Consider the following 60,948-nt stretch of genomic DNA (forward strand, 5'->3'; position numbering starts at 1 on the left):
TGCAAGTAATTAGACCTTTGATGTGCATCTTGGATCCATAGAAATTCTCTCTTCCTTAAAACTCATACTTAATTTATATTTCCATAAATATGAGAACAATAATTTTAAAATCTCCTTTTGTAATGAAGGAAGTAGTTATATAATTATTGATACAATAATATAATTTCTATATAGAAAAGAACATTTTTGTTTAGATACTTAACTTTCATGTTATTGATTTATACGTTATACAAAGACATAGTATCTTAGATATTCAGTATTGGGAAAGATGTGAGAGATTAACTAGATTACCCTTCTTTTATGAAGATGATCTTTCCTAGTACCCTGATATCTTTACCTTCAGCAGCAATCTCTTTTTGTAGCTGTATGAAAGGAAAAGTATAGACTAAAAACCAGTAGTTGCTGCAGCGGGTGTGCAGCTCATGAATGCTACTTTATAGTAAAATAACTGAAACAAGACAAAAATGGAAGCAATTCGCTTTAAAGCAGGTTAGTTTCTAAGGATGGAATGGGCACTATGCTATGCAAAAATGTCTGGGAATATCATGGTGCATTACCAGTGCGTTTGGTAAGAGACATTAGGGCAAGGGATATGAAGAGGTTCACTGGAAAGTCATCCTCAGGAAGCAGCTAAAGTCAGGTTCTGGAGTTGAGGTAGGGAAGGTAATTTTTTTCCACTTCTTCCACATAGGTAGAAAGAAGAGATATGATATAATAAAAGAACACATATCCAGGAAGTGATATCTTGGGGCCATGGCCTAGGAAGAAATGATATTGGATTCTTCCCTCTCCAAATCTTCCCCCACTAATTCCTCACTGATTCCTCATCAAGAACAGATCTATTCTATATTTCTTATTCTATATTAGTCCTATAGCTGAGTCTGACTCCAATTTCCATCACTCACTAAAAAATGGACACACTGAATTATTCTTTACCCATATTGATGTGCCTTTATATTTCTATTTTAACGTTAGCTTCAATATAATAAGCCTGTATCTGATCTCTTAAATTCCATCATTAATGTTCTATTCTGAGGTTAACTACATAGCTCTCAAATGAAGTATAAATAATCTGGAAAATATGGCACATCTACACAATCAAGCATTAACCACTTGTTAGAAATTAGAATGATTTATCAAATGTTAAATGTTTTTAAATACATTTTTGTGTAAAAGTCACTATATACAGTCCTATTTGGGGATCCTCATTAAGAGGAATGGGAAATTAAGTGACATTAAAGTATGAGACAGAAGAAAAGAACAGTGATGCAGTATTTGGAAGGAAGATGAAAATGAGGACTTTTTTTAGGACATTATGTTTAAACTCATTTGAATCAAAACTCATTTCATTTGAGTCATAGTCATACCCTACAAGATAGGCACTTTCAGTCTTATGTCACTGTTTTCCAGTTGAGGAATTTGAGGTTCTGATATATTAAGGTTCATGTTAATACAGGTAATATGTTAGAATCTTAATTTGAACTCAGGTTTTCTCTTCTCTTCTCCAAGTTCAGTTCTTATACCCTATGGTATGGTGAATCACGAGGAGAAATACCCTTTACTTAAGATTTTTCCTTCCAATCATAGAATTTTAGCACTTGAGGAAACCACAAAGATCAAATGATAATAGCCCTAGACTTGGAAGGGACCTTGATGGTCATCTTGCCTAATTGCCTGATTTTATTGATGACAGTACCAAAGTTCATGGAAGTTGTCTGGTATGATCATGGTTCATATTATTAGTTTATTTTATTGATGATAAAATCAAAGTTCATGAATGAGAAGGAGTTTCCTAATGGTCTACAGATCATTAGTGGTAAGGCCAGACTTTGGATGATCCTTGGATCTTAGATAACAGCTTTTTTCCCCCTTTTACTTATCACATTTCTATCCTTCAGCCTTATTTTAACTTTAATCATTACTGCTACATTTCCATTAACTACATGTTACCTACAGTAATTCTAAGACTTCACAAACAAATTCCCCCCCCCTTGATATTCTCTAGTAGCAAATTATAATCATTTACCTTAGTGACTTTCAGGGTCATTGTCTCTCAGAAGAATAAGCTGTTTGCCCAAGCATTCAAATAATCACTCTAAGGATATTAACTGTTTAAGAACTGATACAAAGGATTAAATTTAAGGAAAAATTTCTGATTCTCAAAATATTAAAAATAATAATATATTAAGATTTGAAGAATGTCTATCCAATGCCACAATTATATCTTGTCAATATGTGTGTGCTTGAGGAAGGGGAAGGAAGGAAATAATATAATTCTTGTGAGCAATGTCCTTGTACCCCACTTGAACACCTACTCAGCTTGCCCACATGCTGACACCAAGTCTAGGAATGTGACATAAGAACTTGGGCCTTTGCTTACTAATAGAGGTGGACATGTGCCACTGACATGAAGCCTTCACCCTTACCACCTTTCACTAATTAGTACTTGGGTCCCTATCATAGTAGTTGTATATTTACATACACATATATCCCATTTGTTCTCTTTTATAATAAAGACTGATTCCACTATTTTATACTTTGAAAAGTTTTGTATGATTTATTTTATAAATACCATGCTCTTTACATTTTTTCATGTTGATTTTTGGTTCTTATTCAGTCAATATAAATATTATTTCTGTATGTGTTGCCTCAATTAAAAATAAAATAAAACAATTTATAACTATACATTTGAGACTATATAGTCATTAAGATCATTTATTTACATTATTATCTTTACAGTATGCATTCTCTGATAGTCCCTGTACTGTTCTTTTATTTATTTTTTTAAAATTTTTACCTTCTATCTTAGAATCAATACTAAGTATCAGTTATAAGCCAGAAGAGTGGTACGAGTTTGGCAACTGGGGATAAATGACTTGCCTGTGGTCACACAGAAAGGAAATGTGAGTTCTCATTATTTCAATCCAAGACAGGTAGATGGTTCAGTGGATAGAAATCTAGGTTAGAGATTGGGAGTGGATGCTGGGCTCAAATCTCACCTTGAATGCTTCCTAGAACTGTGACTCTGTGCAAGTCACTTAACTTCAATTGCCTGACCTTTACCACTTTCCTACGTTGTAATCAATTTGTTCTGTGATAGAAAACAAGGGTTTAAAAACACATTTACAAAAAAAAAATACATAGCATCATTTAAAGTAGAGTTTGGTTGACTCCTTGAAAGGTCCTATCCTCATCTCCATATGGATACACAATATCTACTACCTTATTACTCAAAAATATTTTTTGAAACTTTTCTTAATTCCTTTCTTTAAGCTCTCTGTAATCCATACTAGAGGGTAGAGGGATAGGAAATGATATATGTTAAGTAATGGCTTCTATGGTTTATCACATAAGACATGGAAGGAATATGGGGTGTTTAAAATGGAAACTGTCTTTTAACTCTTTGGCTAGACAATATAGCTTCTTGAAAAATGTCCCCCTTCAATACTTCAATTTACTGTTCTTTCTTTAATTCTAAGCATAGCAGAAATAATTCCAAATTAATTTGGTCTATTTGATATGAAAAAATATATAATATGTCTATTTAGGTTCATGTGACATTGACTTGACAATGATAATAAAATATATCTTACTTTTCCATTTTCTGATGTTAATATTAATATACCATCTCTCTTCATAGATCTTTAGCTAACAGATTTTCTGACAATTTTACCTTATACCTAAACTCTAGTGATATTTACTCACTGGCACTATAATTGTGGAAGTTTGGTAGATGTTGGAAATTAATGTCATATTAGAAGATAATTTTCTCTTTGGCACCCTGGAAAAACAATTTGATTTTAAAGCTCAGTTTCACTCTCAGGGTTTTGTTTAGAACTTGCTGTAGATGACAGTATTAAGGGCAGGGCCAACTAGTGAATGAAACCTGATTATGAGTGTTCTAGGAAGCCATTTTTGATTGCAGTGGCTGAAACATGGTGGATCATAATCACTTTCATGTGATTGGGAGAAGTTGAGGTCTCTGAGTTGAATCTCTGTAAAATTATTTTTTTCTATTCAAGGATATCCTATAGTGGTCTGTTAATAAACTCATTTTAAAATGTAATATATACAGCCTTCAGAAAATTTCATTCATTACATGAAGAGGTAAACATTTCAATTCACCCTACTAATTTCTGGTATTCTAATATATTTCTATCCCTCTTGCTGTTATTGTTATTTTTCACCTAACAATATGAAATCAAGAATAGAAGGAAATTAATGATGATGAAAGTAATTCCTTAAAATCTTTTAAAATTATTTTATTATCTTTTCAAAAAGCCAAAGATTGATTTTTATCACTTCTTTCATGATATTGTTAGAGAATGGATATTATTTACTTAACTATTTATACCACTAGCATTTTTATTCTTCTAGATCTATTATAACATGATTAAATTGCAAAGTCTATTATTTTAAAAGAAAGAGTATTTGATTCATTCTTTCTAAATGTAAATGTGAATTCCAAACAGGTGATTTTTATACAGATATATGGGTGAAGACACCAAAGAAATCATTTTGATTTCAATTCCATTGTTATTGTGTCCATTGAGTAACTCTCTCCAATGGTTCAGATCACAAAACATTCTTCAATGCTTTATTGTTTTATATAATTGTTTTAAGTAAAGAGGATGAAGAAAGAGGAAGAGCAGGAGGATGAACAAGAGAAACAAGTACATGAAAAACAAAAAAAAAGCAATCACAAGAAAACAAGACTAGGAAGAGGAAGATTAAATTTGATAATGACAATCATGCTTATGTTGTTTATGATGATGTAGTGATTAAATGGCAGGAGCGAAAGATAAGTGAAAGATAATGGATAAGTTAAAGATAACTATTATGCAAAGTCAGTGTCATATGTTGACCCTGTAACAAATTCTAAATGAACACTCCCAATATTTGCAAAGATTTATAGCAAATAATGTAAGTTGAAACTGATTTTGTTTTTGCCTAGTCATTTCAGTCATGGATGACTTCAAAACTGTATGTGAAGTTTTCCTGGCAAAGATATGCAAATGGATTGCCATTTTTTCCATCTCATTTTGCAGATGAGGAAGTGAGACAATCAAGGCTAAATAAGTTGACCAGGGTCACAAACATAGTAATCCTCTGAGGCCACATTTAAATTCAGTAAGTCGAGTTTTCCTGACTCAAGAGCTGTGCCACTATGCCACCTAATAATCCTAGATAATAGTTATTTCTAGATAAATCAACCAACATACATGCATTTGTAATTAGCCTATTATATACTTGACACTAGAGTTAATAAGATATAAATGAAATTACCTGTTTCCATATCTCAAATTGCTTGAAGATATAAGAATATATTACAAATTTAATTCAAGTAAAACAATCCAAAAATGAAACAAAGCTATATACTACTCTAATTTCCAGTCAGAGCAGTTCTACTGAAGGGCAACTTCTCCAAATACACTATACTCTGGGGTTCATGCAACTTTAACTATAACTCGTGATTTTCTATCTGTGAATTTGTCTTTAATAACCAGTTGAGGCCATTATCTCAAAGAAAAGGCTCATGCATTATGTTCTGACTGTTTAGCCATTTTTCAATCATGTCCAATTTGTGACCTCATTTGGGGTTTTCTTCACAAAGGTATTGGAGTTGTTTGCCATTTCCTTCTCCAGTTCAGTTTATAGATGAAGAAACTGAGGTAAAAGGGCTTAAGTAATTTTTCCAGGTTCACACATTTGGCCAATAACTGAAACTGCATCTGAAAAGTACCTGAAAAGATGAATCTTCTTGATCAGAGGCCCACCATTCTATCTCAAGTGCCATTCAGATGACCTTATGTGTAAATAGTACAGTTTATTTATTTTCTGTTTTTTTTTCCATATCGACTCATTTTTTTTTATTGTAACTACACCATAACATGGAAGAAAAGGACACTAGATATCTTAACCTATTACAAGAATGCCTTGAAGAGATCTATATAACACATGACTTGTTACCATATGTTGTCTACGTAAGTGCAATATGAACCAAAGTAAAATGTAAATATTTAATAAAATAAATTAAAATATTATAAAATATATTGAATTTATATTTTAAATCTAAGTTATTATAGAATCTACAGGAAATTTATACCTGTATTTTATAGGTCCTCATTTCTATTTTAGTTTGATACTACTATCTTTGAAGATATATAGATCACTTAGATGTTTAAATTATTTTTAATAGCATTCTGAATAAATTTATGAGATATTTTTAATATTCTAATGTTTATATATTGTAATATATGTTAATCATTTAAATATTTGAGTAATTACTCAGTTCACCATATTATTTCCGAATTGGATAGGTTATTCTTAAAATATTGAAGACATTAATTTTGCCATTCAGTATATAAAAAAGAGCACATATAATGTTACAAATATGAAAGAAATGAGAAATAATGAAATTTGAATAAAATATTTTAAGAACATGTGGGAGAGACTCCAAAGTTTTGAATTTAATATAAATGTTGTAAAAAAAATTGAGACGCAATGAGGGACTATAAATTTAATTATTTTCTGTCCCACCACATTTAAATAATTTTTTCAGTGCAATAATGACATCTCTGTTCCTTAGTGTATATATTAGAGGATTAAACATAGGGGTCAAAATCGTGTAGAAGAGAGAGAAGATTTTGTCATTATCTGCTGAGTGACTAGATTTAGGCTGTAAATATGTAATAATTATAGACCCAAAGAATAAACCAACAACCATGATATGAGAAGAGCAAGTAGAGAAGGTTTTGTACTTTCCTGTGGTGGATGGGATCTTTTGGATGGTAGAAACTATTTTCATGTAAGACCACAGTATCATCAGAAACGGAGCCATGCCAAACAGCATAGCAACAGCATAGATAGAGAGTTCACTGACAAAAGTATTTCCATGGGCTACCTTCAGTACTGGACGGAGATCACAGAAAATATGATTGAGTTTGTTAGAACCATAGAATGGCAAAGAGAATACCTGATATGTTTGTGCTATCTGGACTGGGATCCCAATGGTCCAAGAGCCAACTACTAGCTGGACACATACTTTATGGTTCATGATAAGAGGATAATATAGAGGCTTACAAATGGCCACATACCGGTCATATGCCATCACACCAAGGAGTAGACATTCTGGGGCTCCCAGAATAAGGAGAAATCCAAGTTGTATAGCACAGGCCAAAAAAGATATATTTCTCTTCTGTGTCCAAATATTCACCAGCATTCTTGGAAGGGTGACTGATGTGTAACATATTTCTAAGAAAGAAAAGTTTCCAAGAAAAAAATACATGGGTGTTTGGAGAGCTGAATCCACTTTGGTTATTATTATGATGAGACCATTTCCTATTAGAATACTCAAGTAAATGACCAAAAACATTACAAATAGAAACCCTTGAAGTTTAGGATAGTCAGAAAATCCAAGGAGAACAAATTCTACTACAATGGTGAGATTTTCTTCTGCCATTTTTTCTGTGCATTCCATTTGTGAAAATTGAAAACTAAGAATTGTCAAGCAATTTCTTCACTCTGGGATTCAATTTTCTTACCTGTAGGGCATGAATTTTGTAATAATTTTTAAAAAAATTTTAATCATTGCTATTCAGATATTTAATATACATTAATTTTGGTTATTCAATTCAAAAAAATTATGTGAAGTTCCCATGGCAAATGAATAGGTCCCCAATACTGATTTTTTTTTGCAATCTGCAATTTATCATTCATTCTTTCTTAAAAGAAAAATTCATATTAGAATATTTGTATTGTTTTGTGAAAATAGGATTTTTCTTCTAGTTTATAATCAATACTATGTAGAAAAAAATTATCACATGACACATGTTTGCTTTATAACAAATTATCATGAAATTTCAAGCTACAGAAGCACCATTGTGAAGTTAAACTCAGGCAGAGAGACATTAAATGAACTTCAATCTTCTGGACTAAAACATAACATTTAAAAGGATCCATCCCAAGAGAATAAAAGGTTTTGAGATTACACTACATACATTTTTAATTGTTCATGGATAAAAAAAAAGGAATGAATTTAATCTTCTCAACTATGTATGACTTTAAAAGTTGTCACTTTTGGTGTGGTAAAATTTCTTCATTTCTTCCTTTCAAGCTTTTTTTTTAATTTATCAGAATTACATTAATTTTTTTAAAGTGTAGTAAAATACCACTGGAGTCACTCAACATGTCTGTCTCCCTTGCCATGTGTAATTGCATACCCTGACTATAATAGGGGATGAATCAATAATCCTCTCTTATAATTTAGTGAATTAATATTTCTCTTTATAATTAGCTGAATTAAATTGTTTCAATGGCAAATTTTATCACTAAGAAAACTTTTATACATAAAAAATCCATGATTAACCAATGTCTGTTAATCAACCATTAGATATTTATTAACAAATAATTTTATTATTTTAATACACTATAGAAGTGGTAACACATTAAGTAGTGATATTTTATACATTTTCAGCACTTTTCTGTTGTCAAACTTAATAAGAAAATGGGACATATGAGAATAAAATTCTAATAAAGAGTAAAGATAACAGAAAGTGATAGAACTAGGACATTGTACAAAGAAGTCAGACCCTAGAGAATCTATCTTGAGGAAGGACTTGTATAGCTAAGGAGGCAATGTGTTGCTGAGGAAGCATTAAGATTTGTCATGAGCTCTGAAATAAGTTTTTGATTCTGAAACTGCCTTCCTATATGACCCTAAGAAAATTCTCCTTTCAAAAGGAAGACATGACAAACATATTACATCTATTAATATGTTAAGTTTCTATAAGTGTCAAGAAGACAGTGACATCTTTTGTGTTTTTTTGTTCAGTCATTTTTCAGTTGTATTTAACTCTTTTTGACCTCATTTTTGGGTTTCTTGGCAAAGATACAAGAATGGATTACTTTCCAAGTTCAATTTAAAGATGAGAAAACTTAGACAATGTTAAGTGACTTTTCCAGGGTCACATAGGTAATAATTAGTGCCTGAGGTCACATTTGAGCTCTGATTTTCCTGTCTCCAGGGCAGGGACTCTCTCCAAGATGCCATCTAATTGCCTCACTAAATATTTAGAGTATAGGAATGGTATCAAAAGAGGAAAATCAGCAATTAGTGGTGAAAGAAGTAGGAATAAGATTTCCAAAATCCTACTTTTTTTCCTAAGAATCTATTTTAATTCAGGAATGTATATTCCAGAATTCTGGAATTTTGACTCTCATTGTAGTCATTCCTCATTCTGTCTCTTCCCATCATCCACATGCAGTAATTCTTTGGCTATTTTGAAAGTTGTAGTGTGGGGCACCAAAACTCTGGTTTAAATCCTGACTTTTCATCACTAAGTTTTGAGTCTCCAGGCAAAAGAATTGCCATACCTCTGCTTCAGTTTTTACAGATATAAAATGGTTATAATAATATCACTTACCCAAAAGAATTATAAGGATTAATGAGGTTTAGGTGCAGTCCAAGTGAATATTAAATAGTCACATAATATAGCAGACAAAAATAAAATTTTGGTGACCCCAGGCTGCTTAAATAGAAGTGGAGCTTCTAGTCAACAAGGACAATTAGTACCAGTGAAAACTACCATGATCAGACTACATCTCAGATAATATAATCCTATCTGTACATAACACTTTAAGGAATTTGACATTCATTAATAGTAAATAATCCTAAAGATTAAAAGAAATGGCCTTGAGTCAAAATAAACTGAGAATTGCAGGACACAGGCATTATATTGTTTAGGAAAAAAAGGATATGAAATGATGGCAAGGACTGGCCTGTCAAAGAATTGGAAAGGTTATGATGCAGAGCAGAAATTAGCCTTGTCTATTTGGAATCATAGGATGGATATCAATAGATGGATACTAGGAAAATAAATAAATATAGGTTAAATAATTGGAAAATAAATAAATATAAAGAAAAAAATGTATCAGACAACTTGTAAACAATTGAAACTTACCCAAAGTGGAGTTTTATACCTGAGGAAGTGGTAGTTTTCTACTCCTTATATTTCTTTAAGCAGACACAGGACAAAGACTTTTAGGGTATATTAATGTAGAATTCTATTCATGCCTTCCTTGGATTAGACATCTACTGAGCAGCCTTTCAACTCAAATTCTACATAAACATCTTTGCAAATCATAGAGCAATATATTAGTTTTAGCTAAAACAAATAAATAAAGACAATTAATTTTCTGCAGTTTAAGACTTTTACTTTTTCAAAAATAAAGACTGAGTGACAAAGATGACATCATCAGTATTCCTCAGTTTCCTCATTTATAAAAGAATAACAATAATATCTGCCCTTACTACTTCCCATTAAATGAAAAATATGAAACTCTATTAAAAATATTAAAAAGAACATGGTGATCATGCAGAACATACCTTTATTGTATCACAATGTAAACATTAATGCAGTATATAAATATTTAATAACTACTAAACCAGCTGCAGCTGGTTCCTATCCCAATTCCTATTCTAATATAAAATGATTCCTTCTCTTCTGACCTGTTGGCTTCAACTTCCTCGTCTGTAAAATGAAGGGATCATACTACTGGTTTCTAAGGATTTGAGCCCAAATTCTATAATTCTGATAAATACATTTAATTCAACTGAATTGAAGGCAATAAGAGTATATAAAAGAAGTTCATAAGCTCTTTTTAGAGTGAAATTGCATACCAGAAAAAAAGATGAGGTGGTTCACTTCCTCTCCAATTGATCCAGATTTTAGTAAATCACCATAATGTTCAAGTATGCTTTGTCTTTATGACCAAATAAATCCATAATACTTTCCAAACAATAAATATATCATCAGGTCATGATTTCCACAACTAATAGAGGATATTTTCAAAAAATTCATTTTGCTTATTTTTATTGTCTTAAGGAACTTACACTACCCATGAGCACCTGCACAATCATGTTCTTGGTAATTTCCTAAAATACTATATGTTGATCACACGCACAAAAACAAAGGAAACAGATCCTTAGGAAAATAACCTAAAACCTATCAATGAAGCTAAAAGTTTCTTTTTTCTTCTGTCAATATAAAATCTGAGTGAGTATATTGGAACTTAACTAACCCTTTCTGTAGCCAGAGCAGGCTGATCAAATCATAATTAAACCTTATTATCAGAAACCCTGAAAGCAACATAGAACACAATTGGGGCTTTCATGCTGTTTAACTGGGAATTTACAAGATTGAATAAACATTATTCCTGATGTTTCAGGATTCATTCAGAATATTCACTTTATTCTGTGGTTTTTCAAGTGGCAATAATTTCTATACACTCAGCAACACAAACATGATTTGAACAATGTACTTTATGCCCCTCAATTTTTAGTCATCTTGTTGAATGGCTTGTCATCACAGCGTACAATATTTACATGACAAATGACAAAGCCATCTCTTGCACTGTCATTGCAATATTTAAATTTCAAAATATTTAGGCTTAGACTTGTTTAATTTAGTAATTTAGCAATTCCTATTTCCAGATTAACATAGCTGGTACTTTACATTTACAGGAGAGTCCTATCATAATTGCCTGAATCTCTAAGTAAGTCATTTAGGATTTAGAATTTTCTGGGAGTTTAGAGAGTTTCTAATGCCAAATATTCATAGTTAGAAAAATAGTTACTTTTTTAAATGGGTCATTTTCATTAATGTATTTCTATAATGAATCTCTTTTAAATTAGAAAAAAAAACTAAAGAGACAAACAATATAGATAATAAAGCATATAATTAAATAATTTATCCTACAGTTGCCATAAAATGTCATCAAATGGTACTCAACTGGTCAATCACCATTTTTTTAAAATTCTTGTATTTAAAGCATTTAGAAGAGGTCCTTAAATAGACTGACTGACTTCTCTGCTCTGCCTAAAGCATCTTTTCTTGTAGTCTTATTTTTAATGAGAAACCAAATCTGCAGACTCCAAGTCCAGTGAGTCTTACATCAATTAATGAGGTAATATGTGTGATATCAGAGAGAGAGCCTTGAGAGTAGAATCTGGGGATTTGACTCCTTGGCTACTCCATTCATATGTGACCCATGGCAATTAATTTCCCAGGTTCAATAGTTACTTTCCCAGTGTGTAAAACTGTAAAATGGGATTCATGATGTTTTTACTCCTAGCCTCATGGGGTTTTTAGGAAAAGTGCTTCGAAAATAGTAAAAAAGCTTCATATATATGATTTACTATTTATAAAACTGAAAATAAGTGTCTGAGAAAATGTTTGAAATAATAACCCAATAGGGCTGTACTCTTTTCCTTTTTTCTTATAGCTTCTTTCTCATCTCTGTAGAGGACTATTTAACATGTTTTTCTTGTTGATCTTAGGGCTATTAGTTAGGCTATAGAAAAAAAAAATGGAACACATTTAAATAGAAGAAAGAATAATTAGTGGTGACAGGAATCCTGGATTAAAAGTCAGAGGGTATTGCTACTAAATTTTGTTGATTATCAATTTTGCCTAACCTGGCTGATCCAATAAATATATTTGAGGGAGATCTGAGTTTAAATATCTCTTTATACAGCAATTTTTCAAAAGTTCACAAGGAAGTTATAAAAACTGTGTCAGCCTTCATTTCCTTGGGTGTTAAAAATCAAAATAATAATAGTATCTAATTCATATGGTTGGAATAAGTATCAAATGCAAGAATGTTTATGATGCTTTACAAACCTTAGAGCTCTATACATTAAGCTGATCTTGCTATTACTATTAGTATTACAAAGGTATATATCACAGTAAATTTAGGAAGACTTAAGTTCCATTCATACTTTGAACCACTTTGATTTTTTCTTTCTTTTGAAAATCATATTAGTAAATTACTTATCTGTTTTATTCTTTTAAAAGTCCCTTATTGTTATGAAAAATGTATATTTTTACTTTAATTGTATAAAGAAATCTTTTAATTTCCAGAATTTCTATGGTGATCCTTAGTTGGTAGAGAGCAGCTAATTGCTTGCTTTTTAAGATATAATGTTATTGCTATTGAAAATTTAATTATCTCATTTTTTCTCTTTTATTGAAAATATTTATAGAGATGTAAAAGCTCTCTTTAGAAGATACTTCATCTCATTAATTGCAATAGTATTGTAAATTTCTTTGGTACATTTGCTGGTATTTCTGTAGTGTTCCTTGATTCGTCAACTCTTTATATTTTTAGTCATATTTAAAATAAAAATATTTCTTCACAATCTTATAATTTTAATAGTTTCATGATCAGAAGATAATGTGGGCAGCTAGGTTGCACAGTGGATAGAATGTAGTGCCTAAAGTCAGATGGGCTCATTATCTGAGTACAAACCTGTCCTCAGACATTTACCAGCTATGTGATCCTAGACAAGTCCCTTAAAGTTTCTTGCCCTAGGTTTCTTCATATTTAAAATGAAGTAGAGAAACAAATGGCATACTAATTTATTATAAAAAGAAACCCCAAACTCCAAATAGGGTGATGAAGATTCAGACAATGCAAAGACAACAAAGGACAGGATGTGTTCTGGGTTTCTGTTTTCTAATTTTATGTGAGGCATATGTGCTCCAAAACACAGCTGTTTTTTTTTTAAGTTGTCATGGTCAAATAAGATTTATGTGAAACATTTATCCCCCCATTCATTAATTAGAAGAGATCTATCTATTACTTCTTTATCTTTTGGTTCTTTTTCACTAGTTTCTGAAGAAGTATTACAGTTTTTTATTGCTTTACTTCTCCTTTCTAGTTATTATTTTTCCTTTGTGTAATTTGATGTAATTTTCTTTGTTGTACATATATATGTATATATATATATATATACATACAATGAGAATTGATGTTAAATAGTTCCCTATGCTGTCTTTAAGCATAATAAGATTTAACTGCCTATTTCTTTATGAAATCCATATATCTAGTAGTTCTGAAGCACAACACACTTTGATTCAGAAAATCATTTCATCTCTCTATATTGAAATGTTTTAAGTATGATTCCTATAAGCAATTTGGGGTAAGATTCTGTTTAATAATATATTCTAATACCCTATTATTTCTTTATTGCATGCATCTATCCCATTCAAATACATAGTTATGATTTTTTAAATTCAATTTTATTTTCTTAATAATATGTAATAATTTTCAACATGTCTTCCAAAATTCTGAGATCAATATTGTCTTTCTACCTCCTTTTCCTCTCCTATCATAGAGATGGTAAGCATTTTGATCTAAATTATACATGTATAATAATGCAAAACATACTTCAATGTCAAACATTGTTGTAAGAGAATAACCATATAAACCCAAACATGAAAATAAACGAATGTGAAAATAATGATATTGTAGATCTGTTTGGATTTGCCACTCCCTACAGGTTTTTCTCTGAAGGAAGTCAACCTTCTTTGTCATAAGTCTCTCATATTTGTCCTGGATTATTTTATTGTTGAGAATAGTAAAATTTTTCACAGTTAATTATCATACAATATTGCTGTTACTGTTACTGTGTGTAAATGTTCTTTCAGTTCTGTTTTTTTTTCTCTCTCCAACCCTTCATGTAAATCTTTCAAGACTTTTCTGAAATCATTCTGCTCATCATTTCTTACAGCAAAAATACTATTCTATCACCAACATGTATCAAAAATTGTTCAGCCATTTCTCAATTGTTGGACATCACTTCAATTTCCAATTCTTTGCCACCACAAAAAGAGGTGCTATAAATATGTTTTGTAAAAGGAGGTTCTTTCCCCTTTTTATGATCTCTTTGGTATACAGACCAGTAGTGATATTACAGGATAGAAGAGTATCCATCATTTTATAGCTCTTTAGGCATAGTTCCATATTACTCTAAAGAATTGTTGTATATGTTTAAAACTCCACCAACAATGCAATAGTGTCCAAATTTTGTCATATCCCCTCCAACATTTATCACTTTCCTACTGTTATATTAGCCTTGAGAGGGGAGAGGTGGTCCCTCAAAATTGTTTTAATTTTTTTATTTCACTAATTAAGAGTGATTTATAACTTTTTATATGATTTTTGAGAGTTATGATTTTTTTACCTAAAAATTGCTTGTTCATAACTTTTGACCCTTTGTCAACCAGCGGATGGGATATATTCTTATAAATTCGATATACTTCCCTATAACATTGATAAATTAGACCTTTATCATAGAAATTTGCTATAAATATTTCCCCTGAACTTCTTGTTCCCCTTCTAAACTTGGTTACATTGGCTTTATTTGTACAAAAGCTTTTTAACTTAATATAATCAAAATTATTAATTTTATACCTTATAATATTCTCTATCTCCTATTTCATCATAAATTTTCCCCTATGCAGTGAGGTGAACTATTCTTTCCCCCTAACTTACATATACCCTTTATGTCTAAATTATATACCCATTTGATCTTTTCTTGGTATAGGTTGTTAGATATTGGTCTATATCTAGTTTCTGCCATGCTGTTTTCTAGTTTTACCATCAGGTTTTGTTAAATAAAGGGTTCTCATCCCAAAAGCTCGAATTTGGGGGTTTATCAAGTTCTAGGTTACAAAGGTATGTAACCCCTACATATTGTATTTCTAATCTATTCCATTTACCTACCATTTTATTCCTTAGTCAATACCAGATACTTTGATGATTACTGTTTTAGAGTACAATTTGAAATCTGGTACTCCTAGGCCACTTCCCTTCATATTTTTTTATTTCCTAGATATGCTTGACCTTTATTCTTCCAGAAAAATTTTGTTATTTTTTTAGTTTTATGAAATAATTTTTGGTAGTTTGATTGGCGAGGCACTGAATACAAAACTTTATTTAGGTAGAATTATCATTTTTTTTATATTAGGTCAACCTATCCAGGAGCAACTGATATTCTTTCAGTTATTTAAATCTTTTATTCATGTGAAAAATCATTTAATAATTGTGTTCATATAATTTCTGGTATTTTTTGGCAAGTAGATTCCTATGTATATTATGTTGTATAGATTTTTTAATGGAATTTTTCCCTATCTCCTATTGCCAAACATTATTAGCAATATTTAAAAGTACTGATGATTTGTGTGGGTGTATTTTCTCTCCTGCAATTATGCTAATTAGTATTGTAATTGATTCTCTATGATTCTCTACATATATCATACTATCACCTGCAAAGAGAGATAGGTTAGTTTCCTCATTACCTACTTTACTTCCTTCAATTAGTTTTCTTCTCATTGTTAATGTAACATTTCTTATATAATATAAAATAATATTAGTGATAATGTCTGTCCTTGCCTCAACACCAGTCTTAAGAATAAGACTTCTAACTTATCCCCATTGCTGATGATACTTGCTGATGGTTTTAGGTAGATACTACTTATTATTTTAAGAGATAACCCATTTATTCCTGTGATTTCTATTGCTTTTAATAGGAAAGTGTGTTGTAGTTTGTCAAAGTTTTTTTTTTTCCATATATTAAGATAATAATGTGGTTTCTTTTAGTTTTGTTATTGAAATAGTCAATTAAACTATTAATTTCTCTAATGTTAAACATGTCCTTCAGTCCTGGTATAAATCCCATCTGGTCAATGTTAATGATTCTTATGAGATATTGCTGTACTCTTCTTGCTAGTATTTTGTTTAAAATGTTTCATACATATTAATTAAATAGTTGGTCTGTAATTTTTTTCTCTGTTTTTCCTCTTTCTGGATTAGGTATCATAACGTACTTGTGTCACAGAAAGAATTTGGTAAAATTCATTATTTGCCTAAATTGCCACAAATGTTTTTTATGGTTTTAGGATTAATTGTCCTTTAAATGTTTAAGTGAATCCATTTGTGAATCCATCTGGATCTGGGAAATTTTTCTATGAGAATTTTTGAAACCTTTTCAATAGAATTTTTCTGAGGTAAGATTATTTAAGCATTCTATTTTCTCTTTTGTTAATCTAGGTATTTTTTGTAAATATTTATCCATTTCCATTATATTGTTAGATTTATTGGCATATAATTGGGCAAAATAGCTTCTAGTGATTGCTTTAATTTCCTCATTATTGGAGGTGAATTTACTCTGATTTTCGATATGGGTCATTTGATTCTCTTCTTTCTTTTTTAAATCAAATTAGTCAATTCTCTACTATTTTTTTCATAAAACAACTCAATCTTATTTATTAATTCAAAGACATATTAATTTCACCTGAATATTGCTTTTACTGTATTCTATCAATTTTGGTATATGGTCTCCTCATTTTATTCTCCTTAATGAAATTATTGCTTCTATGATTTTTTTCTCTAACCCACCCATTTTGGGGAATTAGGTTAGTTAGTTTCCAATCAATTTTTGATTTGTATTTCTATGGACTCTTATTGCTTATAATTTTATTGCTATGATCTAAAAATTATGCATTTATTATTTCTGCATTTTTTGCATTTTGTCAAGTGTTTTTATGGCATGGTTAGCTTTTTACTAGATGAAATATACTTCTGAATTCTATTTCCATTAAGTTATCTACAGAGATCTATTAGTTCTAACTTGTCTTAAAGTTTCATTCACTTCCTTCACTTCTCTCTTTCTATTTTTTTTTTGGTTCAATTTATCTAGATTTGAGAAGAGGAATTTAAGGTTCCTACACCAATATTGTTTTGCTGTCTATTTCCTCCTTAAACTCATTTCAATTTGAAAATTTGGAGGCTATACCCACTTGGTGCATATTGTATAGTTTTGATGCTACTTCATTGTTCATGATATCTTTTATCAAGATATAATTTCCTTTCTTATTTCTTTTAATTAATTATTTCTTTTTTCCTTTAGCTTTGTCTGCCTCATATATGTTTCTTTTAATCAACCTATCACAGAATCCTGGTTTTTAATATACTTTGCTATCTAATCTTGTTTTATTCATGAGCTCATCACATTCATATATATATATATAGGTGTGATTACCAACTATGTATTCCCCTCAATTTTATTTTTCCCTTTTGATCCTGCTCTTTCTCTTGCCTTTCTCTATTTCACTCCTCCAAACTATTTTTCTCTTAATCACTACCCTATTTCCTTCTCCTTTCTATTAAGTCCTATCTTTCACATTCTTCATACATACTCTTTTAAAAATATATATTTATATAATTAATTTATTGACCATTGTCTTCCTTTTCTTTCTCTTTTGATCTCTAGGTCCACCCATATTCTCTTTTTAAAACCATGAAGATATAATAAAAGGTACTAAAAGGCCTTCCATATTATTGACCTATAATTTAGATAATTACCCATTTAATCTAAATTATATATTTTTAGTCTAAAATTATTTGAAATAATAATTAATAGTTTATTTTTTAATCTAATATAATTTAGCAACTTACTTAGCACTATGTCTGGTGCAAAGCCATTGATTAATAAATAATTTTGATGTTTATTTTAATTGTTAAGTATTCTTTTAAAAAATTTAATTGGAGTAATTTCATTCAATATAATTTCTCTAAATTAAACACCTTTTTCCATCTTTAGTAAGATTTATTTGTCATGTTTTTAACCATCATTTTGTCAGTAAAAGCTATTTCCTAAGGTATTATAGTAAGAACAGCTTATAAAAAACTTTCCCCACAAAACCTGTAACTATCTCCCAACAGTATTTACAGAATCCAAGGGAAAGTGATTGATTCTTAGAATCTCCATATGGCAAAGATGAAACTCAAAACTTGAGTATTCCTTCATTTTTTTGTTCATTTAACATAAATTACGAATTACTATTTCAAAATCCTATTAACTTATATCTTGACTTTCCTTTTAGATCACAAACTTATTAGTTCAACTGTCTTAAAAAATCAGTTACTAGTTAATTTTCAGTGTAATAATTTGTTTTATATTTTCTTATTTTCTTTAGATTTCAACATTTGAATTTTCAGTTTAAAGTTTAGTTTGTTCCTGTAGATTATTTATTTTTCTTGCAGAATTTCTTCTTTCTATTAAAATTAAGGAAATAGGGAATTTTTGTTTTCCCTTATTTCATTGACTTTTTATGCTTCTTCTGATGCATTTTTCATTTTTAACATGATGATATATTTAACAGGAGTAGGAAAGGAAATGGACAACTGGGTTATTTTGAAACCTCTCCTTTAGAAATCTCACCTTATTAAGTACAAGTTTCAGAGAGATTCTTCTACTTCCATTATTAACTATCCCCTTAATTCCTCTAATTTCCTTATTTCCTTCATAAATAAATAGTATGATTCACATTGTTTTCTCTCCTAAAGAATACATACATATATATATATATGTATATATATATATATTAGTTTGAGAGGAACAAGTGCTCCAAAATATCAAAATATTAACTAGAAAGAATATCTCTTTGTTATAACAATGTCTCATTTAGTGTTCCCACTGTTTCTGTGTACATTTTAATATAATAATTTTTCTAAAATGTAATCTGATGAACTAATTTAGGTAAAATGTACATACCCATGTTTAATAACTAAATTCTGATACAGTACTGTATTAACCATTTCCATCTATTGAGTAAAAGTGGTCAGTTTTGTAGACAATTTTATATCAGGTGAAAAATAGGCAGAGTAAGATTGTTATGTATTTTCCCATTTCTTCTTGATATATGTTCAGAATTAATTTTCTTTACTGAACATTATGTCAATAGCTTTGCATAGTCTATTGGAATACATAAACTCAAGTACAATACTACTTATAGGGAATAAGTTTTTGTTGTTTTATTCATACTACTTAAATAGGAAAAAGAGACAGTTCTATATTGGTTTCCTCCATGTGAGTTCCAATATTTCAGTTGATTTATATTCTTGTCAGTGTCAATACTCCCTTCATTGCTGAAAAGCACAAAACATTAATGCAATTATGACTTCTCATCTTCTGTGATTAGTTTAGAACTACTACAGATTGTCCAAAAAATTTTTTGGGCCTTTCTCCTTAGTCTTTTGACATTGTATGTAGATCAAATCATTACACATTTGATCCATTATAATTACCTCACTCTTGTTATGTGATTGGTCCCTCACTTTTTATCAATTTACTTCATCAAGTGTACTTCAGAGTAAATAAGAGGAAAATGTGGGCTTGCCTTGAAAAACTTATATGATTCCTCAGAAATTACTTTATAATATAATATTATGTACTTATATATTCAAACATGGATATAGATCTACATGCACACATATTTTGTTTTTATCAATTCATAGTTATGATTATAAATAATAAACTTAAAACATTTTTTGCAATTCATATCAAATTTTATATGTACCCATATATCCATATGTGTTAATATATACACGTGAATTATATCTGTCTGTCATATAGGAATATATTTAAATGATACACAAATTTTAAAATGCTGTGGACTATATTGTGTATACATATTTCTATCTATGTTATAACAGGGGATCCTTTAGAAAAAAAACCTAATCTAGCAAGTACTTATTAAATGTTTTAATACAAGCCAATATTTTATGAATTGTACAAAAACACATTAGTCTTAGTACTATAGGTAGTCATATCTATTGGAAAGCAAAAGTCTAATATTTTGATATTTACTTTAAGACTTACAACTGCTCTGATTATTTGAGAATTGAATCCCTTAGTTTAAGATAAATGGATTGTATAAATCATTAAAAAAAACCTCCCTTATACTGTAACCATTATATTAACATTTTTTGTTTTCCATCTTTTAAAAATGCTTTAATAGGGGGCAGCTGGGTAGCTCAGTGGATTGAGAGCCAGGCCTAGAGATGGGAAGTCCTAGGTTCACATCTGGCCTCAGACATTCCTAGCTGTGTGACCCTGGGCAAGTCACTTGACCCCCATTGCCTAGCCTTTACCACTCTTCTGCCAATACACAGTATTGATTCCAAGATGGAAAGTAGGGGTTTAAAAAATGCTTTAATATTCCTTATTGCATCATAAAAACACTGAGTCATTGTTTTATGTTTAGAACATTCTGTTTCTCTGAGAGATTCATTCTTTAGCTAGATTTATTGTTCTACACTCTTCTTTCTCTTTAAATGATTTCCTTAGCAATCTGTTAATTCCTTTAACCTTGGATTTGTAGCTTTTTATTTAATTTGTGCAAACATATTAATATAATTTTTTGGGAGCCTAGTATATTATTTTCTCTAAGGGCCTCTTTGGTATTACTCTAAAGTTGCTTTTTTATTATTTATTAAAATATTGATCTTTGTATCCAAATATTTATTTAATATATTTGGCATTTATTCCTTTATTTTTTTTTTTTGCTTCTTTAGAGAACAATTATTTTTCTTTATTTTCAAAATTATTTGGTTGTTTTTTTCTCCCCACTTTTTATATTTCAAGCACTTGACAACATGTCTGTGATTTAGTGAGGATTTTGTGAATGCTAGGGGTTCAATATGAATGGTGACTTCTTAAACATAGGTTTAGTGATTAATGCTAGTTCCTGACTTAAAAACTTTATTTCATATCCTTCTAGAATTTTTTTCATAAAACAATCATTAATCTTCTGCCACAATCTTTCCTATTTTTTTTTAATCTTCAGGGCAATCACGGTTATCCATTACTGTTATTTCTACTTCTTATCATGTAATTTATGCATCTTGTATAAAAGAACAGAGGTGAAAAACTAAATGACAGTATTGAAAAGTTTAGGATCCCTGTATCTATATGGATCTATAGAAATCGGACATTATTCATTTCATAGTCTGAAAAGAGTAAAAACTTTGAAAGAGAAGCTGAGAGAGTACAAAAATACTTCCACTTCACGAATAGGCTATGAAATGACGAAGTAGAAAGTAAAAATATTGAGTTCATCAACTCTTATCCAAGTTTGAGGAATTAAAGAGAAATAAAAACCTTTTCAAAGAGAATGTAAAGTAAATCTTCATAATTTATTGCATTTCAAATGCTGGAAGACAGAGAAAGAAAGGGAAATTTCTCTTCTAACAGTGAAAACATTGTTAAAATAGGTCAGAATTTTTCTATCAAGATGCAGATAGGAAGCATATACATATAATTATAAAGGCTCTTTAAATAGTTAAAAGTACATCAACATAATTAAAAAAATAATTGTTATTAGTAGGAAAAACCAATATTAAAAAGTAGAAAATAGTCTATCTTAACAGATTTACTCATTTCTGGTACTAACCAAACTACACAAGGAATATTTCATAGAACTAGAATATACAATTTAAAATCATAGGGTGGAACAAATGGCAAAAGATTCAAAGCAAATAAATGAAAATATGAGTAGAAAATATTTAATTAATTACTTACTATAGAGTATAGTACAAAAGATCAACATCAAAACATTTTGGTATTTGTTAAGAAACAAAGAGGTCAAAAGTATGAAAAATAAAAAAAAAACATTAAACTCACTGTTTAACAAAAATGGTAGAAGAAACAGAAAATATTCTGGAAGAAACCAAAAGTAAATCAACCACTTACATTATAAAATAAGAATAATTCCTGATGTATATAAAATTTATACACAAAATACAATATCATAAGGTAGACTAGAATGTAAAAAATACATTTTAGATTTATAGACAGGAAATAAATCATGAGTAAACAAAAATATAAGATACCCCGAAAGACAAAATGGAGAATTTTGATCTTACAAATTAAAAAAAATAAATGTTGTTTTACACAAAGTTAAATTTTTAAAGCAAAAACTATGAAATGCACACAAAATTGAAAATATTATATTAATGACAAAATGGATAAAATAATTGTTTCCCTAACAAAAAAGAGACTTGAATCATAAGAATACAATTATTAACAAATTTTACACAAATACAGATCTAAATAAATTGAACTTTTGCCTTTGGAATCTTGCCCCCAAATTATAAAATTATCTATTCCATTTGATTCAGACCTAATACTACTAAATCCACATCATGATGAAATTAAAAAAAAAAAAAGGAAAAGTGCCAGATATATTTATTGTCATCAGTTTTAGGTGTGTGTGTTCATGTGTGTGTGATGAGAAAGAACTACACATGTCTGTGCACAATATCTGGGTAATTCCTTAACAAATTAGTGTATATTAATTTCATGAAGTATTGTTATTTTGGAGAAAAGCAATAACACATTTGATTTGATTTAAATTTTTACCTTTTAAAAAGAAAAATAAATGTTAGAAATATATTTCTTTGTAACTGGATTTTTTGTAAAAAATGAAAAACCAATAATTATTATTTGCTTTGGCAAGAAGTATTGAGAGGATACTAAACAGAAACATTTATCTAATATATTGATATCTAAAAATATAAATGGAATTTTTTAAAGATTACCTATCTGATGAATTCAGGCAACTGTGTACATGGTTGATAAAGAAGCACATATATGTATGTGATAGTTTATGTACTGCTGATGATATTGTAAAATAATGTTAAGTAAGATAGACATTGCTAAACTTCAAACAGGTATATAATGTCTCATTATCTTTTTTTCAAGATTTCCAAAAAATTTAAAAGGGGGTATTATTAAAATGTTTTGTTTATAATTTTTGTTCTATTTCCATTAAAATTTATATTTGTACTCCTTTTTCCTCTTTTATACTTTTATATTGTTCTCTTACCATTTGGTGGCGTTATCTTGTACTATTTCCATTCTCTCTTACAAATATTTTCAGTTATATTTGGTGCCAAATTACTCTCATCTTCTAGATTTTTCTCTTTCTATTCTCTTAGATACAGTGACTAAGCAGTGGGGGTTATTGGAATAAAAAAAAAAACTCCTCAGTTGAAGAAACTGCACATAGCAATATATATTTCCACATAAAAACTTAAAAGACACAATTTTCTTCTAGCTGAATTTCATTACTTTAATAATTCATTTTCTTATCAGTGTGTATTTACCCCGCCCATCATAAAACCCTTTCAAAAATGGAATCTTGTGTGACTGAAAATCATATGGTCCCATAAATCCTTTTGAAGGATGTGCAAAGGTATTGTAACCATCTAAAATGTCTCTTCCTAATATATATGGAAACCAATACATCAAGATACATTCCTTTTCTAGTGGTCATTTTCTTCAAACAATATAAATTTATGTTATTTTATTAAGTAAGATGCTATTTCCTACTCTAGTCCTGCATCTGTTTTGTGAAAATTTCATTTAATGTATCATGCACATGCACAGAATACACACAAACATGCACACACATACATGAACATATGTATACTTATTCAAATAACCAAAGAGCTAAAATGGCAGTCTTCATGGTTTCAGGTTATAAGATGAGACAATGTTCAAATTGCCTTAATTTAGTCTTATTAAAGACAAAATGATCACAGGAAAAGAGCTCGGAGGAATCAATTAATATTTAATGAACAATTTGAATGTACAAGCTACATGGAAGTTGGCCCCAAAATCTTAGGGAATTCATAAAAGTGCCATTTGACAATAATAATCTCAATTTTAAAAAGCATTGTTTAAACTCTCAAACTATAAAAATTAATAGAAACTGAAAATATAAAATTTTTCCAGCACCATTAACCATGTATTTCCAGGAACACTTCATTGTTCACAGACTCAAATACTGAAGTTTAATTATTCAGGTCTAATGATGACCTTAATTTTTCATATTCCTTAATAGGGAAGTCCTTTATTCTGAGATATAAATGACTTAAGTTGATTCTTTTCAAAAAAAGGTAGAGGGAAATGGGATCATGGTATCATGATATTAAAAATACAAGGAAGTATCCTGAGCATTTAAGAATTTAAAGTTATTCATGGGGAATGGTCAGGTTTTTAGAAGCATATAGAAGAGAAAATCAGAGAATATGTTACATAATTTTTAGTCAATTGAAAAACAAAATAAATTTCACAAGTTCAGCTATTTACTAACCTTCTGATATTGGAAAGAACTTTCTCATTGCAACTAGGACATCTTTATTTCTGAGGGTATAAATAATTGGGTTAAACATTGGGGTTACAATGGTATAAAAAAGAGAGAAAAATTTGTCATTTCCTTCATAACGAGTAGATTTGGGTTGTAAATATGTAATAATGACAGACAAAAAGAATAAACCAACAACTATGATATGGGAGGAACATGTGGAGAAGGCTTTGGATCTTCCCATGGCTGAGGGCAGCTTCAGAATAGTCCCTATGATTTTGATGTAAGACCAGAGTATTAACAGAAATGGAATCAAACCAAACAAAACAACTATAGCATAAAGAGAGAATTCTTTTACAGAAGTATCACCACAGGCCACCTTCAGTACTGGGCGTATATCACAGAAAATATGATTGAGTGTTTTAGAGCCACAGAATGGTAGAGAGAAAATCTGGTATGTCAGACCCAGCTGAACTGGAATCCCAATGGTCCAAGAGCCAGAAACTAGCTGGACACACATTTTATGGTTCATGATGAGAGGATAGTTCAGAGGCTTACAAATAGCCATATAACGGTCATAAGCCATTACAGTCAGGAGGAAGCACTCAGTAGCTCCTAGCATAAGCAGAAAACCAAGTTGCACAGCACAAGCTAATAGAGAAATATTTTGTTTCTTGGTCCAGAGGTCTGTCAGCATTCTAGGAATGGTTACTGAAGTGTAACAGATTTCCAAGAAGGAAAAATTTCCAAGGAAGAAATACATGGGGGTTTGGAGAGATGGATCAACCATGGCTATTAAAATGATTAAGCCATTTCCCAAAAGGATACTCATGTAGATAACTAAAAAAATGCCAAACAGAATATGATGGAAGTGAGGAAGATCAGAGAATCCCAAGAGGATAAATTCTACTGCAAAAGAATCATTTCCTCTTACCATTTCACCCCCTGAGTATTCCATTGGTAGAAATTAGTTCAAGATGGACAAGTCATTTCCCCCTCATGAGGGCACAGGTTTCTTATCTGTAAAATGCAAAGTTTATTTTAAACGATCTCTGAATTTCCCTTCTGATTCGACGTTCTATATTTTTGTTCATTATTTCAACATTCATTTATTTAAATGTCTACTCTTAAGTTCAAGAAAAATTCATCATTGTGTACTATCATCTAATATGTGGCTTCCAGGTCTTACTGTTCATGATTTGTGCTCTAGAGTATCATATTTTTAAGTCTTCTTAAATTTCTAGAACATGGATATTGACATTTGGAGAGACATGGATATTGACATTTGGAGCCATATATTTTCTGCCATTAAATGCAGTCACATATAATTAATGCATTATGCATTCATTCAAATAGCAAAATTGTTGCCAATATAATTTTTTCTGAAGATGAGGTTTGGTTATCTTTCTACCCTCATTAGTAATGTCTAATACCTCCCTATTATTTCTAGTACCAAATATGAAATCTTCTCTGTTGCCTGTAAATTTTTTCACTCTCTGAATTTAACCTAATTTTCTAATCTGTTTAGAAATTACCTTCTTTTACAAAGTCTGTCATTTAGCTATTTTTGAATACTGATGTTACAAATATGTTTTTATATCTTTAAACTAATTTTATGGACTCTCTCCTATATTTTGAATGTTCTGCTTCTTTGCCTTCAGCTCTTAAAAGCTCTATTTTCTCTTAACTCTCATCAAAAGCTCAACCTTATTTGAGTCATTTGATTAATCTCCTCAATCCCAACCAAGTGATAGTTCCTTTAAGCCTGAGGCTATCTTACATATGTTTAATATGTTTTTTCTATACCTATATTTGAATTTTATTAATGTTTATGTATTGCATGGTGATTCTACTCCTAGATAGTAAGAACTGATTCACATTTTTAATATCTCCAGTATTTTAAACTGTACCTATTACATAGTAACTGCTTATTAAACTTGCTTTCTTGAAAGCTAATTATGCTCATGTTTTCACATGATTTCGAAGTTGAAATAATATTTGAGAAACAATTCACTGAATTATCTAAAAGACAAATTTAGTAAATTCAGATAAAGAAAGGTTAAATTAATTTAAATACTTTGATTTAACATTCAGTTTTCTTTTCTAAAGCTTTATTCAACTTCTTTGGGAATGAAATTTTGACAGTTGGTAATATCTGCTGTCTATCTATAGTGATCAAAACAGCAAAAAAAAGACTTTGTAATGATTTCAAACATTGATGCCTGAAATGCAAATCAATGAATAATACTGTCTTTCCAAATATTTTGATTCTGGTTTTTCTTGTGATAGTGTTAAACTTCTCCATTCATCAGAAATCCTCCCATCTTTCAAAACAAAGGTCATGTGCCATTTCATATCATTTATTATCTTTTGTCACACCTTGAATGTTTTTACTTTACTATCAAAATAAAATTGCTTGAAGACAAATACTGAAAAATTAATTTTTAACTTAGTAGCAGTACTACTAGTAGTAATAGTAGTAGTAACATTATTAGTAATAGGCTATCTTCATGGAAATTTTTTAAAGACACTAGGAAGAATTTCTATGTCAAAATACCTTCTTGATTATGGGGAGAGATAAGTGGTTTAGTAGATAGAAAACCAGGCCTGGAAATGAGAGGTCCTGGGTTCAGATCTGGACCCATATACTTCCTGGCTGCTGGGAAAGTCACTAGACTCCATTCATAAAGTCCTTACTCTTTTCTACCTTGGAATCAATACTTAGTTTTGATTCTAAGACAAGAGATGAGGGCATATTTTTTTTCTTCATGATTGAACAAGGTTTATAATTCTGGAATTAGCTATTCATTAGAAGTTAATATGTCATGCAATTTTAATACCTTTTGGAGATGGTAACAAATTAGGATATTTTCAAAAGCATCTGAAAATCAATTATTACATATGCTTCCCCACTGCGAGAGCTGGCTGCAAGTGGCTCAGTGAAATAATAGGCATATAAGGGAGTAAATGCTGACAGGGAATAAAGTCAATGGAGAAGACATGAGTTTAGTCACTGTGGAAAAAGACAGGCCTGAGATGATTTTTTTTGAAAGTCCTAGGAAGTCAAGGAGGCAGTAAAGTACAACAAAATATTAAACACACATTAAAAAATTTTATTTAAATTTGAGGATTAGTGTTTTAATGTCATTTGTAATATTTATTATATGTCCCTTTAAGACAGTTTAATTTCCCTGTGCCTTATTTTCTTCATTTATCAGTCAAATGACATCTAAATTTCCTTACAGCTCTAAATGGGGCATTACAGATCCTTTGAGTGACAAGAAGGCATTGTCTTTAAAAGCTAAGAACAGTGCTATTTCTTCTCAGACTCAAAATCTCCACCGCTTTAGTTGATTTCCCTATGACATAGACTTAAGACCTTTTATTTCTGACATGCCCAAGGTGTATGCAAGCTTCATTCTATCCAAATTATAGCAAATTTATCTGTCATCAAATCTCAACATTCATTACAGATATTATTTATTAAAAGATTGCTCTACCTTACCCGAAGTATAAGTTTCGGCTTCCCTACCTTTATCATGAGAGTATTGAACTTTTGTTCCCTACCAAGAATAATCATTTCCAGCACTATTTTTAAAATTTAATTAGATATAAAGCAAAATAACTCTCAGGGGGTGTTTGTGAGTACTTAAATCAATCATAAGGGCCACAATCCATCTCCAGAACTTCAAAAAGTTGATGGTTTGTGATTTTTGGACTGATATCGTTACTATAATTTATCTTTATATTATCTACATGAATATGATCGATATATTATTTATGTCTATGTCATCTCTATTTCTTGAGAACTTCAGTTATGAATGTCACATAGTAAAATCTTAATATTGCTTTTTGGCTAATTGACTAAATGAAATAATAAAACAAAATATTATGGTGAAAATTTTATTGATTCTTGTCTAAATTCATTTTTGCATTATTCATATACTGTTTGACTTAAAAACCTTGAATTATCCTTAAGGTGACTATTATCATCACAATCCTTTACAATATACGTCTTTATCATTTCAAAGACCTTTCTAAGCCATGTTCTTGTATAGTCTACTAGTGGTTACATCATAAAACTCTATTTTCCTTCAAGGAAAATTTTTTTAATTTTAATTTTAATTCAACTTTTGAACAAATATAATCCTAAAATTATTCTGAAGAATACTTACATAATTCTATGAATTTTTTTATTCACTTAATCCCTCAGTAGGAATTTAATATTTAAAAAGATTACAGAGTCTGGCTCTCACCTAGTCTTAAGTGCCTTTCAACTGAAAAGGTAAAGCCATGAAAACAAAATTGTTACCTTTATCAGATGGGATGAAATCATATTCAGCAACCTCCTTTTGATAGGTAGATACTGATATAAGTATATACATATATAAATTTTATTACATCTTTATTAATTAAATTATATTACACATAAACATATAAATATAAAATTAATAATTATATTAACATCTATCTATCTTTTAAAACAACAACAAAAAAAAGGACTAAGCTCTTTCTAAAACATCACAAACTAGAGCTCTTTAAGTAGAGCATTTCTGACCAGCTCTTCTCTGTGGGGATAGCTTCTCACCCACACTCAGGTCATTTTTCACTTTTTAATGAGAATTGATGTCTTCTAACTCAAAGTCCAAGTCACTAAAAATATATTAATGAGGCCACTTGCTATAGTGCAAATACTCTTGGGCTTTTTCTTGGAAGATCTTGGTTCCAGTCTTGGCTCTGCCACTTCCTAGCTGAGTGAACACTGGTAATTCATTTTAATTCCTCTGAAAGCTGAATTTCCACACATAAATTGGGTATAGGCACTCAACTAACATCTCAGGGCATTGTGAAAAAAGAAATTTGGAAAATGGAAAGTACTTGGGAACTGATATCGAATGATTAACTAAAAGCAATATCAGTAATTCTCTTCAATCTTTTGGAACAAAACCATAGACTACTTCCGATTAAATTCTCTCTTTGCTGTAGCAAGTCTCTGTGGAAGAAACCAGTAACTTGACTCTCTCCAAAGACATCAAGAGAGGATTTGAGTTCCTTCATACTGTAGTGATTCAAAGTTATGTGGTCAAATGACTAGACTGTAAGTCAGAGTAGTAGGCCCTGACAAATGAAACTTTTTAAGTTTTACAAAGTGCTTTCACATTATTTTTGATCCTCCCAAAAATCATATATAGAAGATACTATTACTATAACACCTACTTTACAGATGAAGAAACTGAAATATAAGTAATTGTCGACTATAACACATCCAGAAATTCTAAGGCAGGATCCTCATCTAAGTTTTTTTTTTCCAATCCAATTAAAGAACTCTGTCCAGAACACAATCTGTCTCACTTTCTGATCCTATAACCTTGAATCCTTACAAAGAGTACATGGTGGGAGGATTGGCACATTGTAACTTTCAGTGAGTAGAAAGTACTGTGATTATGTATCTCTAAAAGTGTTTACCTAGGTTAATGGTCACTTCAAAATCTTTAACTTTACCTTAAAACTATATGTTGATTTTGTTGTGAGGTGCTAGAGGTGAACCCCTGGGGTTGGGGAAGGGTAACTTTTGCAAGAATGCAAAACTCCAAACCTTAAAGTAAAAATAAAAAGAGAAATGTATTAATTTAGAACACAATGTTAAGTATGGCCAAGAGGATAGCAAGGAGTAACAACAAGATGGGGAGCTGCTCCTTGGGAGAACAGCAGGGATGGAAAAGCTGTCCCCCAAGATGATCTCAATTCTGGTGATTTTATACTCTATTCAATAGTAAAGAGGTAATTCTGTGCCATGGTGAAAGTGTGATGCCAGGGTGCTGTAAACTGGAGCAAGCGGTGGGGGAGGTTTGTCTGAAGGCATAGGGGTTAGCCCTCTTAGTATGGAGAACAGATGGAGGTCTGAGATACAGCTTGATGACATTAAGGAGGTGTGTCTCTCTCTGTCCATTTCAAGCCTAAAGGACTGTGTAGGGAGGATAATATCAGGGTCAGCTGTTTGGGGAAAGCAGACACAAGGATGTAAGGGAGCAAAGGAATTTCTCTGTTTACAGTTTGCCTGGGTTTTGAGGGTAAGATGCTCATGCCAGATTTTAATTTAAATTTGATAAATAGCAGTATAAGTAGCCCCTATTGTTCACCTTAAGGCCTTAAAGGTAATATCTAGCATTGTATATGTCATTCAAACTAAGAAGGCAAAACTTCAGAGTAAGAACTTCTTGTAATATATTTTTTATGCTAATCACATATTATCGTAAAAATTTCCTATTATACTGAAAGACAAGCTCTTCTGAAAAAGATCACCAGAGTATGTTCAAAAATAAAATGTCTGTTTAAAACCCCAAAGTAGGAAATGCATTACTGGGCTATCTGTTGGAATTTTAAAGTAAACATCCTTTCTTTAGGATCACTATTTAAGTATTTCAAATATTACTCAGTTCAAAGAATAAAAAGGCATCAGGGTAATGGGTCAAAATAGTGATGATTTCCTGTTGGGAGTTTAAGAGATGATAGTGACTGGTGACAAATTAAAGGAAAACATTCTTGTTTCTTCTTTGCTAATAGTTTCTTTTTTTTTCTTTAAATAATATTTTATTTGATCATTTCCAAGCATTATTCATTAGAGACAAAGATCATTTTCTTTTCCTCCCCCCCCCCATAGCTGACACGTGATTCCACTGGGTATCACATGTGTTCTTGATTTGAACACATTGCCATGTTGTTAGTATTTGCATTAGAGTGTTCCTTTAGAGTCTCTCCTCTGACATGTCCCCTCAAACGCAGTAGTCAGGCAGTTGCTTTTCCTTGGTGTTTCTACTCCCACAATTTTTCCTCTACTTATGGATAGTGTTTTTCTCCTAGATCCCTGCAGATTGTTCAGGGATATTACACTGCCACTAATGGAGAAGTCCATTATGTTCGATTATACCACAGTGTATCAGTCTCTGTGTACAATGTTCTCCTGCTTCTGCTCCTCTCATTCTGCATCACTTCCTGGAGGTCGTTCCAGTCTCCATGGAATTCCTCCACTTTATTATTCCTTTTTGTACAATAGTATTCCATCACCAACATATACCACAATTGGTTCAGCCATCCCCCAATTGATGGGCATCCCCTCGTTTTCCAATTTTTGGCCACCACAAAGAGCGCAGCTATGAATATTTTTGTACAAGTCTTTTTCCCCATTATCTCTTTGGGATACAAACCCAGCAGTGCCATGGCTGGATCAAAGGGTAGACATTCTTTTATCTCCCTTTGGACATAGTTCCAAGTTGCCCTCCAGAATGGTTGGATCAGTTCACAACTCTACCAGCAATTAATTAATGCCCCTACTTTGCCACATCCCCTCCAGCATTCACTGCTTTCCTCTGCTGTCATGTTAGCCAATCTCCTAGGTGTGAGGTGATACCTCAGAGTTGTTTTGATTTGCATCTCTCTGATTATAAGAGATTTAGAACTCTTCTTCATGTGCTTATTAATAGTTTTGATTTCTTTATCTGAGAACTGCCTATCCATGTCCCTTTCCCATTTATCAATTGGATAATGGTTTGATTTTTTGTACAATTGATTTAGCTCTTTATAAATTTGGGTAATTAAACCTTTGTCAGAGGTTTCTATGAAGATTTTTTTTCCAATTTGTTGTTTCCCTTCTGATTTTAGTTACATTGCTTTTGTTTGTACAAAAGCTTTTTAATTTGATGTAGTCAAAATTACTATTTTACATTTTGTGATTCTTTCTATGTCTTGCTTGGTTTTAAAGTCTTTGCCCTCCCAAAGGTCTGACATGTATATCTGTGTCTACCCAATTTACTTATGGTTTCTGTCTTTATGTTTAAGTCATTCACCCATTTTGAATTTATCTTGGTGTAGGGTGTGAGGTATTGATCAATTCCTAATCTCTCCCACACTGTCTTCTAGTTTTCCCAGAAGTTTTTATCGAATAATGGATTTTTGTCCCAAAAGCTGGGATATTTGGGTTTATCGTATATTGTTTTGCTGAGGTTGCTTGCCCCCAATCTATTCCACTGATCCTCCTTTCTGTCTCTTAGCCAGTACCAAATTGTTTTGATGACTGCTGCTTTGTAATATAGTTTGAGGTCTGGGACTACAAGGCCCCCATCATTTGTGTTTTTTTTTTTATTTCTCTGGATATCCTTGATCCTTTGTTATTCCAAATGAACTTTGTTATGGTTTTTTCTAAATCAGTAAAGAAATTTTTGGAAGTTCCATGGGTATGGCACTAAATAGATAGATAAGTTTGGGTAGGATGGTCATTTTTATTTTATTGGCTCGTCTTATCCATGAGCAGTTAATGTTTTTCCAATTGTTCAAGTCTAGTTTTAATAGTGTGGAGAGTATTTTGTAGTTGTGTTCATATAGTTCCTGTGTTTGTCTCGGGAGGTAGATTCCTAGGTATTTTATTTTGTCTAAGGTGATTTTGAATGGGATTTCTCTTTCTAGTTCTTGCTGCTGAGCTGTGTTGGAGATATATAGAAAAGCTGATGACTTATGTGGGTTTATTTTGTATCCTGCAACTTTGCTAAAGTTGTTGATTATTTCTATTAGCTTTTTGGTTAAATCTCTAGGATTCTTTAAGTAGACCATCATGTCATCTGCAAAGAGCGATAACTTGGTCTCCTCCTTGCCTATTTTGCCTATTTTGATGCCTTCAATTTCTTTTTCTTCTCTAATTGCTATTGAGATAATCATGTGGTTCTTGTTGGTTTGTTTGTTTATATGGTCAATTATGCTATATTGAACCAGCCCTGCATCCCTGGTATAAATCCTACTTGATCATGGTGGATGACCGCTAATAGTTTCTTAACCAGGAAGAATGACTATTTTTTACTATAAAATATGGAACAAGAATGGTTAAAATGGTGATATTACTTAAGGAGGATGAACAGAAAATAAGTGGGTACTTAAGTATCTCAATAATTAAAGTTACCTTGCTTGACTCAATTACCCTTAAATACTAAAAGGAATTTACAGATGTGATTTCTGAGATACAGTCAAACATACATGAAAAAGTGTGAATAGAAGAACCATAGTTCTAGAGAAGGAAATTAATGAAACAATTAAAAATTTTGAAAAGATAATTCAATTTGAAAATTTTTCCCAAGCACCTTTAACTTCCATTCATGTCAAAATGCTAGACTGAATTTAATAGATCATTTGTAAATATCTGGAAAAGTTAACAGTGATAAAATATAACCCACAGAAGGACTACATAGCTCAGGGCATAGAGAGTCAGGCTTGGAATTGGAAGGTTCTAATTTCAAACTTGGCCTTACACATTTCCTAGCTATGTTATCTTGTGCAAGTCCTTTAACTTCAATTACCTAAAGGATTTGGCTTTTTGGCCTTGGAACTGATACGTAATATCAATTCGAAGACAGAAGGTATTTTTTTTAGTAGCCAGAAGATTTTCAATACCAAGTTATTGTAACATAATCCCTTCTTCCATATCTTTTTTGGGAAGAATGATTAAACTAATATGTCAAAACATTTGTTTATAATCACAAATATAGTGAGTACCTAAGATCAAGTTTGTACTAAGATTTTTACTGACTTCAAGTCCAATGGTTTATCCATTGTTCATTTTCACTGCCTCATCGTATCATATTTTTGGAAATTCTATGATACAAGATAGACTTAAAGGGAATAAGTAATAAAGTCATTCAGTCCAATGCTTTCAGTTTAGAAAATGAACTTAATTCTCTGGAGGGGAAATGACTTTTCCAAGGTCACTAAGTTCTGGAGCTAGAATTCAAAACCAAGACCTCTGACTCACATTTCACTTTTTTTTTTATCACTACAGCAAACCATATCTCAATACTTCAAATAAACTTATTGAACCTTCCCCTTGTCTAAAGAGAAATTCAATTTTATGATTTAATTATGTCTTTTACAGAGATGCTACTGAGATGATAAAGGTTAATTTTTTGGTTCTTCTAAGCATTTATTGAAACCATTTCACAAATAAATGGGTTGTAAAAACACCTCTCATTCTCTAGATGGCATAGTAATTAGAGAGCTGGGATTAGGAAGACCTGAATTGAATCTCATCCCAGCCATTTATTGGATATGTGACTCTGTGCATTCAATTAAATTCTCTCTCAGTTTCCCCACTTGTAAAATGGGGATAATAAAAGAGCATGTGTTTCACAGGGTCGCTATGGAGAACATGTAACCTTAATACAGTTATAAAGTGCTTTGAAAACTATTTTCTATTATATTTTCACATTTTACAGATGAGAAAATTGAGGAAGAAGAATTACACTGATTTATCAAAAGCTTAATCATGAGCTAGTAGAAGAACCAGGCATGGAAATAAAAAACTTTTTTTCCTCTCTCCCAAGGGTTCTTTATATTCTATCACTCTACCTAATTAATGCAAGTAACTGTCCTGGACTTGGGGTCATTAGAATTTATCTCTCATTAAAAATTAGATATTAACATGGGAGAGGAACTGTCCCTACAGAACCGAGAAGAGATGGAGTCCTGCTTGAAAAGCCCTGAGTTGAACACAAGGAATGCATTTTTGGAAGGAGGAAATGATACCTCTCACAAAATTCAGTGGTGGCAGCAGATTAAATGTTAATGGAAAAGCAAAAGGGTTTGATAGCAAATGTGTTGGATGTGGATTCAAGAGAGCATTGGGCTATATTCTAACTCTTAAACTTACTAGTTGTGAGCTTGGCCAAATCATTTAACTTCACAATATTTTAAAAGGAATTTAACAAGTCAACTAGTCTAGACAGATCTGTAAGAAAGAATGTCCATCACAGCCCGACTGAAAATGGAGGTCCTGGAGCAAAAATTCCAATCAGAATGAGCACACTGCAAACCAAGGCTGTTCATTCTACCATTAGATAGATCATTGGGTGAATAGTTCTACTCCCTTCACCATCTTTTAGACATACACACATATAGAGTCATATTGACAACCAGAAAAAAATTGGCATGTTTTCCCCCCTTGCTGCTAGTTCCACACTATGAAGCTAACAGGAATATATTCTAATCTTTCCATAGAGTGAGCCCACTTGTTGCTACCTTTTTCTCAATTTTAAAGTGAAAAAAATAACTACTATAATATCTACCTTACAGGGTTCTTGTGCGGTTTACATAAGAGAATGCATATAAAGAATTTGGAATCACTAAAGTGCTATATAAATGTGTTATTTCATTTTTCTTCTATAGGAATCTATTCACAGAAAGAAGCAACTGAAAAAAAATAGTTCATTCCATATGATGAAGGTATGTATGAGCTATTTTATTATCTCACTTCTAGCAATAGATATTAAAGGAAAATGTATCTCAGATGATCTACATTCTACCTGAAAGCCCCAATTTTGTAATTGTAGTTAGGTATCATGATTCAATAAAATATAAAAATCTTTGTCATACCTTAATGGGAATCTCTTGAACAAATATAACCCTGTTTTCAGCAGTTATTTTTGTTTTCTTGGGATTATCATTACCTCAAACAATATGGTTCAAAAATCACATCAAAATCTATGAAGCTTTTTACAAATATAAGGGATTAGGGGAGTATTATTTTTATTGATAAAAGGTAAATAATGTCCAATGATAAAGCAAAGTACTAAAATGAGTAACATATAAAAAACAAGGTTTGCTTAAAATATCAGTACTTTATAAAAGTGGAAGAAAATGTGGTAGCAAAACAAGTGAAATAGGAACAATAATTATTTCATTTTAGAAAATCATGTATCCATGTTTCTTGAATTTATAACTAAAATATAGGGATGGGGATGGTGACAGAGAAAATTATCACTGTGGTTCCTTCTAGTTACAGGTTTCTTTTGTCCCAAGATCCTTTTAAATTCCTGGAAGATCAGAATAAGATTCATGTTTTCCTCAAGATCTCTAATTTCATTCATTCGTGAATAAATTCATCAATTTTTTTTTAATTTTATCAAGATACTCAACACCAACTTTGTTGCTACTAATGCCTGGCAAGAAGTAAGTATGTACAAATAGCTACTTAATCATTAAGTTTAAAAAACTTTGATATATCGAATCAATTGTTAGGAGTAAAAGTAAATAAGCAGAATCATCTTAAAACCTCATCCACAGAATCTGGGATAGTTCTACAATGATATCAAAGAACTCTAAAGCAGGAATATTTAAATTGAAAATAATTATTGTGGATATATTTCATTGTCTGGTGAATTAATTTCCACAACATAAAATTTAAGGATATGAAATTAGGAAAAACAACATTATAAAGAAAAAGTTATATTAAAATGAAAATAAATTTGTTCTGCTCCAAGTTCATGAAATTTCTAAAATTTAAGGATTAAGATAAGAAGTTCCCTGTCAGTCAAATTTTCTAGTTACACTTAATTGTAAAACCATGAGGGATGCAGAAGGATGAAATTGAAATCATGTCATATTTGCCATCAGAAATGTTTTGTCCAGGTTCTGGCTCTCATCTACCTGACTTTGTATGAATCATTTAGATTCTCTGGATCAACTTTCCTCATTAGTAAAATCAAGGAGTGAATTGGATGACCTATTCCCCAATATCTCTCTAATAAATAAGAACCTGGGGCTAACATCATTGCATGCAAATTATGTTCCCTTTTTACAATACCCATAGCAAAGATGTAAAACTTAATATAGGCAACATTGTCATTCAATGGACCTATATTACATATTTGATAGGTGTTCCATTGTCATAAATATTTTCATTTTATTGGTTCCCCTTGATTTTGATGCAAGCATTGTTTCCAGATTTGTTCTACACTACCTGATATTTACTAACTTGCAAAATAATGGTTAAAAAAAAATCTGTTGCCTAAGAGATCATTTCTGTAATGATTTATTTCCCTAAAAGGAAGACTTAAAGTAAATGTGTCTTTCAATATGAGATCAATTGCTGGTTAGAAATATTTATATTTTCATTTTTATTGGTCAATACATTTGTGATTATTCCTATTATTTCTTTACCTTTGTTTAAGACTTTTCACATTTCTCTGTATTGCTGAAGTTCTCTATTTCCTAATAAATAATAGATATCCATCATATTGCAATAGCATAGTTTCTTCAGCAGTTTTTCAGGGAAAAACAGTTGCCTTATTTTTTTTTTAAACCCTTACCTTCCGTCTTGGAGTCAATACTGTGTATTGGCTCCAAGGCAGAAGAGTGGTAAGGGCTAGGCAATGGGGGTCAAGTGACTTGCCCAGGGTCACACAGCTGGGAAGTGTCTGAGGCCAGATTTGAACCTAGGACCTCCCGTCTCTAGGGCTAGCTCTCAATCCACTGAGCTACCCAGCTGCCCCCAGCACCATTTGCCTTATTTTTACATTTTGTTAAGCAACTGAAATACTATACATATATTTTTAAGTATTGTTGAAATTTATGCTTGAATTTTATATCCAATGGGTTCCCATCATGATTTCCACAGTTAAAAATTTTTCATGAGATTAATGAATTATATAGTTTTCCTCCAATATGATTTCATTATTTTTACCAAATCATTGATCTAATTCAATTTGTTTCATCAGCTACAAATTAATCTTTTTTTCTGTGAATCCATTACAAATCCAATAGTCTTAAAATTCATTCTCAATATTGTACTGATTTTTATTTTTTATTATTATTAGTGATTTATATTGTTTTTATAAGATGGTCAGAGAGTGTATTTCTTTTTTTAAAAATATTGATATAATTTGATCACATCTTTTAACTCATAATGTGGTTTTATACATAATACATATTTCTTATGTATGTTGAAATTCAGATTTTCTTATCAAAGAAATTTGATGAAAATATTTTCAAATTTCATAGTTTCTCTTCTCATTGCAGTTTTATTCATTTGAAAACATTTGATATTATTTTTCCCTTCTTTCTTTAAAAAAAATCTTTCCTTAATCACAGGTATAGGAAGTAGTTCTTTTCATTCTCACTTTCTCTCTCTCTCTCTTTCTCTCTCGCTCTCTTTCTCTCTGTCTCTCTCACACACACTTACACACACATACACATACCTACACAGAAAGAGTAATGTAGATGGTAGGCTACTAATCTTGAATATGAGAAAATCTTGGTTAAAGCTGGCCTCTGAAACATTATTCAAGATTAGATTTTTCAGTTAAGCTCAGAATGGCTGAAAAAACAAATACAAAAACCAAAAACCCTTGAAACTTGTTTACTGAACTACAGTTTGCCTTTCCTTTTACTATAGAAAGCTTCCATATTAAAAGTAATTTTATGTGGATATTATAGAACCTCTATATATGATATTGAAGTTTTGTGAATGTTACTTACCTAATTGTAAGCTATATCTATTTAATTAATCAGTCAGTCTCTCTGGGCAATTTTGGAGAAGGTCGTTCTATTGTTAACGTTAAATTTGAGTCATTCTGTTCTAAACCAAAGAGCTACATTAGGGAGTCCCTCTGACTTCCATTTATCTCCAAAAAGTGCTTATTAAAATCACAAAATATGATGGAATTTACTTTTTGAGTTTATTAGAAAGATTGAGGCAGATAATAGAGAATTTATATCTACTCATCTTTTATTTTTCTTCAGTTTTCTCTGATCTAGAAGATAAACTTTGGTAAAAAAAGATGGCAAATAGGGATTTGAAATGCTATATATTATGGGAATCAGAAATACTGAACACTCGGTCATCCTTCCTCAATTAACTACATTCCAGGGAACTGAAAATCCTAAATGATGATTATTGAGTCATTGTCAATAACATGAAGAAAAAGAGAACTTAGGTAGGATTGGAGAATTGCTTGTGTTTCCTATTTTTAGCTTGACTTTGATTCTTGACCAAATGATTGAAACTATTATTAAAGAAGGATTATTAATAAATATTTTATAAAAGATTACAGAATCATTCAGTATTTACCAATAATCACTGTAGCAAGCCTAACCATATATCCATTTCCAGTAGGTAATAAGGTAGGAAATTTAAGTGATTTTGCAATTATATCACTACATTTCAGTAAATACATGGCTATGTAACTCATGCTATTGTTGAAAAGACTGTGCAATGATTCCATTCTAGAACTGGGTATTTTCATTGAGACTCAAAAATGTGAGGCAGTGGGGAATAAATGATTGCTTCTGAAAAAAAAAAAGGAAGGTACAACATGATCTCACAAACTGTTAAGTGTCAGACAGTAGGTTAAATTCAAATTCATTCCAATTCTTCTAATGCAATACTGGAATGACTCCCCTACTTAAGGAAAACAATTAAGATAGAGTCAAGGGAGAACTAGATTAAAGTAAAAAACATAGTAATAGGTCATTTGCTGGAATCAGTGAGGAGAGTAACCATTCTAGAAAGAGAGAATATTGGTAAAAGACATGATCTTTAGAATTGTTAAGAAGGTGCATTATTTTTGTCTAGATGTCATCACTTTATCTTTGTCCATATTATTTCCCTCAGTAACTTCCCAGTTGTCCATAGAAGTACTCATCTGCAACTCTCTGAGTTTCCTTTTACAGAAGTAAAAACCTTGATCTGTCTTTTCAGGGTAATATACCACCTCAAGGACTGAGAGAACATTAACAATTATCATCATTTACAAACTTGTCCTGTCTGTCAGTGAGCTGCTTTCAATTATCTATCACATGAGAAAGGATATGATAAAGAAGACAATAGTAAAGTATTGTTAACTGGGTGGCATAAGGTAACTCCTCTTTAAAAGAGATTTGAAGTTGAACTACTTTTAACTCAAACCAATGAGCTTTTAAGGGTGGAATCTGAAACATCAAGCAGGTATCTAGGCATATGAAGACCTTTTATTTTCCCTGATATCCCTGATAATTATGAAAGAAAATGTTTTACATATTAATAAATATATAACATATATAATGTCCCTTTCTTACCTATAGGAGACAGTACAAGTCTAAAAGAAGAGATAAAAGACAAGTTCTCTATCTTCAAAGATATTCACTTTGTAGTTAGTAAAATAACTAAATTAATGAAACAGAGTAGAACATATCAAGCAAAGCTTAAAACCTCAGCAAGAATTTTGTAATGCCCTAAAAATGTCAATTATGGGGTATCAACAATAATTCTAAGAATTCAAGCAAGGTAGAAATTATTTTGGAATGCAGTGGTCTGGGATGTCTAGAGGGAAAATATAATTCAGTGTGGTCATGGAAATGAGAAAATGATTCATATAAAGAGAGAAGATTGTGTATGTTGAGGGGTTGGAGGATGGGGGTGGAGAGCCCTAGAGAGAAATAATAGCTTGAGGAAAGTTGGAGTAGCTGAAAAACACTTGATTCAATTTCAATGCCTTCAATAATATGGAAGTCATATTTCCTTTATCACACCTTCCTTCTAATGTTTACATTTCATAAAATATATGGCTCTCTCAGAAGTTTACATTCTATGAAAATGTAAATGTAAGGGGTGTACTGTACTCTTATTGGCATTATTGTGATTTACTATGATTTTGCAAATTTGACTACAAGTCAGTTACTGATTCTACATTCATTCAAAGTCTTTTAGAATCATGAAGTCTTGAAATTTTAATTAGAAGCAACTTTCTAGAATAAAGATGAAATATTATTTGTAAATAATCTTTGCATATAAAATATATGGTGCAATAATTGCTGTATGGAAGTTTAGAATATAGAACGAAGAATGTTAGCTCTATAAGAAACTTTAGGTAATAAGATATAGATTTTCAAAATTATAGGGGAACTAAAATAGAATATCAGACCTAGGAAGGGACATTCTTTGTTATCTAATCAAAATATCTAATTTTACAGGAGTGGGAACTAAATCTTTGAATGAGGAAATGACTTGCCAATTCTGATTTAATGATTGCCACGGATTGAATACCCAGGAAATAATGACAGTTACTAATCTCACTGATATGGTAGAATTCATTCTTCTTGGATTTTCAGATCTTCCCAATCTCCAAGGGGTTCTCTTTGGGATTTTTTTGGTAATCTATATGAGTATTCTGATAGGAAATGGCCTCATCCTTATCATAACCAAAGTTGATCCAGCTCTCCAAACTCCCATGTATTTTTTCCTTGGAAATTTTTCCTTCTTGGAAATCTGTTACACATCAGTCACTCTTCCAAGAATGCTGATGAACCTTTGGTCTCAGAAAAGACATATTTCTTTGTTGGCCTGTGCTGTACAACTTGGCTTCCTCCTCATTTTGGGAGGTACTGAGTGCCTACTTCTGGGTGTAATGGCATATGACCGTTATGTGGCCATTTGTAAGCCTCTGAATTATCCTATGATCATGAACCACAGGGTATGTGTTCAGTTGGTGGTTGCCTCATGGGTCAGTGGAGTCCCAGTCCAGATTGGACAAACATACCAGATTTTCTCTTTACCCTTCTGTGGTTCTAAAAAACTCAATCATGTTTTCTGTGATATCCATCCTTTATTTAAAGTGGCATGTGGAGACATCTCTTTAAATGAATTCTCTGTGTATGCTGATGCTGTACTCTTTGCTATGGTTCCTTTTCTGCTAATAATTGGATCCTATGTCAAAATCATTTCCACTATCCTAAAATTGCCATCTGCCACTGGAAGGTCCAAAGCCTTCTCTACTTGTTCCTCCCATCTCATAGTTGTGGCTTTATTCTTTGGGTCTGCTATCATTATGAATTTAAGACCTAAATCATCTCAATCAGAAGGAATAGACAAAATACTTGCCCTTTTCTATACCATTGTTACCCCTATGTTTAACCCCCTAATATACAGCCTAAGGAACAAGGATGTCATTGCTGCAATGAAAAAAATATTTCAAATTTTAGTAGTATAATGAAACAAATAGTTGAAATTTCAAAAAACTGTTGTCTGTATGTTTGACCTGAAATGACCTTAATAATTTCCCATCTCTATCCCATTCTCTCCTTTAGAAAATTTATAATTCCCTCATAATAATCTTGATTGTTTGGGGATAGATATTCTTATTGAGACTTGCTGTCACTTTTGATGGTAGACTGTCAAAAATTCATAAGAACAATTTATATATTATTGATTTTGTCTTTTTCTTGAGGTAAAAAGACCAACTAAGTATGTAAATATTAAAAAGTAATGTTGTGAAATGATTATAGGGAACTTCTATCACCAAAAATATTTTGCTCAGGGATAAATAAAAATTGCTAATATTTTAACTTCATATTTTTAAGCACAGATGGTTTCTGAGCTAAGCATTCATTCCATCTGATGTTTCTTTTCTATTCAAATTAAATGTTGCCAAATTAAATGTTTGTTCAAATTAAATGACATCCAGGACATGTATTTTTTTTTCAAAATTCTAATTTTCAAATTGTCTATCTTCCTTGAAGACTATCTTTTCCACAAAACATTCCTTGACATCCTAGTATTTAATGTTCTCTCCTTCCTCAAATTATTTTTCTCCTACTTAGTAGTTCAAACACTAAGTCTTTATTGATTGATATGATGTCCTTGAATTAAATTTCTACAAATTTACTAGTAGTACAAAAACCATCACATCACAGGATTATATCAGTTCCTTGAGGGCTAAAAAATTTCTTTTCCTCCTAAACTTTAACACATTAGCCACAATACCTTAATAGTTATTTGATTGATTGAATAGGATTATGTCAATATTCCAAATTACACATTAGCTGAATTTCAATTCTGAAACATTTAGATTCTAGAATGCAGATTATGGTCTCTCTGAACAATTTTCTTCCCTTAGCTGTTCTTTAGAATAATGCTTTGCCAAAATATTAATGATTTCTGTTTCTTAATTAAGACATTAAGGAGCTTGATTAGATGATTAGAGGGAAATAGTGTTACAAAAGACTGAAAGTCATAAATTATGGACCACAATGACATATTACTTTACTATCCTGAGACTCATTGGCCCTAGAATTAAGAAAATAAAAGTTTCATTGTTCAAAATATATTTCCATATTATCCATATTTACAATAGAGTGATCTTTCAAGACCCAAACCCCAATCATATCCCCATTGAACCATGGGATCAACCATATAGTTTTCTATTGTGTTTCTACTCCCAGAGTTCTTTGGATGTGGATAGCATTCTTTCTCATAAGTCCCTCAGGAAAATCCCTCCTATTTTAAACTTTTAGAACCAATGGCTTTCTTTAAGACCTAGCTCAAGAACAAACTTCAGTAGGACCTTTTTTCTCTAAGTATCACTGCATTATTCTCTAAGCATCACTCACTATATTTATGTAGCAAATATTTATTTAGGCATTTAAAACATATGCTTCAACAATGTTAGCTCTGTAAGGGCAGAGGCTTCCTTTTTCTCTCCAATACTTACTAGAGTTCCTGGTACATAGTAACACTTATGAATTATTAATGGCATTATAGAAAAATATTCACAAATCTCCCAGAAATATAATATGATTCCTTTCTCAGAACCTTTTATATTTATGGAGAAGGGCATACTCCCAAAGTAGATTTGGTGATGAATTATTTGACTATGGCAATCTATGTTTCAAAAGGAAAATATTAAATGTTCTTGAATCCATTTAGGCTGCTTTCTGTCTCTTCAGGGAAGTTTATGGAGTGATGAAATAAAAAATAGAAGGTTTCTTTTAAAATATGATCTATGAATATTACTTAAGTAAGCAAGTGATTGGAAGAATTGACTTGCATCTATCTTGACATACAACAAAAATAAAGCAATGAGACAAAAGGAAATTTTATTTATATGAGAGGATCAATAAATGAATATAATTTATTGAATGATAACTATGTACTAAGCATTATTACAGGCCCACAGATTTTCTAAGGTGAGGCAAATAAAAGAGGTGGAAGAAGAAACAGTTTTATTATGTATCCAAATAAACATTATAGTGAATATTTTGTCATTTAATTTTTCAGTACTAATAATTAATAATTGAAAAAATCATAACATATCTTAAACTTTATAATATCATCATTTGCCATGGTTTCAAATACCATCTCTATATAGATGGTTCTTAGATGTATCTATCCAAATCTTACTTTGGTTATCACATTCATTATGGCATTTCTAACTATCAAGTATGCATTTTGAACTAGATTTTTTGTGAACAACTTATACTCATGTATAAAACTGAACTCATCAATACTATAAATAGTTACACCAAATGGCGTAGCATTCAAATTCCTTAAAAAAGAAATTGCATGAGTTACAGGAGGAAATAAACAATAAAACTATTGTATTGGAGGATCTCAAATTTTCCTTATCAGAACTAGATAAATCAAACCAAAAATAAACAAAACTAAATAAAAGAGGTAAATAGATTTTTAAGAAAATTTAAATATAATATATTTCTGGAAATTTTGATTGGGAATAGAAGGGAATATGACTTTTTTCTCAGCAACACATGGCACTTTCACAAAAATGGAGCATGTATTATAGATCACAAAAGTTTCACAACTAAACAAAAGCAAAAATATTTATGGTATTCATCCTAAGAAATAGTTATGGGAAAATGTACAAATTGTTAAGAGTAAAATTTAGGGTTGATACTGAATATATATTTTAGTTGGTTGCCAGGGATTTAAATTCTAAATCCCAATGAAATACTCAAGTCAGAATGGATTTTATGTTAGTTTATTTACAACAGAAGGAAGAAATTAAGGAAGAAAGAAAGAGAGAAAGGGAGAGAGATAACAGGCAGGAGTTCAGAGGCCCCAGCCAAGGGATGGGGAGGGCAGATGATTAAATCTAGCTCAGCTTCCAGCCATGAGCCCTCCTCCAAAATGAGGGGCCTCCTCAGAGGCTGGTGCCTCCAGAAAGCCAAGGAAAGGGGAGTAAGCCTTATAACTCACCATGTGATTGTCTAAGAGAAGCAGTCTCAGGTGTTACACTCAAGTTCCTCTAAATCAAGTTCCTCCGCCAACTCCTCTCAAAGGAATTGACTCAAATTATAAAGACAGTTTTTTTTTACATTACTTCCTGTGTCTCACATGTACCAATTGTGGCTTAAACTTGGCTTTTGGACAGCCCAGGGGGTCAGTCAGTTGTTTCTGATTTGTCACTTGCTAGCACATACTTGTCATAGACCTTCCTCCTCCACACTTAATACCTAAGTGGAGATGTATACATTCCTGTTTGCTAAAATTCTAAAGACTAAGAAGGGTAGAGGAAATATAAAATTCACAAAATCTAAATGATTCAATCAATAGAATATAGATTGAAAATCAATGATGTAGGCATGTAATTAAAAAAAACCCTAGAAAATAAAATCAAATTAAAATCTCCAATTAAATATTATATTGGAAATCCTAAAATTCCAAGAAGAAATTAATAAAATTGAAAGTTAAATCAGAATAAAATATTGAATTAATAAGAAAGGATTTTTTATGAAAAATATAATAAAATAAAAAATCTTCAATTACTTTGATTAAAAAAAAGAAAAGAAACAAGACTATCAGTATCAAAAATGTAAATGACAAATTCCCCACCCACTGAGAGGAAATTAAAGGAATTATTAGAAGCCACTTTACCCAATTACATACCAATAAATCTGACCAAGATAAAAAAATTTTTAAGATTGTATAAATAACTCAGATTAACAATTACATTTAATACATCAGAAACCTTATTTGAGAAAAAAATCAAACAAGTCATCAATGAATTCCCTAAGAAAAAATCACCAGTGGATTCTATCCCATATTTAAATATAATTAATTCTAATATTATATAAACTGCTTGGGAAAAAAAATATGTCTTATGAAGAAATTCTACCAAGTTCCTTTTACAACACAATATTGTACTGATATTGAAACCAGAAAGAGCAAAAACAGGGAAAGAAAACTAAAGACCAACCTCTCTAATTAAGATTAATGCAAACATTTTAAAATAAAATACTACCATGAAGTTGGCAGCTATATAACACAATATATCACAAGTATCATACCAAGCATGACCAAGTGGAATTCACACAAAGCATGCAAGGATGTTTCAATATTAGGGGAAAAAGTGTCAGCATAATAAATTATAACAATAACAAAACCTAGAGAAATGATATGATTATCTCAATATATAAAGAAAAACCTTTAAAAATAAAGCATTCATTTCTATAAATACAATAGACAACATTGTCATAAATGGAGCTCTACTTAAAATGATAAAAAGCATTTACCTGAAACCATCAGTGAGCATTATCTGTAATGGGGGTAAGCTAAAAACCTCCCCAATAAGATCAGAGTTGAAGCAAGGATGTACATTATCAGTACTCTATTCAAAATTGTACTAAAAAATCTAGTTATAGCAACTATAGGATGGAATGTAAGTATTTAGAATAGGTAATAAGAAAAGAAAGCTTTTACTTTTTGCAGATGATACAATGGTATAGTTAGATAATCCTAGATAATATTTTAAAGTTGAAACAATTAACAACTTAAGCAAAATGAGCTCACATAAATATCAGTATTTCCATATGCTACCAATAAAGTGATAGAAAAAGAAATCCAATTTAAAATAACTTTAAACAATATAAAGTAACTTTTATTCTACATGCCAAGACAAACCCAGGAACTACATAAAAAAATTACAGAACCCTTTTTGCAGAAATGAACTCATCTAAATAAATGAAAAAATACACACAACATTAAGTGCTGATGAGTGCACCAAGCCAACATCACAGAAATGACTGTTCTCTCTAAATTAATTTACTTTTTCATGGACATAACAATCAACCTACCAAAAATTATTTTATGAAGCTAGAAAAAAAAAAGAAGACATTTCATCTGGAAGAAAAAATAGTCAAAAATATTAAGGAAAGTAATAAAAAGAAAGTGACCCAGCTATAACAGACCTCATTCTGTATTATAAAGTTGTAATCCTCAAAATATTTGGGTACAAGTTAACGAATTGAGTAGTGGATCAGTGGAATTCATTAAGTATACAAAACACTGTACTGAATGACCACAGTACCCTGATATTTGCTAAGTCCAAGAATTAAAGCTTTAGGAGCAAAACCTCACAATTTTATATTTAAAAGTAAGGAAAATCAGAAAAACATATGGCAGAACTTAGGCATAGAAAAACATCTTATTCCATAAACAAAGATAAATTTAAAATGCATACATGATTTATGAATAAAAAGTGATATCATAAGTCAGATGGGGGTAAACAGAATAGTTTATTTGTCAGATCTATGGATAAGGGAAGAAACAATGATCAAAAAAGAGATAAAGAATGTTACAAGATATAAAATGAATTTTGATTCAAAAATAATTTTGATTAGTTTGAATTTAAAATTTTTGCATCATCCAAATCAATGCCACCATGATTCAAAGGGGGAAAAAAACTAGGAATAGGGAGGTATATAGCAAGTTCAAAAGGGGTGTATGGGTTGCTCAGGGAGGAGTAATAGCTTTGATATGGAGGGCTTATCATGCCCTCCTAGGGCAGCTCTCCAGCTTCTGACCCTCACCTGACACCCAGCTCTCATTTGTGGCTCCCAGTAGCTGCTAGCATGCCACACCCTGAGCAATGGCTTCTACAGGCTGGCTAAACCTTGTGAGGGTAGCCATTGGGTCATCATAGACCCCTGGTGAACTAGGGCTTTGCTCACCCAGCATGTGAAGACTGCTTCGGCTGAACAGATGGAAGAAACCAATAAGAAGGTTCAACAGCTGAGATGGCGACGCAGCAAAGCACTGTGGAGTGCTTAGGGTGTGTTGGAGCACAAAAGACAACACGGCCATCCAATGCAGCTGAGGAAGTCTCCAGGTGTAATGACTTTTTGTGCCACTGGACCCAGGCTTCCAATGCAGAGAGAGTGGGACTGTCTCTGTGCATCAACTTTTCCACTTAAATCATCATGCACAAGTGTCTTTGTGCACAAAAACGCACAAAGACAATAGTCATCCTCGGTTACTGAGAGACTACTACTACTAAATCTTACAAAGGCAATATTTCTCAAATATATAGAATGTAGTCAAATTTATAGGAATATGCCTTTCCCACTTGCTAATTGCTCAAAGGATATGAATAGGTAATTCTCAGATAAACAAATCAATTATAGTCATGAGAAAAAAATCTTCCAAATCACTATTGATTAAAGAAAAGAAAAATAAAACAACTCTGAGATACCACCTCACAACTACCAGATTGGCTAATATAACCAAACAGGAAAATGATAAATGTTGGAGGCGATGTGGGAAAACTGGAGCCCTAATACACAGTAACTAGAATTTGAAACTGATCTAGCCATTCTGGAGAGCAATTTGGAACTACATCTTAAGGGCTATAAAATTATGTTTTGATTCAGCAATACAACTACTAGGTCCATGGACCTTATGGACCTTATGGAAAGGAGAAAAGGATTTATTTGTAAAGATAGATAGATAGATAGATAGATAGATAGATAGATAGATAGATAGATAGATAGATAGATATCTTTATATTGACAAATAAGTGGAAATTGAGAGAAATCTGTCAAATGGGGAATGGCTGAACAAGTTGTCTTATATGATTGCAATGGAATACTATTATTATTCCACAAGAAATAATAAACTGGATAACTGGAAAAAATCTGTGAGTACTTATATGAATTGATGAAAAATAAAGTGAGCAGGAATAAAACACTAGACATAGTAAAAGCAATATTTTACAATAATGACCTATGAATGACTTAGCTATTATTAGCAATATAATCCAAGACTGTTACAAAAGTCTGGTGGTGAGAAATCCTATTCATCTCCAGATGAAGGACTAAGGAAATCTGAATGTAGATTGAAGCATAGCATTTTCATTTTATTTTCTTAGTTCTTTTATGTGTGATACATATTTTATTTCAGAACATGATGAAATATACTTTACATGACTGAACATGTATAACCTATATTAAATTGCTGACCACTTCAGGGGAGTGATAGGAGAGAGGGAATTTGGATTGGAAAATATTTTTAAAAAATTAAATATTTCTTCTACCCTTAATTGTGAATAAATATGATAAAAATTAATTATGGAAAAATCATAAAAATATAACTATGTTAAATATCACATAGGACATTTTTTTAAAAAATGGATCAGCATTAAATGACTCATCCACACTTGTATATTGGATATGTTTCAGAAGGGCTCTTGAACCCTTGTATGAATATAAGATCTATTCTCTATGAATTATGAATTGTACATCAAGCAATTATATACTTCCTTTTCTTCATAGACAAAGTGTAAATATAATAAATAATCATATTTAGAGTAGAATAATGGACCATGATTATAATAATAGGACAAAATGTAGGGTGTGGCTAACACAGGGCTTAGCATATATAAGGTCTGTCTCAGTTGGGGATAATAAGCAAAAGCAATACATAGTATATAATTGTTAACATGCACATTTTTTTCTCATATATTTCTTCACTATAAGTTCAAGATAGGGTTAGAGTGATAAGCTTATTTAATGGCTGATCCAGTGAAGAAGTTTGATCCTTCTGTGTTCATTTAGAATTCCTCAGTTGCTTTTGTATTTCCTCCATTAGACCTTATTTCTTTACTCTGATCCTTTTGTTGCAATAACATGCAATAACATGCAACAATAATAATGTCATTACCGGGCATTTGAATTTGTAATGCTTGGCACAATCTTATCTCTGTTCCATCTCCTCCCGAATCAAACTAAATCTATTTTATTTTGTGTTTATCTTTTATTTGAAACCATCCCTCCATGATTACTATCTTTCTTATTGAAGCAATTCCCTCCCATACTCTCTAACTTTTAAATACTGTTACTTTCTCCTTTCCAAATCTTCTTTAATATATTTTTGTCATGAAATTGTTTTTTTTTCCTTTGAACATAAGGAGGCTGCATCACCTTAAATATAAAAAAATAAACAACAGAAGTGGCATTATAGCATATAAGAAATGAGTATTTTTAAATGATAGTATTATTTTAATATTTTTATATTCAGGACATTTTTCTATTTTGAGCTTTTAACTTTAAGTTGGTAAAAAGTCTTAACAGTAGAACTTTATAAATTGATTGACTTAGTCTTCAGGTGACACATAGACACAGTTGGCATAATTCTGGAAACAAGAAGAAGTTTCTGAAGAACTTAAAATAAAAGTTTTCAAATGTAGGAGAATAACAAAAAAGTTATATTTCCATATGGAGTAGGAAATAAATGGAGAAGAAATGATTCTCCATTAGTTCATCTTTTTGTTTCTTGATGTTGTTATTTAGTTAATAAATTCCTTAGTGCGGCAATGACATCTTTGTTCCTTAGGCTGTATATCAGAGGGTTAAAAACTGGGGTCACAATAGTATAGAAAAGAGAGAACACTTTGTCTATGCCAGATGAGTAGCTGGATTTGGGTCTCAAATACATAATAATACCAGAACCATAAAATAAACCAACTACAATGAGATGGGAAGAACAAGTGGAAAAAGCTTTATGCCTCCCTGTGGCTGATGGCAGTTTGAGGATGGTTGTGATGATTTTAACATAGGACCCAACAATCAAAAGAAAGGGAACCATGGCAAACAACACAGCATCAGCATAGACAGAGAACTCATTCATAGAGGTGTCCCCACATGCTAGCTTCAGTAATGGTGGAATATCACAAAAAACATGGTTGAGTTTATTAGACCCACAGAAGGGCAAAGAAAAGATCTGATATGTCAATGCTATCTGAACTGGGATCCCAGTAATCCAGGAGCCAACCAACAGCTGAAAACACATTTTTTGGTTCATAATAAGAGGATAGTTCAGAGGCTTACAAATTGCCACATAACGGTCATAAGCCATCACTCCCAAGAGGAAACATTCACTGTTCCCCAAAATGAGAAGAAAACAAAGTTGTATGCTACAGGCCAAGAAAGAAATGTTTCTTTTTTGGGTCCAAAGATTTGTAAGCATTCTGGGGAGAGTGACTGATGTGTAGCAGATTTCTAAGAAAGAAAAATTCCCTAGGAAAAAATACATAGGAGTTTGGAGACCTGCATCCACCTTAGTTATTATAATGATGAGACTGTTTCCTATTAGAATACTCAAATAGGTTACTAAGAAAATTCCAAACAGAAATCCTCGAAGGTTGGGAAGGTCAGAAAATCCTAGGAGAATGAATTCCATCATAACAGTCAGATTTTCTCCTGCCATTTTTCTCCCTGCATATTCCATTTTTGAAAATATTGAATTCAGGATAGCCAAAGTATATCAGTTTTCTAAGCCTTCATTTCGGTTTCTGTAAAATGAGTGAGTATATAGTCCATCAGTTTCCTTTTATAACTGATAATCTGTTTTAACGTTACCATCAGCTGCCCATATATGATACATAAAGTTTTGATTCTATTCTGTTGTCTATGTCTGGAATACTCTTCCTTCTTAACTTTCTCTTCTCTCTTTTGGTAAATCTCAATTTAAATCCTACATTTGTTCGAGACATTTTTTTTTGCCCAGGCTAGTACTTCCTAGATTGCTTCCTGCATACATATATATATGCATATATATATATATAATTCTGCATATATCTTCTTCATACATAATTTTTATAATTATACTATGATCTATGAAGATCAGGAATAATTTTAAAGCTTTTTGTTTGTTTCTTTTTTTTGCTTTACTTCCCCTCTGCTTATAGGACACAATATCTCCCACGTAGTAATAATTCAATGGATATTTCCTAGCTAATTCTTACTTTTCTAACACATTCTGGAGACTTTGAATTCTCATGGATCTGGGAACTATTATCCATTAATTCCTTTAAAATCATTCATATCAGAATATATAAAAATATATGCCTTATCACCCTGCTCTTGTAGAGTTTGCTGACTACCTCAAACTTTAGAACACTTCATGAAGGAGAGAAAATGAAGAGGTGAACTCCTTTAATATTTTATATAATGGAGTTTCTACTCCCAACAGGATCATTCTATAATCAAGTTGGTCTGCTCAATGACTAAAGAATCTAACAAATATATTTTGTTGTTATATACTATTGTTTCTATTACTCTGTGCTTTTCAAAGATCATACAGACAGTTTTTAAATGATTTTCACAATTTCTTTTGGGAGAGATATGATTGATGCTATTGTTCCCATTTTAGAAACGTATAAACAAGGACACATCCAAATTCAACCACCTGATTAGAACTCTATGCTCATTCTTTCTGTCATAAATGACAGTAAGTCACTTGTTCTATTCTAGCTATAGCAGAAAGTAGCTATAAAAGATGAGACTAGAATTCAAGTATTCCTGATTTTCAGACTATTTGACAATTATTATTGTTATTATTAAAAGTAGCAGGTAAACTCTAATTGTCTATCAAATATAAATTCAATTCTAAGCTACTGAAAGTATTTTTTTCTTCTTTTTATAAAATGCTTCAGTTTCTTCATCTGTAAAATATGGGTTAGGGATTAAAAGTACTTGCAGATATCTTCCAGGGTCAAATTATTTAAACCTTCCTGGCTATACTACACATTTTATACTCATCATTAGTATTCAATTGTTTCTATGTTTATCATATATATATATATATATATATATATATATATAGCCAAGGCATTGAATAGTTTGGTGATGTTTAGTTAAATATAATGGAAAGAACAGATGTCTCAAAATTTGAAGACAAGTTCAATTATAGGGTTACTGGATCACTATGTAAATTTGGGAAATGATTTCTTAACTCAGTGAGTGATAAAATATGGTAGGACATTGGACTTAATAAGAATTCTTTTGATACTACATTGGGCTCTACTTTCTAAGTAGTCATTGAAACTTTAATGACTTTTTTTTAAATTTTCTTCATTTTTGTCAAAAAATATTCAGAATCTACCAAATTATATCCAGCCTACTTTCTTCTATTTTGTCCACAAGATGAAAATGACTTTGACAAATTCATTGCTGAAATCTAGATGAAATATATGAATAGTAGTCTAATTTTAAGAGATCTTATGGTTACCATAGCATTAAATGGCTTGAACTCTTGTGCAGTCATTCTCTATTTTTTTTTATTCACAACTTTATTTTCCTAGATCCTTACCTGAGTTGAGATGAATTGACATGATCATTGAAAATATGGCAAAATATAAGGTTCTTAGTTTCCTCTTCCAAGAAACTATGTTGATAAGCAAGAAAAACAAGCTTTCACAGCAAAAAAAAAAATCCTTATTTCTTTTTTTTTGTATCAAATAGTAGGTTACAGAACAGTAAATAAAATATTTAAACAATGAATTTTTTTTTTTATTCTTTACCTCTTATTGTCACCTTGGCATATTCTTATGATGACCAATAAATCTGAGTAATAAATATGTTAACATCTCCTTTCTTGGCATTATTAAATGACTTTCAGCATTTTCAATGACCTTTTCTAACCAGGTTCTCATATGATATTTAATATTTAGAACCCCAAAGTTGCTATTGCTTTCTAATACAGGATGTTACTTTTTTGGTTCAGCATTTCATGTCACAGCTTTATGAGAACATCACCATTCTCTATACTTTATCTTGATGCCTAAGTGGGATTATAAAAGTGTCATGGGAACTTAGCTATCACCTAGTTCCAATTACCCCTCAAATAAAAGAATATGAGGTATTACTTAAAAGTGATACTTACGTTTCTTAAATAAGATAAAATTATATGCCGTTGCTTCTTTCTCTGATGAGTATATTGACAATATTAAGGATGTATGAGAAATGGAATTCATAAGATTATTTACAGTTTGTGATGGCCTATAACTCATTATATCATTGAATCTTCACAAATCCCTGGGAGAAATTATTAGCATTATTTCCCTCTTTTTACTGGACAGACACTTGAATATCTGAGAGGACTTGCTCATAGTCACACATATATTCAGTTTCAGAATAGGCACTAGAATCCACGTTCTCTTGACATTAAATCCAATGCCTTCTATTACATCATAATGTTACTAAATTATGCCTTAAAACCTATGTCCATGCCCACCACATGCATTAGAGACATGCCTCTTTGAAAAATATTCCTCTGTATTCACAGCCAATGTTGCCCTTTAAATGGAAAGGATTCTTATCCTGCCTTGCTCAATGGGGACACTTTTTCAACGTGATAATTCTTTTTTTACTTTTAATTAGTGGTCAAGTGTTGTGAATCCAAGTTTGTGGCACAAAATATGCTTTAATGAGGCAGTACAATGTAATAGAAAAAAGTTTTGGCCTTAGAGACTGAGGTCAGGGACTACAAGTTTGACTTCTCTTTTAACTAGTTGCAGGTTCTTCACAAGTAACCATTGCTCTCTAAACCTTAGTTTCCTTGGCTGTAAAATGGGGAAAATCACATTCATTCTCCCTTATTCTTATAATTGTTATGAGAAAAGTAATTAGCAGACACTAAAGTATTATACTCATGCAAATTTCAATAAATGAAAATAAAAATAATGGATGATTTATGCATTTATTTAAAAACAACAATAAAAAAGTCCACAATTTTTCTTTACAACAAGTGTTCTTACTTTTTGTAGTATATCAGTGTGGAAGAAAATACTAGGTATGATTCTCCTCTAATTCTTGAGATTCATTTGTAGGATAACAAGGCAGAGTTCTATAGACTCAATAGCATGAAAGCTCAAGATGCTACTGTGAAGGACAATTATAGTACTAAAGATACATTTTGCCTTAAGGAAAGTTATTTTCCCCAAGTGGGTTTTGATTTAGCTCCCTCTTAAATAGTGCATTTGATTGAAAAGACATTTACAGTGTCTTCCAGTTTAAAAAATGTGGATTGCCAGAGTAAATATGGAAAATAATAATTTGTAAGACAGAAGAGAAAAACTTCAGAAAGTAAGTAGTAAAGCGGTTTTGTAGGGCAATAGATAGAATGCCTGGCCTTTGATATGAGGGACTAGAGTTCAAATGGAGTCTCAAGACACTGACTGGGAAACTTGAGGAAGTCCTTAACCCTGTTTGCCTTAGTTGGTTCATCTTAAAGTTGATCTGGAAAAGGAAATAGCAAAGCACTCCAATATCTTTTTTCTAAGAAAATCCCCCAAAAAAATGTTCTTGAAAAGTTAGACACTAAACAGCAGATATGAACAATCAGCAAAACAACTACAACAATGATTCTATAACATTGTTTTGTTTTTAGTTGGCCTGGGGGCATGATCTCATAAATAGTAATCACAGGACAATCCCAAATCTCTATTTACCAACCTAAAAAAATATTAATTGAATATATGCAATTGAATTGGAGAGGACTGTAGCATAACCTATGACATAAAAAACAGTGTTTCTATTTGTATTCTGAAAAGAGAGACCTTTAAAAAAGACAGAAGAACTTTTTCTTCCAAGGATCCAAGTAAGAAGAACAATTAATTGACTATGTAGCTCTAGCGCTTAAATGAATCCCTTTCATAAACAATAAACATTAAACATTTGTTTCATAAACAATAAACATTTGTTAAATTAATTTATTTTTAACTAATTTATTTTATTAATTAATAAATTATTAATGTATTAAATTAATTTAAAATTAGTATAAAATCCAAGAAATTCTGAATTAACTTAAAAATATTCAAAATATAGGTCAAGATATATGCAGATATATCAATATTACTATCTCTATCTATAGAAATATTTAGATATAGGGATCTCTATTCAGAATATCTATATCTCTCTTTCCCAAAGGAAGTTAAGTAGCAGTAAATTCAGGGCCAGGACTATTGATAGGAAGACCTGAGTTCCAACCAAACCACAAATATTTATTAGCCTGTGACATTGGACAAGTTAATCAATCTGGTTTGTTTCAGTTTTGTCATCAATAAATTGAGGCAGAGAAGGAAATGGCAAGCAATTCCAGTATCTTTGATATGAAAAACCCCAAAAATGTCCCAAAGTGTCAGACATGATTGGAAAAGGACTAAACAACAATAAAACATATTCATCTCTTGATTTATATCTAGATATTAATATACATATAGTTAATCATATTTCTGTAATACATATAGATTACAGAGTTAGATAGGTATGTAAATAGATGAAGAGATCACTAAATCTGGTTTTCTCTTGTTCATCAATGGCCAAGGAAGTCCATGATTACATAAACTCAATCATCTTACTAACAAAGATTTGAAAGGTCTGAGGAGATGAGTGGAATGAAAAGTTTAAAATCAAGAACATTTTCTGAACTAAAAATGTATATGGATAAGTTATATTTTTAAAACTATTTTAAGAAATCAATGCATTATGCTATTTCAGGTATGAAGAATATATATATAATATATAATAGAATATAAGTATTATTATGATGGAGAATAGATTGAAGAAACTGATTTTCATTAACCTTTATTCATGTATTTAAGAATTATTTCAGGGAATCTTGTATATAAATCTGAACATTGCTTCTTGTTTTGACAAAAGAAATAGGTGAATAAAAGTACTGGAAATATTACCCAGAGAATATACTATTGGTATTCCTAATATTTTACAGGTAAATCTAAGAAATGGGCAGAATTCTAGTCTAGGAGACCAATCAAGATCATTCGGAAGTGTAAAATATTCTTTCTACTTGATATTCTTTCTACTTAAGTTATTTTTCCCATTTTCCCCTATTCATCATTTCTTGAATGAGTCTCAACTTCTTGAAATTAATAACTTCTTTCAGGTATCAGTTCATGAGCCACTTTCTACACCTTCCTTCTTGATTTTTCCTTTTTATATTGTTCTCCTTATAATTTATTTGTAATTGTTTAGTATCCATTATTTATTTAATAATCTGTACATACTTTTTTCTAACAAAATCTAATGTTTTTACTTTACAGGACAGGACTATCTCATTCAAGCCTTGTATCCTCAGCATCTCAAGGAATACTTAAGACAACTACCCTAAAAGGTAGGGGCCATGACATCCCCATTTTACAGATTAGGAAACTGATGAACAGTGATCAAGTGACTTAGCCTGGAAAAGAGAACCTATAAGATTCTTTGACTAGATTTAAACTAAGGTCTTCTTGACTCAAATTCCAGTGCCCTATTCAATATACTCCATAATTGTCTCTAAAGGGAATTCCCATTTGCCATTCCTTCTTTTAGTTTTTCTGACTTACAGGAGCAAAGGGGTGGGGGCAAATATGTGATTTAGTGGATTAAAATATAGGCTCAGAGACGGAAGGTACTGGGTTCAAATTTGAACAATGATACTGCCTAGCTGTGTGACCTCAAGCAAGGGACTTACCTCCCATTGCTTAGCCCTTACCACTCTTCTATCTTAGAACCATCACAAAGTATTGATTATATGATGGAAATTAGGATTAAAAAAAGAGCATAAGGGTGATAAACATGCAACTTGCTGTGCATTGATGCTGTAGGTTCATTTCTGTCTTGATTATTGTCAATAACCTTTCCTTTCTGAAAATCATTATCTCATTTTATATCTCCTCACAAATCTTACCACATAGTTATTACTACCATAAGGAAACTTCCATGATATATTGAAGCCTTTTTTCCTTTCTTGTTTCTGAGATATATGTAAAGTGATTTTTCACAAGTCCTAATGTTGTCTATACTATAATCTATATTCTTATATGAATGCATATATGAATATACATGTTTTTCATTATTGTTGTAATTCTTATGCAATATGAGAAAGTTGAAATGCATAGATCATTTTAAGGGTTAATCAGGTTTCAAATATAAGGAATACAAGGTCATTAATTGAAAATTCAAAAACAGACGATAATATTTATGTCTCTTTGTGTGGTAGAGTGGGATGTCTATTGGCCTCGATGAGATGAACAGCTCTGAGGTATAGAAGAGAGAGCACTGGACTTGAAGTCAGAAAGACCTGATTGATTCGAAATCCTTCCTCAAGCCATTATAAGTCACTTAACCTTGTTTCAGCCTCAGTTTCCTCTTTTGTAAAATATGGTAATAGAATCTACCTGATAGGGTTCTTATACAAATGCGCATTATAAATTTTAGAGTGTTTTATAAATTATGTTACTGTTTTATTGCTATTATTATTAATTATTACATTTTTAGTGCAAGTAAGCAGTGAATCAAGTCAGAATAGTCCTGTGGAGAAGAAAGAATGATTAGAAAGGAGATTAGGATTTGGGAAACCAAATAGATATTTGAGTATGTAAAAGCATAGCATGGATTCCTGGGGCTATGAAGAACTAGGTTGAGTTCTTACCCCAATCCACATCTCATTTGCACTATGGATTGCTCAACTAGCAAAGATGATGCCATAGAGGTCACTACTTGTTGATGGATCTCCTGTGGGTGGCTTTTGAAGATGATAAAAGATGGATGTTGAGAAGGAGGAAATGTCTTTCCCTATTCCAGAATAATAGTAAGGGGCTTAATATCCAGGTATAATCAATACATTAAAAACATTTATTCATGTCCTACTTTGTGAAAGGCTAGGTGTCAAGAATGTATGGAAAGTTGTTGTATGGAATGTTGGGCCTGAGGTCAAGAAAATGATTTTTTTTTTTTCTGCAAATCTGACCTCAGATATTTGCTAGCTGTGTGACTGAGTAAATCACTTAGTACTGTTTGCCTCTGTTCCTCATCTAGAAAATGAGCTGGAGAAGGAACTGGAAAATCATTCTAGTATCTTTGCCAAGAAAATCAAGAAGAGATGGATGCAAATGAAACAAATGAACCACACAAATGAGAAACAGTGTGTAACTTACATGAGGGCTAGACTCACCTGGACTAGTATAAGAGGTCTTTGGATGTCTTGTCCTTTTTTAATTTTTTTTAAGTTTTCTTTAATTAGTTGTTGACTTGCAAAAAATGAAAGATATTAGGAAGTCTGTAAGTACTCTAGACAAAGGCAGCATCAAGGCAGTTTTAGTTGTATTAGGAGCAATAGATTGTCCTTATGACAAGGAAATTGTTGGCAAAGGAGAGAGAAAAAAGATCCCCTTAGATCCTCCTTAGCTATTCCACTGCACATAAGTAATGTAATGATTAATAAAAAATATTTGGAATATGATATTCCATTAAAATTTAAATTAACATTAAATTTTAATATTAGCAATAAGTTGCTATTTATGTTTTGTTGATTGTATGCTTTTGTATTTCTTAGCTTTTAATTTTATTTGGGAGAATAAATTATATCATACTCCATTAAGTTTGACTAATTTTTTTTTATATTATATGGCTTAGGAATGATTGGTCACTAAATCTTTGAACTGGGGACTGCTGTTGAATAGTTCAATAACTTCAGAGACATCAACCTGATATACAAATGTCTGACTGGATACAAAACTGGGAGAGATTTTGAGTTCATGGAATAGTTTTCCCTAAAATTTTAAAATTCTAAATTATATTAGTGAATTTTATTAATCTACAGGTTGTACAAGAACACTTCTGAAGCTGAGGTTGAATGAATTATCAATTTATCAATGAATGATGGTCTAGCAACTTTGGTTTAGATTCATCAAAACCTTTCCTTTATGTTGTTTCAACATGACATGGGGATTTTCACTAGAATGGTTTTAGCATTTTATAATTTCAGGTACAAATTGAAACAGATTGTTGATTAAAGGGGAATGCCTTTATTTACTTCAAAATCATAAAAAAATATAAAATCACAAAAGATTCAAAGGAAGATATAACATGGTTTCCACTAAATGTTTGTAAGTGACCAAATGATCAAAGGAAATTTTAAGTTTTCAAAAGGAGAAAAGTAGTGTTAAAATTATTTGAAAATACCCCTTACCATTTGAATAATGAAAATATGCAAATTAAAATTGCTTCATATTGTTCATCAGCTTGGCAAAAAGGAATTATAGGAAATTAAATTCTGGGCTAGTGAAATATGTCAATATTTAAGAAAAACTTTGCCATTTCAGCTCAACAATATATATTAAGTACTTAATCCATGCCACATATTGTGCACCATACCATATTGTGCTCAATGCATTTTAAACCATTTAAAGGTTTTTATTGTAGCATTCGTGGAATTGGAAATTCCAATTGGAAAAATAACACAATGTAAATAAAGGTTTTCCCTCTATCTCAGCTTCTAGCGTTTCACTATTTTTAGTTTAGTTTAGTTACATATATCTAATATCTATATCTATGTATGCATTTGTATCATCTCTCTTCTATATATTTGTAACATTTATAAATATGTATAGAAATATAGATATGAATATAAGAATTCATATATATAATTATTGATGAATATATATATGTTTATATATTCAGTTTTATATAGACATAGATCTATAGTTATATAAAATTACATGTGTACATATATTCACATACATAT

At 31.1% G+C, this 60,948-nt stretch overlaps 4 protein-coding genes across 4 annotated transcripts; 1 reads left to right on the forward strand and 3 right to left on the reverse strand.

Moving 5' to 3' along the window:
* Positions 1-3,059: 3,059 nt before the first annotated feature.
* Positions 3,060-7,498, reverse strand: LOC107649248 (olfactory receptor 10AG1-like). Its single transcript, XM_016422854.2, has 2 exons — positions 6,541-7,498; positions 3,060-3,091 (listed from the first exon to the last, which is right to left on the reverse strand). Exons 1-2 carry the CDS (start codon positions 7,478-7,480, stop codon positions 3,060-3,062), a joined length of 972 nt encoding a protein of 323 aa, XP_016278340.2. The 5' UTR covers positions 7,481-7,498.
* A 10,767-nt stretch (positions 7,499-18,265) lies between these two features.
* LOC100619387 (olfactory receptor 10AG1-like) lies at positions 18,266-25,716 on the reverse strand (the record flags this gene model as incomplete). Its single annotated transcript, XM_056803774.1, has 2 exons — positions 24,809-25,716; positions 18,266-18,281 (listed from the first exon to the last, which is right to left on the reverse strand). Coding segments are annotated over exons 1-2 (924 nt in total), but the record flags the coding sequence as incomplete, so codon positions are not given.
* Positions 25,717-35,238: 9,522 nt separating this feature from the next.
* LOC100021227 (olfactory receptor 10AG1-like) lies at positions 35,239-42,559 on the forward strand. The gene is made up of 3 exons (XM_001373405.5): positions 35,239-35,357; positions 40,266-40,294; positions 41,658-42,559. The coding sequence occupies exons 1-3, from the start codon at positions 35,239-35,241 to the stop codon at positions 42,557-42,559; spliced, it is 1,050 nt and encodes a 349-aa protein (XP_001373442.5).
* An 8,363-nt stretch (positions 42,560-50,922) lies between these two features.
* LOC100021208 (olfactory receptor 10AG1-like) lies at positions 50,923-51,867 on the reverse strand. The gene has a single exon (XM_001373392.3). The coding sequence runs from the start codon at positions 51,865-51,867 to the stop codon at positions 50,923-50,925; it is 945 nt and encodes a 314-aa protein (XP_001373429.3).
* Positions 51,868-60,948: the final 9,081 nt, after the last annotated feature.

This window comes from Monodelphis domestica, chromosome 6 (genome assembly GCF_027887165.1).
Source record: "Monodelphis domestica isolate mMonDom1 chromosome 6, mMonDom1.pri, whole genome shotgun sequence".
NCBI classification, from domain to species: Eukaryota; Metazoa; Chordata; class Mammalia; order Didelphimorphia; family Didelphidae; genus Monodelphis; species Monodelphis domestica.

Coding starts and splice junctions, on each gene's coding strand:
- LOC107649248 (XM_016422854.2), bottom strand. CDS start 7,480: ATGGAATGCACAGAAAAAATGGCAGAAGAAAATCTCACCATTGTAGTA. Junction 3,092..6,540: donor GAAAAAATTATTTAAATGTG/GTGGGACAGAAA, acceptor TTTCTATCACAG/AACAAATTGATTACAACGTA.
- LOC100021227 (XM_001373405.5), top strand. CDS start 35,239: ATGGGAGAGGAACTGTCCCTACAGAACCGAGAAGAGATGGAGTCCTGC. Junction 35,358..40,265: donor GATACCTCTCACAAAATTCA/GTGGTGGCAGCA, acceptor TTCCTTTTACAG/AAGTAAAAACCTTGATCTGT. Junction 40,295..41,657: donor CCTTGATCTGTCTTTTCAGG/GTAATATACCAC, acceptor CTGATATGGTAG/AATTCATTCTTCTTGGATTT.
- LOC100021208 (XM_001373392.3), bottom strand. CDS start 51,867: ATGGAATATGCAGGGAGAAAAATGGCAGGAGAAAATCTGACTGTTATG.